Source organism: Lactuca sativa, chromosome 9 (genome assembly GCF_002870075.4).
Source record: "Lactuca sativa cultivar Salinas chromosome 9, Lsat_Salinas_v11, whole genome shotgun sequence".
NCBI classification, from domain to species: domain Eukaryota; kingdom Viridiplantae; phylum Streptophyta; class Magnoliopsida; order Asterales; family Asteraceae; genus Lactuca; species Lactuca sativa.
In genome coordinates this window covers 14,714,206-14,786,294 of record NC_056631.2, presented here as the reverse complement: position 1 = coordinate 14,786,294, position 72,089 = coordinate 14,714,206, and the positions used below count along the sequence as shown (strand labels likewise).

The 72,089-nt window shown below is 35.8% G+C and overlaps 3 protein-coding genes across 5 annotated transcripts; 2 read left to right on the top strand and 1 right to left on the bottom strand.

The window, feature by feature from the left end:
* The first annotated feature begins 20,464 nt into the window (after positions 1–20,464).
* On the top strand, positions 20,465–23,512 carry LOC111885601 (xyloglucan endotransglucosylase/hydrolase protein 2). Of its 2 annotated transcripts, XM_052767419.1 has the most exons (5): positions 20,467–20,941; positions 21,236–21,336; positions 21,794–21,987; positions 22,702–23,008; positions 23,321–23,509. In XM_052767419.1, the coding sequence occupies exons 1-5, from the start codon at positions 20,728–20,730 to the stop codon at positions 23,324–23,326; spliced, it is 822 nt and encodes a 273-aa protein (XP_052623379.1). In that variant the 5' UTR covers positions 20,467–20,727; the 3' UTR covers positions 23,327–23,509. The 2 variants fall into 2 exon arrangements, with proteins under 2 accessions (XP_023737616.3, XP_052623379.1); XM_023881848.3 differs by having other exon boundaries at positions 20,465–20,941; positions 22,702–23,512.
* An 18,236-nt stretch (positions 23,513–41,748) lies between these two features.
* On the top strand, positions 41,749–44,568 carry LOC111885593 (protein XRI1). Of its 2 annotated transcripts, none has more exons than XM_023881839.3 (9): positions 41,749–42,018; positions 42,638–42,684; positions 42,779–42,901; positions 42,997–43,145; positions 43,378–43,441; positions 43,525–43,636; positions 43,714–43,742; positions 43,818–43,889; positions 43,976–44,568. In XM_023881839.3, the coding sequence occupies exons 1-9, from the start codon at positions 41,996–41,998 to the stop codon at positions 44,266–44,268; spliced, it is 912 nt and encodes a 303-aa protein (XP_023737607.1). In that variant the 5' UTR covers positions 41,749–41,995; the 3' UTR covers positions 44,269–44,568. The 2 variants fall into 2 exon arrangements, with proteins under 2 accessions (XP_023737607.1, XP_023737608.1); XM_023881840.3 differs by having other exon boundaries at positions 41,751–42,018; positions 42,782–42,901.
* A 4,553-nt stretch (positions 44,569–49,121) lies between these two features.
* Positions 49,122–50,511, bottom strand: LOC111885542 (uncharacterized). The gene is made up of 2 exons (XM_023881793.3): positions 50,264–50,511; positions 49,122–50,110 (listed from the first exon to the last, which is right to left on the bottom strand). Exon 2 carries the CDS (start codon positions 50,061–50,063, stop codon positions 49,266–49,268), a length of 798 nt encoding a protein of 265 aa, XP_023737561.1. The 5' UTR covers positions 50,064–50,110; positions 50,264–50,511; the 3' UTR covers positions 49,122–49,265.
* Between the last annotated feature and the right edge of the window lie 21,578 nt (positions 50,512–72,089).

The window sequence follows — 72,089 nt, the reverse complement described above, 5'->3', positions numbered from 1 at the left end:
GTCCCATTTCTACATCAGCCTCCCTTTGTGAAAAACGACCCCAAGCAAACCCTAAGTGAGAAGAGTGATTTTTGAGTCAATTGGAGTGTTTTGGAAGTGTTCTTGAAGAAGAAGAAGAAGGTGGGGAGAATAGCTTGGAGCTTGGGAGCATCTTGGATATGGGATTTCCTTCTTGTTAGCAACCTTGAGGAGGTATAAAGTTTGCAACTTGATCACTCCATCTTATAGATCTAGACATTTCTTCCTTTAAGACACTTTTTTTCCCAAATATGGTGATTCTTGAGCATGACATGTTCTTGACCCAATAAGTCCTCCTTTCAGACCTTAAGAGGGGTCTTAAGTCATAAAAATGTGGTCTTGATGGTTAGTTTTGCTCCATGCATGTTATAGAGGGTCTTAATGCATTAAGATGTTGAGTTTTTGTGTTTTAAGCACTTAATGGACATGTAAAGTCATAAAGCTGGAAATTTTATGACTCTTGAGGATATTTTAGCCTTGGATTTGTAACTGGAAGCATTAAGTCGAAGAAATAAGGGTTGAATTGGTTAAGTAGAGGAAAGTTGCGTACGTTGGGCATACCGCAGGGTACGCTGCAAGTACGCAGATATGACCCTGATCACTTGGACGCTTGTATGCCCCGCATACCTCCGGAGTACACCCCGCATACGAAGCCTGAGTCAACTCGGCTGAGTTGACTCGACTGTATTAACCCGTTGACTTTGACTTTGACCAAGTTTAACCTAGGGGTATTTTGGATTGTGTTTGAGAATTGGTCATTTGGATGGATAGGTGACTGTTAGAGATGAGATTCAGAGTCGGGACCTCATTAGCTATTGTTCAGACTGTAAGGTGAGTTTTCCTCACTGTACTTTCGGGTCAAAGGTGCCAAGGCCGTCCCATTGGATTGATATCCTGGTTTACCGTATGTTGCTATGTTGGAGTTATCTGTAGATATGCTTGTTAGCTTGTTGATTGTTTATATGTTAATCTATTATGTATATGTTGACATATTGTGTTAGGGTGAGGCTGTACTACTTTGTGTTGTAGCCAACAAACCTAGGAGCATTCCATATATGAGTTGAGGGCCGATTGGCATGCCAGACTCATACTGAGGGCTCAGGAGCATTCCAGATATGAGTTGAGGCCCCGAATGACATGCCAAACTTGTACTGAGGGTCTGAGGGTATTCCCCCGTTGACTTAGTGGACCTGTTGTATATTGGCATTCTAGTTTGAGGACAAATTAGGCCAGGGGTAATCCAAACCGATGGTTGGGGACCTAGGGGTATTCCAGTCCGATGACTGATTGGACCCAACATGCTTGTTCGTTTATGTTATGTATTTTGTGTGGTGGTACTTTGTGGGAAACTCACTAAACATTGGCTTACAATTTTTGGTTATGGTTTCAGGTACTTCTGAGGATCGTGGGAAGGCGAAGGCGTGACCGTACACATCTTGATTTTATGTTGTTGATCTTGGGAAACTCTATTTTGAACTATGTGTTTGGAAACAATGGTTTTGTAAAAAAATTTATTAGTAAATGGGTTGATTTGAAAGTTTAAATTGGTTGTGATTTTTGAGATGTTATAAGTTGGTATCAGGGCCTTGGTTTGAGCGAATTGGAGGAACACGCATGTGAATCCAGTCTCAAACTAAGGAATTGCGAAGGTTTTAAAACTGATTTTCAAAAATAATCCAGAAAGGATGTGATGTGTACGGCCAGCCAGAGCTAGTAAGTAGTCCCCAAATTACCACACTGTTATTTGATATTGTGATATGTTAGAATAGCATGCTAGTGGTAGGGTAGGGATCTTCAGGAATTGCATGATAGAAGCGTTTGGTTATATGTTGCCTGATAGCCTAGGGTTTTTTCCTTATATGAAATTGACATCATTATTGTAGTAGCTTAGTGTATGCATCAAAATTGTACATAACTAGGCTTTTATAGCATGATAATGTTTGATTTAGCCTTGTTTCTTGTTCCTTGTTTGGTTGTGGGCTTAGGGTAGAGACAAGCATTCGATTTTCTATAGGATCCAGTGTTATGTATGATTAGTATACACGAATGCTCCAAGGTTGGTGGAAGTTTCATGGATGAGTTATGTGGAGTCAACCGACCCGTTAAGGGGTGTCCCACCTTTCTCTAAGAAGTGAGAATTGGTTGTATGCGTACTCCAGTGAGTTTTTTAGGGTTGTTGTGATGATCCTCTTAGAAAAATACGAGTAGGTGCAGAAGGTAGTGTAGGCCTGTACTACTGGAAGCACAGGACCCTACCTGTAGCAGGGAAGTCACAACCCCTATGGTTTTGTGGGGAATGGTTCTTATGGTATAATATGCGTCTTATCTGATATCTCCCTATTTTATTTTCAATATGGTGGTTACGAGGCGATTTGAGTCAGGATCCGGATCAGAAACCGAAGGAGGTGGCCAGGATGGGCCAGGATTGACTAAGGACCGGGTTAGGGATATCATTCATGAGGAGGTTGTTTCTATTTTCTGGGAGAAGATACCGGAGCTGTTTGGGTCTATCAAGACCGCTAAGATGGAGTTATTTGATGACTGATACGTTGCACTTTTAGAAGTTGTTGCTGCTATGGGGATTGGCACTGGGAAAGCTTTCCAGTACCGGGAATTCGACAATACGAAGCCCCCGGTGTTTGACGAGGTTCGGGATCTGATCATTTCCATGAGGTGGTTGTCAGATGTTGAGGGATGTTTCTTTACTTGCTCTTGCCCAACTGACCAGAGGGTCAAGTGCGGTCTGAACCTTCGTACGTCCAGAGCGAAGGATTAGTGGAGACCGATTACTAGTTTGTACACTCCAGAGAAGAGGGCTGCAGTATCATGGGAGCAGTTCAATGAGATGTTCCACTTTATATATGTTCCATTGGTGGAGCGGGAGAGGCTGGCTCAGGAGTACTTGGATCCGAGGCAAGGGACTGATTCGGTGACGGAGATCACCAATATGGTTACAGAGAGCTATGTTTTTCCCTGAGTTTGCTGCTTCCGAGCAAGTTCAAATGACCTGGTGCTTGAGCATGCTCAAGATGGAGTTACAGGAGGCCGCTAGGCGAGGTTAGATTAAGATGGAGCTCCAGACGAGGGAGCAGAGGCAGGCCCCAATGGAGTCACAGCGGTTCAAGGTCGCTGATGTTAGATATAGGAGTCAGAGGGGCCGCACTTATGGGAAATGCGGCAAGGTTCATGATGGTGATTGATGATCTTCTTCTTGATGCCACAAATATGGTTGATAGGGCCACATTGCAAGGGACTGCCATCAACAGGCTCCAGTACCCAACACCGGGATTTGCTATCACTGTGACTAGGTTGGCCATGTGAAGGCCATATGTCCCTTGTTGGCTGCTACGTCGGCATAGGCTCCAGCGTCGGCTACTCTGAGGATCACATATGGGAGCCAGGGCAGGGTGGAGCCCCCGAAGGATCGAGGCCGAATTTTTAGCTTACGATAGAGGAGGCCAGGGCGGCACTGGACGTCATGAAGGGTATGTTTCTATTTATTGTTTTGGCAATTATTTTATGGTATGCTTATATTTATGATTCTGTTAGGTACCTTCCTAGTGAACTCTTTGCCTGATCTTGTGCTTTTTGACTCGAGTGAGAGTCGGTCTTTTGTATCCCAAACATTCAGTAGGGAGTTTAATATGCCCATTGGGGAGTTAGAGTGTCTGTTGCGGGTTTGTATCGCCCACGAACACAAGATTTCTGCATCCATAGTGTATTAGGGTTGTGTATTTGAGATCTTTTTGGCGCCTTTTCCGATTGATTTGATCTCTATTCCCATGGGGGATGTATGCGTGATTGTGGGGAGGGATTGGCTGATCCAGTTTGGTGCCATGATCGATTGCGAGGGCCAGCGAGTAGTGGTTCAACCCCTAGTGGGAGAGAACTGGTTATCTATGGAGAAGGTACCATGGTTGGTTTAGAGTTTTGTTCGGAATCCAGGGCTCGACAATATATTCAACATGGGTATGCGGGTTATCTTACTTATGTGGTTGATATGCGGGTAGGGGAGCAGGTTTCGGTTTCAGATATGCCAGTTGTTAGGATTGATCTAGTGCCAGGTGCGGCTCCGATTTCCAAGCTATCGTACCGCTTGGCACCGACCAAGATATAGGAGTTGTCCTCTCAGCTTCAGGAGCAGTTAGGCAAGCAGTTCATCAGACTGAGCAGTTCTTCATAGGGAGCGCCAATACTATTCGTTAAGTAGAATGATGGTTCTCACTGGATGTGCATTGATTGCTGAGAGTTGAACAAGTTGACGGTGAAGAACCATTATCCCTTTTCGCGGATTGATGACCTCTTTGATTAGCCGCAGGGTGCATCTTGGTTTTCCAAGATCGACTTGAGATTGGGGTATCATCAGGCGAGGGTGAGAGAGGAGGACGTGGAAAAGACCGCGTTCCAGACTCGTTATGCGCATTATGAGTTCGCGGTGATGTCATTTGGGCTCACTAATGCACCTGCAATGTTTATGGATTTGATACATCGGGTATGCAGGCCGATGCTTGACCGATCTGTTATTGTGTTCATTGAAGATATCTTGGTGTATTCCAAGACCAGAGAGTAGCACAAGGAGCACCTTCGAGAGCTTTTGGGAGTTTTGAGGCGGGAACGACTGTATGTCAAGTTACCAAAGTGTAAGTTTTGGTTACGAGAGGTCCAGTTCCTGGGACATCTTGTTAACCAGGATACGATTTTGGTCGATCCAGCCAAGATCGAGACCGTGATGCAATGGGAGGTTCTGAAATCTCCCTCATAGATAAGGAGTTTCTTGGGTTTGGTAGGATACTATCGGAGATTTATTCAGGATTTCTCCAAGATCACAATACCCCTCAATCGTTTGACGAGGAAGGAAGTGGATTTCCGTTGGGGCCCCGAGCAGCAGATTGCTTTTGAGACATTGTGACAGAGGTTATGTGAGGCCCTAGTGTTGAACCTTCCAAAGGGTGTTGAGAAGTTTTTGGTATTTTGTGATGCGTCCATCACTGCTTTGGGGGTGGTCCTTATGTAGAAGGGATGAGTGATTGCTTATGATTCAATGCAGCTGAAGCCGCATGAGGTGTAGAATCCTACTCATTACCTAGAGTTAGGGGTAGTGGTGTTTGACCTCAAGATTTGGAGACATTATGTTTATGGGGTCCGTTGTATTGTTTACACGGATCACAAGAGTTTGATATATATTATAGACCAACCAAACTTGAACATGAGGCAACACAGGTGGTTGGACATGGTCAAGGATTATGAGTGCGAGATCCTTTACCATCCTGGTACATCGAATGTGGTAGCAGATGCATTGAGCTACAAGATGGTTGGATCTTCAACTAGGGAGATGTGTATGAGGATATCCATTGATTATCCACTTTTGGGCCTTGTCCTTGGGCCAAGTTCGGTAAAGGGTGAAATGGTCTTTTACCCTAGTTCAAACTCTTAGTTATGATTTGGGGTCTAATGATTAATTACATGTTGTTTTATGATGATAGCGCGGGGATTTTCGGACCAACAACCAAAAATTTATTTGGTAGATTCAGCAGTCTGAGGTGAGTCATCCTCTTTATGTTTAGCGGGTCGAAGGCACCAAGGCCGACCCATGATTTATTATGTTAGGGTGCTAGATCTCTGCATGACTCTTGTATGTGTATGTGTTTGTATGCTTAGTGGGAAGGGCCCAAAGGTTATTCTGTATGCTATTACTTGTTATTGTTGCATCTTTGTATGTTAGGCGGGGCCCGTTGTGAGAGTTAGGGCGAGGCCCATTAAACTCAGCGGATGGGGCCCGTTATGCGAGTTAGGGAGAGGCCAGTTATACTCATTGGGTGGGGCCCATTGATTGAAACATCTGTATATCGGGCAGGGCTCGATAACGAGCGGGGCCCATTATGTGTTGATATGTATGGTATTTGGTATTTTGGGGAACTCACTAAGATTTATGCATACGGTTTATATTTTATGTTTCAGTTACTTTTGTTTCAACAGGGAAGAGTCTGGGATGATTAAAGAGCACGCACCACTTTATTCTGCATTTTGTGAATTACTCTGATATTTTGTGATATAGTGATATACTTTGGTCTACCTTGGTTGTATGAAAATGTTTTGGATTACCATTTTATTAAATTATAAATGAAGTTTTTGGGTCTTATTTTTGGGACGTTACACCATAAGGTCAAGTGCGCTCTGAACCTTCTTCGGTCTGGAGCGAAGGATTGGTGGAGACTGGTTACTGGTTCATACACTCCAGAGCAGAGAGCTTCTGTATCATGGGAGCAGTTTTCAGATATGTTCCGCTCAAGATACGTCCCTTTGGTTGAGAGAGAGAGATTAGCTCAGGAGTATTTGGACCTGAGGCAAGGGACGGTGTCGGTGACTGAGATCACCAAGATCTTCACTGAGAGAGATTTGTTTTGGCTTGAGTTTGCTGCTTCTGAGCAAGCACAGATGACCTGGTACTTGAGCATGCTCAAGATGGACATCCGCCAGTTTGTGTATACTAAGTGCAATCCCTGCTAATATGACCCGTCTGACCGCACTTGAAGCAGGAAAAACCACCCACCCTGGACACCCCATCGTGCCTCTTGTCGTACTTGCCACGACAGCTCCAACCCTACTGGTCTCTCGATCTCGAATCAGATAACTTGGGCCTCTTGCTTGAACCCCTGAACCTTCAGCCTGATTTGGCTTTGTCTTCCTATCCATCTCTACATCAACCCCTCTCTCTCTAGATATTGTAATCATATCATACAATGTCTTGCAACTGGATCGGCTCACCAGTTTATGACTTCTGAGCAGCAGGTTGCATTTGAGACGCTGAGACAGAAGTTATGCGGGACACTAGTGTTGAACCTGACTTTGTGGTATTTTGTTATGCATCCGTCTCCGGTCTAGGAGCGATACTTATGCATCGTGGGAGGGTTATCGCTTATGCGTCTGGACATTTGAATCTGCATGAGGTTCGCTATTTGACTCATGATCTGGAGTTAAGAGGAGTGGTGTTTGCTCTCAATATTTGGCCGCATTATTTGTATGGGGTCCGGTGTACCATCTACATAGATCACAAGAGTTTGAGATATTCCATGGATCAGCCAAATCTAAATATGAGGTAGTGTAGGTGGCTTGACAAGGTCAATGATTATGACTTTGAGATCCTGTATCGCCCAGGGAAAGCGAATGTGGTCGCTAACGATTTGAGCCGCAAGGCGGCTAGTTCCTCTATCGAGAGTCTATGTATGAGAATATTGGTTGATTCTCTGCTTCTTGATATGCTTAGGGAGGCTCAGGTCGATGGAGTCAAGAAGGAGAATTGGAAACAGGAGAGACTCGGGGGCAAGGTTGTCAGGTTCGCCACTGACAGTCGGGAATTATTGACCTGGTATGGACAGGTCTGGGTGCCAGAATTTGGTGGGGTCAGGCACACTGTAATGGAGGAGGCGCACAAGTCTAGGTTTTTGATACACCCCGGATTCACCAAGATGTATCAAGATTTGAGGCTTAGTTATTGGTGGCCTTGTATCAAGATGGTGATAGCCTAGTATGTCGAGAGGTGCTCGACCTATTAGATGGTCAAGGCTGAGCATCAGATTCCGCATGCAAGCTGCAACCATTGGAGGTTCCCATGTTGCCTTAGACGGCTAAGGGCTTCGACGTAATTTGGGTTATTGTAGACTGTCTGACCAAGAGCGCCCACTTTCTGGCCATTCGAGAGAGTTATTCGACCAATCTATATGTGTGCGAGATTGTTGCTTCTGGTCTCTATTGTATCAAATCAATATGTTCGGTTCACATCACATTCTTGGAAGAAGTTCCATGAGGAACTGGGTACTAATGGGTTTTGTGCATTCTAATACTCCTATGGTGTACATGCAACCCTATAAACCTTGGATCTATGTTTTCTCTATTATACATGAAAATATTTGATATTCAAGGGTTTCATCCTAACTAGCATAATATGGAGCAACTATACTACAAAAGCCTAGTAAGATGACATACCTTTTGATGTAGCTTGAAGTCTTGAACTTTAAGAGCTTAGCCCCAATAGTGTGGAAGCCTCAAGTGGAATCACAAATCACCAAAACCACCTTGGAAAACTTGAGAGAATAGATTACACACTAGAAATTAGCCCACTCTTGTATCCTCACACACTAGTGCCATTTCATGTGCCAAAGACCTCTTTATATAGTATATAGGATTAGGGTTACATTAATGTAAACCCTGATACCCATGACCTTTCATTTCCATAGGATCCATGGGTTAAAAACTCCATGGACTATCTATGAAAGCTTAGCCCAACCTAAATGAACTTGGCCCATGCTATATATATATATATATATATATATATATATATATATATATATATATATATATATATATATATATATATATATATATATATATAAGAGTCTATATTTAATTAGTTCCTTCTTATCACTAAACTAATTCTAACTTAATTCTTGATCAATACTAATAAATTAATATGATTCCATATTAATATATTAGAACTTATAATATATTAATATAAATCATAAACATACTATTCTTAAAAGACTATCCATATAAATTGTTTCGGTAAAGTGCAACCCAAATGGACCATGCTACTCTCGGGTCGAATACATACCAATAATAGTTATGGGCTTAGCCATCTAATCCAACAATCTCCCACTAGGATAAGTCTAAAACTATTATTGCATATGACTCAAAGATCCCGACTAGCAATCGTAGCTCTTAAAGCCGTTGCCGAACTCTGACCTAGTCAAATGACTTGTCCATTAGATAAGGGATCATATATTCCTCCATTCTAGATATCGTATGGACTGAGACATGGATTATAGTCATTCTCTCTGTCCATTTTTTGTTTCTCGATTTCCGATTTATGACGACTGACTAATTGAACAAATCAAATCAGTCCAGGCTTGGCCAAGCACTTAGGGGTGTCATCACTAAATCATCGAGGGCCCCACAAATATTGCTTTTATCCCTTCAAGGGTAAAAGGATTGGATAAACTTATGCTTGTACTAACCACTTGTTGAATCATACACAAAGGCACATTTTATAACATCAGGTTATTGATGCGTTTTCGTGCAATCAATGTATAACCAACACATAGTCAACAACTCATATCTCTAGGTTTGAAGAATATAAGATATTATCGTCTCATGATCACTCGTGATAAAATCCATGAAGTGATTCAAATGAGTGTGGGTTTAATCTAATACTCAAATCTCATTCCAGGAGCACTCATGAATGTTGTAGCAACTCTTGCTATGTCCAACACCTTAGACATCTACAAGCCATCTTCATGACTCTCTTGATTCATATCTACTTCCAACATATGATTGACTGTGGAGAATTTGAATAACTTAGTTATTCGGGAATTCAAAACATGCAAAGTGAAACACAAGAATAATACTAATCCTATATGGCCCCAAGCACCTTTGAGAGTAAATAAAACACCTTTTATTTAAACACCATATTGATTGCTCATTATTTATTGTATAATGTTTCGAATAATCAACTTAATACTTGAATCAAAACAATAGTCATGCCATGCTCCAAGCATGCACACTATGTTTGTCCAAACAATAGTTACGCTATACACCAAGTATGCACACCATGTTTGTCTATGATCTTTACTTTGTGGAATAGATCAATTGAACATAATTCCAATGATTTTCATTTCATAATCCCAAATCCTTACCATAAATGTACGAATTCCAAATTCCTGCCATTTACCGAAATTTGTTAGATTCTAAACTTATATGCATTGATCCTCTTGTAATGACTATGCACAAAAATCACAAAGACTTGTCCTCAGACATTACAGAGTATTCCAATGGAGATCAATTCCATGGAAACGAAGTCTCAAATTCAAAGTACATTGCTTTGAACATCCTTCTTGCATTAAGTTTTCTAATCTTACACATATTTAATGGATAACTTCCACCTATGAAACATTTCCATATTCCCATTCTGACTATCACTTCTGAACAAGAGTTGCCTTTTTTCAGAATATGTCAATATGGTCCTTTCCACAAAAAAAATTACACCATACTTCCAACTGTCCATGAGCAACCAATCTTTGGTAACCCTTAGATTGTCCTCGACAATTTCTTAATCCCTTTAGTCATATCCAGTTCTAGTACTTTCCCTCTTAATGCCATAGACATTTGGAAGAATTTAGAACATATGAATATTATAGCAAATGCAATTGATCCTATATCCGAAGCATATGGGACACGATTCATGATGTCTCACATAAAGACATGATTCTAAATCAGTCTTTTGCTATAATATTTTTTATTTGCCATGTTTTCATAATTCGACTATGAAGAAGGATGCCGTAATCATAATCGAATTTGAGAATGCAATATATCCAGAATTTCCTTATGTTGAACCATTCCAACATAAAATTCACACACACACACACACACACACACACACACATATATATATATATATATATATATCATTGACTAAAGATGATTAAAATCTCAATCTAAGCTTTTAGAATTGAAATGAGGTATAATTTCCCCTCCCTTAATTATAACAAAACAACTTTTCCCAATTGAAAATTTTGTTTTCTATAATTAACATTGCTAACTTGCAATACTTACCATAATTATCATGCTCCCACTAGCATGATGATTATTAGCATAACAATTATGCTCCCACTAGCTTTGACATGTATCCAGAAATTAGTTGGACTTCTAGAAATCAATACTTTATTGATTTTTTCTTACCAAAGTTCAGATTTCTGATACGAGATGCTTTGATAAGACTTTATCAAAATCATAGACCTTTCCTAAGATAGCACCCATGTGTGTCTAAACAATTTCAGAACTATGAAAAAGGATGCCGTAATCATAGTCTCAATTGTTTAGACCTTTTCCATTCCTCACAAGTCCATGTTAGTGTGCCGGTTAACCACGCACGCTCCACTAATGACTTTGAGAATGCAAATATCACAATTGCTATCTACTTAAAACCACTTAGTGAAAACGTTTCCTCACCATCATTTTCATGAATCGGAGAGAAACCTTATGACACTTAGATTTTATGGTGTATATGTTTCTATCCATGTGAATTTGTCAAAAGCATAATCACAAGATACAGTTAGTGGCAAATCCAAACTCATATGGACTAAACTTGTGCAGTCTTAGCTTCTTGCCACCTGGCAACACAAGGGCCTGCCATTGCTTCCAAGTTGTTATACAACCAATTGAGAACTCTCAGAACTCATATGCAAAGCCAACTTTAACTGGAATGGACACATAAATAGGAATATGTTAACACGATAGGTTGTAAACCTCAAGTTGTGTGCTAGTGATAAACTACAATTTTTTTCTTGATTAGTTCTTGAAACTCTTTCAGGATCTTTTAGACTCCCACTGTCCTCTTGACATCTAAGACTCTCTTGCCAAGAACCATTCCTTTACAAAAAAAATATTCAAGAGATAGTGTGGATTCTTATCAAGACAAACACTTCACACAATTGGCCTTAGTTGGTCTTTTTTTATCCAAAACATTACAACTTACCAATTTCAAATATACAAGAGTAGAACACACTGTACTCTCACATTTGACAAGTGTTAATAAACCTTCTTTAATATGTGTCACTCAAATTACAATCTTGGAGTACGAATCTAAGACTTGTAGTGGAACTTAGTATGACTCAACTTTTTTTTATAACCATTTCAACAATTCATGACTCCTCTTCTTAGCCATAAGAATGCACTAAGATGTCCTTAGAGGATGAATTGTTATATGGTCTCACAATCATTAAGATGATCATAAAACATGAGACTAAAGTACTCTCCCATATTTTCAAATTTGAGAAACTTTTATCTTTCTGCCAAATTTGATTCTACTCATTCGTTCTACCAAACATCGAAACTTTTCCAATGCTTCAGAATTATACTTAAACTTGTAAGTATAACCATATTTACTAAACTTTTAGTAAATCATGACGGATAGTCTTATCGATCATTGTGGTGGGCTTGACCAGTGCACAAGAATGTGTACTCGATCCCTTAGTCCTTCACTTGACTCACATATACATGTGAAAAAGGAATTAGTCTTACTTTTCCAAAGATGAAAATTCTCATTCATCATACAATACAACTTGCATGATTCCATGTTTCGGTCCAATTGAAAACTTGGGTGATGAGAATCTTTCGTTATTGGGTAAATTTAGACACTACCACGAGTGAAAGAATCAAATTCATATTTCAATTATTGCTAGAAATATAAAAACATCAATTTTCCATAAATGCCATTGCATGGAGATATAAAGCAAAACAAAATTTTATTTATTTATAAATGCGGAAAAAACTTTTTCCTTACAATGCAACTTTAAATGAAAACTATGCTATTACATATTTTCTAGCAATCTATCATAACTTCTCTAAGTAGTAGCTCAAGAATCTGATCTTCGAACCATGCGATTGAAATCCATCTTCACGATCAGATTCAACATACTCTTCCTTTAAGTTTCCTTCCCTTTGCTTGATCCTGCCAAACATAAAAAATGTAGCCAAGTCACATTTTTGTATTAAGAATCATCAATTAGGAACTTAACAGAGTTAGATAGTGGACTTACCTGAAGCAGAGTCAAACTTTTTGATTCTTCCTTCTCTCAGATCCTTCAGGTAGTTAGGACATGCTTCCAATGTCCCATTCTCTCGACAATAAAGACATACAGACTTATCCTTTCTCTTTACCTTTTGGTCAACCGGGTTGACCAAGGCCGATCCCTGTCCATTGGGAAGAGAAAGCTTTTCTGGACTTCCAATGTTAACATTGTCAATGTCCTTGGAAGTTTGAGAAATAGACCTTCGACCAATATTTGCTTGACCATTACGCCAAATCATTGCTGATTCAGTAGCAACAAGCAAATAAGAAATATCTATTAGGGTCATGTCGTGATCTGTCACATAGTAGTCTTTGATAAACTCACTGTATGACTTAGGAAGTGACTGAAGAACCCAGTTAATAGCCAACTTTCTTGGAACAACAACACCCAACATTCTCAACCTGTCAATGTGTGACTTCATTCCTAAGACATGAGTGCACACAGGTCTTCCATCTTTATGTTTCATTACTAGTAGGGCTTGAGTGACCTTGAACTTTTCAAGTCTTTGAGCTTGTGGGTCAGGGAAAATAAATAGAGGAGGTGGAGGTAGAGAAGTATGATTTCCATGAACCAATCGCGGGAAATCATCTTCATTAGGAAAGCTTGTTCCAAGAGATATGGGAAGATCATAGTTGTCTGAACCAGAAATCTACAATGGGAGAAATTCAAGTTAGTTGATTTAAAGTACTTAATAGAACACCCAATATGAAATATTAAGGCTAGGACCCAACACAATATTTTACAACTTGGAAGAGGGATGCCGTAATCCAAGCTATAAAATATTTGAAGGTAGGCGAATGACGATTCACCAATTTCCACCATGAAAAACGAAATAAATATTAGGTTTTAATTGGATTGAAACTCCTAGAGCTTTAGAGATTCATTGAACTTTTCAATGGCATGTTTAAATCTCGATTGTGCCCTCTCAAGTTTGTGACCGGGATGCCGAGGATCACAAACAAGGTGTGAATAACCACGCAAATTAACTTGGTACCCTTAATTTTATCACCTAATCGATGTGACTGTTAACCACATGCGCTCCATCGATTTATAATAGAACGTAAGCCACCCTTTACCAACCTTGTTAAATCCAAGTTAGTGTGCCGGTTAACCACGCGCGTTCCACTAACGACTTAAGCAAGGTGCGAAGTGTAATTTCATGGGTTAGCACCAAATTCACATTTTCCTAAAGTAACTAAGATTGAGAATATATAAAATGTTTATTTACTTTATATTTATCATTATACTTATAATGATAATTATAGTACTTGTCCTACCCGTTCGGCTAACGACCCTCCACCTGTCAAGGAAGCGGTGGGTGAGAGCGGACACCCATTAAACTGCCATTTTATAGGCAACAACCTTATACCCTCCTTATAGACTGACTTCGTGAATGAGGCCTACTAACGGTAACACTGAATTGATCTTATATATATATATATATATATATATATATATATATATATATATATATATATATATATATATATATATATATGTATATATATATATATATATATATATATATATATATATATATATATATATGTTATTAACTTATAATACTATAAAGTATAAGAGTTGAATTTTAACTTTTAAAACTCTAGGGTTTGGAATTAAAGTGTGTGTGAGACTTTACAAATTCCAAAACTTAAGGACAAGTTTTGAACTATTCAAACACTTTTCATTTCTATAACATATGAGTTTTAATTAAGGTTTTAAAACTTTTAATGAAGAGACTCTTGAACATCCATAACTTGAGGACAAGTTATGGAATCCATAAGACACATTATGATGAAAAAGACTCTTCAATTGTGTAACTTATGGAAATCTTATGAGTTTTAATAATCATAAATGGACTTTTCATATAACTTGAGGACAAGTTACAAAAACACAAATTATGAACAACTTTTAGATCAATTTGGATTGAAAACATATTATTACATAACTTTTCTATTAATCTAAATCAACTCATAAGAACAAGATAATTCAAATCAAACAATTTTCATGAAATTAGCATAACCATTAAACTAATACAAAACATGAATCTATTGACAAATATCTTTGAAATTGGATTAACATGAACATTACCACATCAAAAACAGGTTTACAAGTTCAAAAACAGCTTATGGTAATGTTCCTAGTCCAATTTCAGCCAAAAAACTCGAAAATATGTTGTCTGGGGGTCTAACTCGTCGAGTGCAAGAACCAACTCGACGAGTTGGATGAATTCGTGCATGGACTCGGTGAGTCCACTATCCAAAACAACATAAAATCGATTTTTTCAACATTTTTCAGCAATTTGCATCAAGTATAATTGAAAACAAGCCTAGGCTCTGATACCACTAATGAGTTTTGAGCATTCTAACACTCATATGGTGTACATGCAACCCTATAAACCTTGGATCTATGTTTTCTCTATTATACATGCAAATATTTGATATTCCAAGGTTTCATCCTAACTAGCATAATATGGAGCAACTATACTAGAAAGCCTTGTTAGATGACATACCTTTTGATGTAGCTTGAAGTCTTGAACTTTAAGAGCTTAGCCCCAATAGTGTGGAAGCCTCAAGTGGAATCACAAATCACCAAAACCACCTTGGAAAACTTGAGAGAATAGATTTCACACTAGAAATTGGCCTACTCTTGTATCCTCACACACTAGTGCCATTTCATGTGCTAAAGTCCTCTTTATATAGTATAGAGGATTAGGGTTACATTAATGTAAACCCAAATACCCATGACCTTCCATTTCCATAGGATCCATGGGTTAAAAACTCCATGGACTATCCATGAAAGCTTAGCCCAACCTAAATGAACTTGGCCCATGCTATATTTATAAGAGTCGATATTTAATTAGTTCCTTTTTTATCATTAAATTAATTCTAAATTAATTTTTGATCAATACTAATTAAATAATATGATTCCATATTAATATATTAGAACTTATAATATATTAATATAAATCTTAAACATACTATTCTCAAAAGACTATCCATATAAATTGTTCCGGTGAAGTGCAACCCAAATGGACCATGCTACTGTCGGCTCGAATACATACCAATATAGTTATGAGCTTAGACATCTAATCCAACAGGTACGAGGTTGCATCTTAGCACTGCCTATCATCCACAGACTGATGGTCAGAGTGAGCGGACCATTCAGACACCTGAGGATATGTTGCGAGCCTGTGTCATAGACTTCGGTGGGAGCTGGGACTCATACCTTTCCTTAGCTGAGTTTTCTTACAACAACAACTATCACTCCAATACCGGTGCGCCACCTTTCGAGTTATGCCGAAAAACGAATTAGGCAGAGATTGCAGACAGCTCAGAGTTGGCAGAAGAGTTATGCCGAAAAACATCGATCTGAGTTGGAGGTTCAGGTAGGTGACATGGTTTTGCTGAAGGTATCACCCTAGAAGGGTGTAATATGCTTCAGGAAGAGGGGAAAATTGGGGCCCTGGTATATCAAGCCATTTCGGGTGATTGTCATGGTTGGCAAGGCAACTTATAGGTTGGATCTACGTGATGAGCTCAGTTAGAGCTCATCCAACGAATTAGGTAGAGATTGCGGACAGCTCAGAGTCGGCAGAAGAGTTATGCCGAAAAACATCGATCCAAGTTGGAGGTTCAGGTAGGTGACATGGTTTTGCTGAAGGTATCACCCTAGAAGGGTGTAATATGCTTCAGGAAGAGGGGAAAATTGGGGCCCTGGTATATCAGGCCATTTCGGGTGATTGCCATGGTTGGCAAGGCAACTTATAGGTTGGATCTACGTGATGAGCTCAATCAGATCCACAACACCTTCCATGTTTCACAACTGCAGAAGTGTGTGGCTGCTGATTCTATGGTTATTCATTTAAATGATTTTCAGGTTGATGATCGTTTGAATTACGTTGAAAGACCAGTAGAAAAGATTGGAAGACGAAGGCCTTGCGCAACAAGGTGGTATCTTTGTTCAAGGTTCAGTGTTTGTGCCGGAAGGGTTCCGAATGGACATGGAAACCCGAGTTTGAGATGCGAGAGTATTATCCTGAGTTATTTGCTGCAACAGACTTCGAGGAAGAAGTCTAGTTCAAGTGGAGGAGAATAGTAACATCCCAGTGTCGAGGTACTTTCAATTTTAACCTTATGTATGAATAAATATTGCATTTTTGTCCTTGAGTACAAGAAAGAGTGCAAAATGGCCCATAGTGGCATTTTGGTGATTTTGGACAAATGGGAAGTAAGATGAGCGTACGTTGTGTACGCTGAGCGTACTCAGGCGGACCCTATTATGCTGGGCGTACATCGAGTACGCAGGGCGTACGTGGAGAAACTTCAAACCCTAATTTTAGGGTTTTGTCCATATATAAGCATCATTAACTCTTCATTCTACATTCCCTCTTCAACCTCCAACCTTCATTTCATCCTTAGCAACCCTAATCCCTTGTGTGTGATCATTTGAGCTCAAAAGTGTGTATTTGTGGTACTTTTGAAGCAAGTTGAAGAAAGAAGCATCATCTTGTAAGATCAAGACCTTCTAGATCCAGGAACCCCTTACCTTCAAGATCCATTTTGAGGTATAAAGTTATGAACTTGATGATTCTTTGCATAGATCTAAGTTATCCATGGAGTTTGTGTCCTTTTGGTCCTATTATTTGGGTATTTTGAATATGAGCTACTCTAATCCGTTTAAGTTTTCCTTTCAGTCACTTTGAGGTGTTTAGAAGCATAAAAATGCAGTCTTGATCATGTCTTTCCTTCCATGCATGTTTTTGAGGTCTTAATGGGTTAAGTGGTTGATGTTTTTGATGTTAAGACCTTATTGGCCATGCAAGACCATAAATTTGGAAACTTTATGGTCAAAAACGTTATTTGGGACTTGGATCTGCATTTGGACATGATAAGTCAAAGTAATAAGCTCTTATTCGGTTAAGAAAGGGGTTGTTGTGTACGCTGGGCGTACCAAATGATATGTTGCGCGTACAAAAATTTGGCCCCGATACCTCGGTCCTCGAGTACGACCTGCGTACGAAGCCTGAGTCGACTCGGCTGAGTTGACTTGGTTGACTTGTGGGCGGAGCTTCAACATTTGATTCGGGGGGGGGGGGGGGGGGGGGCAAATATATAATATGTATAAAAATTGGTAAGCAGGGGGAGCTAATGTCAAAGTTTTATATTTTTGGGTATAAAATGTATAAAATGAATCTATAAGGGCTATTTAGAACCAAAAAATCGGTGGGGCCACAGCCCCCCTTGGCCCCAATAATGCTCCGCCAATGCTTGTGGATTTTGACCAGGTTTGACCTAGGGTATTTTGGGAAAAAGTTATTAATTTAGAATGGGAAATGTTTAGACATTTAGGATTTGGGTTGAACCGGTTTTCGGAGCAGGGAGTTATTCAGATTACATTCAGACTGTGAGGTGAGTTTTCCTCACAGTACTTATGGGTCGAAGGCACCAAAGTCGACCCATTGGATTGATATCCTGGTTTACTATATGTTGTTATGTTGTAATGATCTGTTATATCTGTATACTGGTATATTGGATGTTGCTATGATGTAGGGATCTGTTTGATATGTATGATTATTTGTATCTGCTAGCTATTAACTGTTATGGTGTATGTTGATATGTGATGGTATATTGGGTTGAGGCGGACTAGCTAGGGCTAAAGGCCAAGACACCCACGACTGTCCGGATAGACCGAAGGCCTGTGAGGCGGACCAGTTAGGCCGAAGGCCCAAAGCGTGGTCCAAATAGGCTGAAGGCCCGATGAGGCGGTCCAGTCATGCTGAAGGTTGTGTATGCATGTTGTTTTTTGTTATGTTTATGTGGTGGTACTTTAGGGGAACTCAGTAAGCGTTGACTTACAATTTTAGTTTTATTTCAGGTACTTTTGAGGAGTGTGACAAGACGAAGGCATGACCGTACACATCCTTGGTTTTATGTTGTTGATCTTGGGAGACTTTGATTTTGAATAATGTTTTTGGAAACAATGGTTATGTAAACACTTCTTTTTAGTAAATGAGTTGTTTTGAAAAGTTTAAATTTGTTGTGATTTTTGAGATGTTACAATTGAAATTAAATAACTATTAGATTTATTTATCAAATTGAAGTTACATACAATACAAGTTGTCCATCATATTTCCTAAACTTCTTAGTTTGTACAAAGATCTAGGAGTATATTTCTTCCTCGTTGGTCGATCGATAGCAACTCACGTGAAATATTAGTCACCAACATATTTCCACCCAAGTTGCTACCAAATTTGAGACATACATTATTTCTAGACATTTAGAATGAATATGCTTCTATCAATGAATAACAAGATGACCCTTCGACTAGATAGTCAACGATGGATCTTTAATAGAGTTATATAGAATAAAACCGAATCTACAAAAAGTAAATGGAAGATATGACGGAAATCAACTACTTGAGTAAATTTTCAAGAGGTAGATATCCAATCCCTTAATTATTCATCCTTTCATTCGATTAGCACCATTCTTTGCTAAACATGAGCACCCTAGATCATCTCATTGTGTAGGTGTTCTTATTTTTGGTAACCGAATCTACAAAAAGTAAATGGAAGATATGACGGAAATCAACTACTTGAGTAAATTTTCAAGAGGTAGATATCCAATCCCTTAATTATTCATCCTTTCATTCGATTAGCACCATTCTTTGCTAAACATGAGCACCCTAGATCATCTCATTGTGTAGGTGTTCTTATTTTTGGTTTGATGGAAATTCAGGTACAAGAAACATGCAAATTTGTTTATGAATACAACATGAATAAATATATGTTTGTTCCTTCTATAAGACTTGAATTTGTTCTTCATAACCATAAATTTGAACTTGTTTATTAGAGTAAACTAAAAGTAAGATACATACCATGTTAAATCAACGTATAAAAGTCATTCACAAAACTTATAACATTAACTAAAAGTAAACAAGTTCAAAATATATTTAATTTGTTGAAAAGTTCCGAACATGTTCTTCATTACAAAAATTTTGAAACTCCTTTTTTAGAGTAACTGGTAAACAGTATGCCAATACACACCATGTTATGGCACTTACAAAGCAATATATAACAATTAATCATAAATTACAACAAAAAATTGTTAGAAACAAAATTTAGAACATGATATAATGCAATGTTACAAACTTATTATTCATCACCCAATGTTCAAAACTACGTGTTAGACACGAATTTGACAAACATTAACACGAAACAAATTAGAAAAACTTGTCTTGGGTATCAAACACGAACATGACACATAATTAATTTGTGTGATACGTGACACAACACGAATATACACGTTTTTAACCATGTTACTCGAAAACACGGATAAACACAAACTTACATTAATTTCAATTGTGTTTATACATGTTTACAAGTGTCATGTGTCGCGTGTTTATACGTGTCATGTGTCAACCACTAATTTAATTTATATCCATATGTGTTACAGATAAATTCATTTTTGACACGCATAAGACACAAAATACGAATTTAAAATTTGTGTCGACACGAAACATGAGTTTTTAAAACCCATACAAAGAAAACTCGTGTCGTATAACAAATTGTCGGGTCTACGAATATAAAAAGCCCTTTGGTGGGCACCATAGTAATTGAGTCTTAACATAGACGACTTGTCGAATAGAATGGCCATTCCCAAAATTTGCAAAAAAATAGGTCATTTTCGAAATTTGTATTTATAGAACGTGGTCAATTTGGTGTTTATCCATTATATCATTAAAAACTACGTGAGCCGAATTTATACCGTTCAAATTTGTATATTCCAAAATAAACAAGATAGTTTTGAGCACAAGTTTTTCTGGTCCAAATGTGTCTTTATCTTTACCGCTAAAAAATTTATTGGTTAATAGTAGTTGTGAATTTACCAATATTTACGCGTTTTCACATTTAATTTCTAAATATGTCTATGCATGTTAGAACTCTCTATTAACAATCTCTGCATTGTCTTATCATTTTCAATTCTGACGACCCATTAATCTAATAGTTGATACATACATATATATATATATACAATCAAATTAATTTGTTGTGGGTTTGTTTTCGCAATATTCAGGGTTTAGTCAAATGAGTTTTCCTCCATGGATGATAACGACGTCGGTAATGGTCGCTTTGTTGGACTTTTTTTTCTTCCTTAGTGCAGATGCAGCAAGAATCGTTGGAGGTTTTGATCATAAGAATGTTGCATTTGATCAAAATTATAATGTAACCTGGGGAAACCATCACGCTCAGTTACTTAATCAAGGAAAGGAGGTTCAATTGTCGTTGGATCAATCTTCAGGTGTTTTATATATACTTCTATCTCTTTCTCCTTTTTATATATTTAGGTTCCATGTTTTTACTATTTGATTACCAACCCATATGATATATAGTATTTTATTTTAATTGTAATGATACCAATTCGTTTTTGTAATCAAAATTTTGTAAAACATAATAAATGAATGACCATCTTTGATAATTGTATTGATTACGTTAATCTTAACATTTTATTGCAAGTATATATGTTCATGTCCATGTATGCATCCAATTGATTACTTTATAATGTGTGTGTTCGTGATGAATATATAATGTGTAGGTGCTGGATTTGCGTCGAAATCATATTATGGATCTGGTTACTTTCACATGAAGATTAAGCTACCCGTCAAGGATTCTGGTGGTGTGATTACTGCTTTTTATGTATGCATACAAAAATTAAGGCGCGAAACTTGTTGATCAATAATATTAATCTTTTAGATATTTTTAAACAAAGCAGTATAATTAAACATTAGTGTGAATATATATGATGAACATGAGCTATTTAAAAATCAACCATTTGGATCAAATCAAAACTGATTTAATTTCCTTGTGAAGCAAAATGAGAGTGGGAATAAAATTTCAAGCTTGACTTGGTTTGACGATAATAACACTTAAATGGGGTTGGTCTTTGTACTGATTTTCCAACCCTGGATTTCCAAAAAGAAGTTTATATTTATATGTGTGTGTATTTTAATATGTATTATGTATGATATAAAGGTTGGAAATATATAGTTCTAAATGTTTAGCACCATTCTCAACTCCTAAAAGTCGATCATTAGTTAATTACATACATATTTCAATATGTCTCTCTTTAATTATGTTGCTTTGATCGATGCAGATGTTTTTAAATACAAGTATACATGATGAGTTAGACTTCGAGTTCTTGGGAAATCGACCGGGCAAACCTATTACTTTACAAACAAATGTATTTGCGAATAGTATTGGTGGTAGAGAGCAAAAATTCACTCTTTGGTTTGATCCTGCAACAGATTTCCATTACTACAAATTGTTATGGAACCACCATCAGATTGCGTATACACTTAATTATCTTATCTTATAAAAAATATATGCATCATCATCATTATGGTATAAGTCACCCTAATGTTGAAGCATGTGAGATTCAAATCTTTCCAATTTGGAGTCTTTGATGATCACTAGGCCATCTTGATGCATCAAGGTGGCCTAATAGTGATCATCTAGTATAAAACACTCCGGATTAAAAGTGACCTATAAATCTCACATGCTTTAATAGCTTTGTCATTGAAAAAAAAAAGATAAATATACCACATCAATATCAAAGTTATAATGGTTTTGTTAGTTTGATTTTGTGCATTGCACTACAAGAAATCCCGTTTATATTAGTAACACAGAATTATGTGTTTCTTGTGTCGCTGCTTATAGCATCGCCCATAATATTTGTATTTTTTTTACTTTGTAGGGTTGATCAAGGGGACCGATTCGATTAGTTTTTTCTCTAAGTTTAATCACAAATTTACATTGAACAAAATATTATTGGTTTGCCAAATATCATATTTTGTCCCATTTTCAAAAATAGGAAAAAAAAAAAACATAAAGCAATTGTGTGTTTTTAACGGCACCCAATAAGGAAGTAAACAAAAAATTCAAGGAACGACTAATAAAACAACTTTGTTACCAGACAAAAGGATTTTACTCTCAATTTAATTTCCCATTAAGCATATAAAGATTTCTGAATAAGACCTAACGATTATGTTTTTTTTTTCTCAGATTCTTTGTAGATGACACACCAATAAGGATATATAAGAACAACATAAACAAAGGTGTAGGATACCCTAACAATACAATGCAAGTGAAAGTGAGCTTATGGGATGGGTCTTCTTGGGCTACTGATGGGGGCCAAACGAAGGCCAATTGGACAAATGGACCAATTGAAGCCCATTTTCAAGATTTTAAGATTGATGGATGCCTCTCGCCAATCAATAATCCTAATAAGGATTGTTTTGGCCAAGACTATTGGTGGAACACCAAAACCTACTGGCAATTGGACACAAAACAACAGAAAGCTTATGATGAAGTGAGAAAAAAGTATATGAATTATGACTATTGTAATGATAAGGGTAGGTATCCTACCCCTCCTCATGAGTGCACTAGGTGAAAAGATGAAAAAGGACAACTTCTTCGTTAGTAATATGCATGGGACTTTGGGTTGATTACTTATGGGTTGTAATACACTCAATGCCCAGTCTTCAACTCTAGCAATAAGATTGAAGATTTTTTATTCTTCATTTCTTATCAAAATTTTGTACCAAAATTAGTAAAGCTTTGTGTTTGCTGTAAGACCGTAGATCTCGGAAGAAAACTCTTACAGGAAGTTTGCATGATTTAGGGATAGAGGTGATCACGCTTCTCTTGAACCCCACAAATTTGCGAGACCCGGATATTGATACCATGCTGTTGGACAAAGATACTTGCATTAGACCTCATGAAGCGCACAGTTTATTTGGAATGAGCCACATTTTTCAGCAAGATGAAGATCGTTGGCATGTCAACGATCTATTTCAATAATTATGTAAATTTTAAAAATGATAACATTTATCTCTGAAGTATTACATAACAATAATATCATATTTTTTAACTACATGCCATTCATCATTATATAATGTTTATTGAGAATTGCAATATGCCAGATGAATCAAAGAATTACCGCACACTTATGGGAATATGTTGGAATGTGCTTAGATCACATATACACATTTAAAGGATAAAGTTTTTCATAAAGAAGCGAAATTCTTGTATTGGACAAAATTATAGTCTATATGTAATTAAAAAGAGTACCCGATCGAAGTGGTACACACAAAACTTTTAAATATGTTGGAAACATGTTAACGGTAAGGAGATGAAAAGTTGGTTTTCTGAATGGGTACAAGTATCAACTAAGTGAATAAGGAAAAAAGGGCTTAAAAATGGTAAAACATGTATTTTAGAAGATGCTAACAATATGTAAATTACTAAATTATAAAATGAGGAATGCCATCTAAAATGATAATTACATATGTGTGACCATATTGAAGTAAGATTATACAAATTGAGAATAAAGTGGGGCAAGATAGGATTTTTTGCAATCTAGGTATTGATAAAAGATTAAGAGTATAATATATTGTAAGACATCCAAAAGATATGTAAATATATCATTGAAAGTAGGATGCATAAATAAGAAAAAAAATGTCAAAAGTGTTAAAACGAAACTTGGTTAAGAATATGTGCTTAAACCTTTATGCATGCTTGATTAATTTATGGAACACATTTGAAGTAAATAATACAAGATGAATCAAGGGATTTGAAGTAAAACGACACTATATACATTATATGGTTATTTAACTAAGTGCAGATTTTAAGTTAAACCCTACATAACTATTTTTATTTGACAATCACGTGCATGCAATAAACATTTATTAAGAAAGATTATGTAATTTATGTGTATGCAAATGCTTTTTAACAAGTCCCATGATAAATAATCTCACATCCCGACCGACGACGGAAACGCTAGGGTTGCGAGTAATGATGAAGACTAGAAAAACATTTAACGTGGCCTGTCTTTCTCATCCCATTCAATGGAGGACTTTTCAATTCTTGTGATTCCCAGCCCACTTAGCTTTTATATATATATATATATATATATATATATATATATATATATATATATATATATATATATATATATATATATATATATATTAGACAAAATTACAAAAATTGTTCCTGTGGTTTGCCAAAAGTAACAAAGTTAGTCTCTGCTAATTTTTTTTATACAAATGGCCCTTGTGGTTTTCAAAACTTACATAGATGACCCTTTTTACTAACCCTGTTAGTATTCAGAGGGCATTTTCGTCTTTTCAAATATAAAATGACTGGATTCGCAACTTTGGTTAAACCACAAAGACCATTTTTGTAATCCGTCTTAAAATGATAAAAGTGATAGAAAACAAGGGAATAAGGATTAGAACTTGAGACCTTCTATTTCTCTCATCCGGTTAAGACCAAAACTCTAGTCCACTAGGTTAGAGTCAAACTTGTTTTTTTTTTCCGAAAATTAATATATATATATATATATATATATATATATATATATATTACCAAAAAACCGCAAATATATTAATAAAAAATACATATTTTACAAAAAAAAAAAACTTTTTTTTAATTTAAACAAAATATATTTTTAGCATTGTAAACAAAATATATTTTACAAACAATTCACTTGTTTTTTTACGTATTTGTCTTTCATAATTTTTTTATGTATTTAAAAAAATACGTTTTCGTATAATATATTATTACATTGTTATGATCTTAAAACATATTTTTACGTTTTTATAAAAATATCATAGAAAACAAAGATTTTTTTACATATTTATTTATGTAAAATATGTTTTTTTTTATATATTTAAAAAATACATTTTTCGTATTAAATGTTTTTACGTAAAAACATTAAGAACGTGATAAAATAACATAAAAAAATGTTTTAGGATCAAATCAAAACGACTTATATTTTCTATGTAAAGCAAACTAAAAACGTTAACATAACGTAAAAATGTGTTTTCGTATGATATGTTATCACGTTAATGTTTTTATCGTAAAACGCATTTTAAGACAACATATTTAAGATAACACATTTTTACGAAAACACATAAAAACATATTATACGACAACACATTTCGTATAAATAATTATTTAAAATAACATATTTAGCTAATTTAAGACAAAATATTATAAACATTACATATATATTTAAGATAAAATATTATACAAAAACACATATTTACGAAATGCTATCTTGTTCTTAATGTTTTTACGTAAAAAAAAATTGCAAACCAACTAGAGACGTTAACATAAGGTAAAAATATATATTTTTGGATTATAACAATCTAATAACATTTTATACAAAAATATATTTTTTAAATATATAGAAAACATAATTTACATAAAATAAATACGTAAAAAAAACTTTTTTTATACGTGAAAGAAAAAAAAAACATATTTTTATATGAAAACGTAAAAATATACTTTAGGATCATAGGAATGTAATAACATATTATACGAAAAAGTATTTTTTTTTTAAATACATAAAAAAAATATTTTATGAAAACAAATACGTAAAAAAAAGTAAATTGTTTGTAAAAAAATATTTTTTTTACAATACGCTAAAAATATATTTTGTTCAATATAAAAAAAGTTTTTTTTTGTAAAAATATGTTTTTTTTATTAATGTATTTGCGGTTTTAAATAATATTATTATTTTTCGGAAATATAAAACAAGTTTCACTATAGCCTAGTTGGCTAGAGTTTTGGCTGAAAAGGGAGAAGGGAGGTGTCACAAGTTCGAATCCTCCTTCACTCATTTTCTTTCATACTTTTCATTTTAAGACAAATTACAAAAATGGTCCCTTTTCATTTTAAGACAAATTACAAAATGGTCCCTGTGGTTTAACCAAAGTTGCGAATCCAGTCCCTTTATACTTGAAAAGACGAAAATACCTTTACTAATTCAACCTCTAACGGCTGAAAACTAACGGCGTTAGTAAAAAGGACCATATGTGCAAGTTTTGAAAACCACAAGGGCCATTTACATCAAAAAAATTAGCAAAGACTAATTTTGATACTTTTGGCAAACCATAGGGGCCATTTTTGTAATTTTGTCTATATATTATTTGAAAAGGGTTCAGTTGGGCTAAATAGGCTCAATGATCTCTTTCTTCGCTTCGTTCGATAGGCCGGTTTGTGACGTTATAGTTAGATTACAATCAACCACATATATTGAACAACTAACATATTTAAATCAATATATTACAAACTTTTATATTTGGAAACGAAATTAAATCATCATAATTCAAACACAAAACGGTAATATAAAACATGTCAAATTTATCTCATAACAGAGAAAATATAATTTCCTTAGAATCGATGTCCTACCTCCGACTTTTTAGTTACCTGAGAATACATATTTTTAAAATACACCAACAAAAATTGTTGGTGAGTTCCACAAGTTTTGATTCTATGTGTTTTATAAAATGAAATGTTTATAAAACATAGAATGTTTAAACGATTTTTTTTTTGCAAAAACATAGTCAACAATGTTACCGATATGATTTGTGTGAGACCCAATACTTGTAATCCGATACAAGTATCCATGTTAATTTACTTATAATAAATAAGTAAAAATTAACATATTTTCGTGAAGTGCAATATTAAGTGTTTATTTTATAAATATAAAAACTAACAATTTGTTTAACATTCTACATGTGAATCTTTATACTACATACAACCTTATCTTAGTCTGTATTAGTATTTTTGTATTCGAGATTTTGTTGAACAATAATTGAGCTAAATGACTTGAACCCACCTCCGTGAAGCACAATGAAAAAAAGTTTGGTGCTTGTTGTCGTAATGACGCTTCATCGACGTCGTGATAAAAAGAGTAAAATAAAAAAAAAAAGTTGTCATCAAATTTTGTTTCGACAAACGTTGGAATATGATTTATTAATATATTATGCGAATGATATATTAAAGGAGAAATCATATTGTTTAATTAATATTAGTCAATAATTAATTGATAATTGGTTTTGTGACTAAAAGAGATTAATTAAACTTAAGGGACTGGAATTGTAATTATAAGATAATTGCAATTTGGGCCATGGATTGTCTTAAATCAAGAGGTGGACGAATTCTTATGGGAAGCCCATAAGGAAATCGTCCAAGGGCTTGATTAAAGGAGTCTATGGGTTGCTTAGGGCTTAAGCAACCAAATTAGGGTTTCCTTGTTAGATAACCCTAATAGCCTCACTATAAATAGAACCCTTAAGGCTAAAAAACGTGGGGAACTTCTTTTCTAGGGTTAGAACACGTTTTTGGGCAGCCTCTAACCTCTCTCCTCTTCATCCTCTTACTTATGGTGTTTGTGAACCATTAGAGGAGTGATACTTGTGACTCTATGCCTTCCAAAGTCAATTCAAGGAGGAATTGGGATTGTTATTGCTACATAACAATCAAGGTACTATCTTAAACCTAATTATATGTTAATATTGATTTCCATATGCTAGAATTAGGGTTTATAGTCTTGGATTCAAAGCATGTACAATAGAGAAACCTAGATCCAAGCATTAGGGTTTGTATGAGCACATAGGATGTCTTATGACCAAAACCCATCAGTAACATCCCAAAACATTCAGCAAATTAAAGCTTTTCAAAACAACCAATTTATTAACAAAAAGTGTTTACATGAACATTGTCTCCAAAACATGATTTAAAATCAGAGTCTCCCAAGATCCAATCCGCTATAAAACCAAGGGTGTGTACGGTTACGCCTTCGCCTTGCCATGAATCATCTCAAGAACCTGAAACCATAAACAAATTGTAAGCACGAAGCTTAGTGAGTTCCCCCAAAGTACCAACACACAAACAAATAACATATACAAATAGGAGCATGTACTGCGTCCACAACTAATAGACTGGATTTCCCCTGAGCTCACAGTATGAGTATGGCTTGCCTAACGGGCCCACAGCTCAAATCTGGCCTGCTCTTGAGCCCACAACATAAGTCTAGCTAGCTCCCGGGGCCCACAACTTATGTCTGGCTTGCTTCAACCTAATCAGTTCTCAGACTGGAATTCCAATGTCCAGCCCTCAGTACGAGTCTAGCATACCAACCGAGTCCTCCGCTCATATCTGGAATGCTATTGAGCCCTCGGTAGGATTTTGGCATGCCCTACCCGACCCTCAGCTCATATCTGGATTGCTCTGATACTCTCAAGCCCTCAATACAAGTTTGACATACTAACCGGGTCCTCAACTCGTATCTAGAATGCTCTTGAGCCCTCAATATGAGTCTGGCATGCCCTACCCGACCCTCAACTCATATTTGGAATGCTCCAGGGTTTGTTGGCTACAACATGAAGCAGTACAACCTCAACCCAACACAATATGATGACAGATAACCAACATACATAGATAATCATGCAGACAAAATCATAGGTAGTCCTATAGATCTACCAGACTAGCAAATTAATAACTAGCATACTCATGCATATCCATTCCATACTCGACGTATCAGCAATATCAGGTTATCAAACCAAAGGGCCAACCTTAGTGCCTTCGACCCGAAAGTACAGTGATGAAGACTCACCTCAAACGGTAGACAAATCCTACAACTGCTACTACTGCGAAACGACTCCAAACACTGAGCCAAAACCAAAACAACAAACTCCACTAATACTCATGGCTAATCCAACATACAACCCAACAATGGCCCAGCTAACCAGGCCCACTATTAACCAAGCCAATCCAAACTGGGCCCACAAAGGCCTAACCCAAACTCCTTAGCCCCAAGTGGGAAATGCAATCAGATCAGTCCACACATGGCCCAAAACAGAAATCCCAAAACCCAAAACCATGTCCAAGACCAAAATCCCAAAAGTCCACTGGTGACACAAACGATGGGTGTTCTCTTGTGGAGGGTTGGGCGTTTGTCACTGGACCATCCATCGGGACACCAAGCCAGAACGCGTGGCGTTCCCCAGCCTTACGCTCGACGTTCCCGAACAGAAACCAAAAGTACACAAATGACTTAATAGCTTAAGCCCAACATCCAGAACTTCCAAATAGGTCCATATCAATGTCTTAATCCATAAAGTAGACCACTTGGCACCTTTGCATGGTCCAAAAGGACCCAAACATGATTTCTAACACCCAAACTTCACAAAGTGACCAATAACTCAAGCATGGGAGGACTTAATGCATCAAGACTCCAACTTTATATCAAACCCCACTCAGAAAAGGCAAGATCTACAATCCTAGGCTCTTGGAGTGACCCAAACTCACAAAGAGCCTCAAAAGACCATAACATGCATAATTCAATCCCTAACTTAGATCTTATGATAAAGAAGCATCAAGATGAGAACTTTTTACCTTTTGTGGCTTGTAATTGTGATGAAGAATTTGGATCTATAAGCTCAACTCCAACCAAGGATTGATTAGCAAGTTTCTTCTTCTTCAAGGTACAAAAAAATAACAACTCAAGACCCATGTAAACCCATATGAGAAAAACCATCAAGGTTACAACTTTACACCTCCAAAGGCTAGATCTATCTAAATAAAGCTTCGTTCCAAAAGCTCCAAGCCAATAAATGACTCTTCAAGAATCTCCTTCTTCTTTCTCAAGCACCAAACACACTTAAACCACAATAAAAGCGCAAGAAATACTCAAATGGAGGCTAGGGTTTCATTCTTATGGTTAGAGAGGATGGAGGCTGAAGGAAATAAGGGTTGGAGGAGAGTTAAGGTCTTTAAATAGGGTCCAAGACCCAAAAATTAGGGTTTAATCTGCCCAGAGGAACGCCCCATGTTCCCATGGGGAAAGCCCTATGTTCGTAGGTGATCCCGCATTCATATTCCACAAGTACGCCATGCGTACACATCTTGTACGCCCCACTTACCCGATTCAGCCCAAACCCTTCTAACTTCAAATGTTCATAACTTCTTCGTTATAAATCCGATTTTGACATTCTTTATATCCACGGAAAGGTAACGAGAATACCTACACTCCTATCAACTTAATTTTTCCTGAAAACCAAACGAACTTAAATCCAAAATTCATAAAAGGTCTGAACCAACGCCTTTACTAATACCCTTGGGCTCTAAAACACAAAACGAACCCTTTCGTCACATAACCAACATTACCCACATCCAAATGGGTCTAATTTTTTTTTCCCAAAGGCCCTATGACTTATGATAACTGATGATCGGGCCACGACCCCGAATAATGAAGCAAATTCAAAACAAGTGTTACAGGTGGTGTTTTTGCTGATTTGAAGGAAGAAGAATACTTGGAGGTTGTCTTGGTGTGAATTGAGCTTGGAGATCCAGAACCATCATCAACTTTGCAAGCTATTTGAGGTATAAAGCTCTCAACTTGATGATTTTTTATGCTAGATCTAGTTTAGGTCCTTGTTTATGTATTTTTGGGTCCTTTAAGCTTTGTTAAGGAGTATGGGCTACTACAGCAACTTAGGATGATATATATAGTCTTGTATGAGGTTCCTTTTTCATAAAAATGATAACTTGATGGGTTTTGTTCAACCATGAAAGGTTGATGCATCTCTTAATGGAGTTAAGATGCTAGAATTGGATCATGGGATGTTTTTAGCCATGCAACGGCTTAAAGTCTTCGACTTTATGGGTTAAGACCTTAATATGATGTTATTTTGTGGATTGGATGATAAGTTATGAAGTGGTTAAGACGTTTAGCCAAAGGGTTGAGATGAGGCTAATACGTAGGGCGTATTCCTGGGTACGTTGAGCGTACCGAGTGTGTGGCTGTTTTTAGATCGATCACGTACACCGGGCGTACGAGCCTGGTACACAAAGAGTACGCTAGTCTGTAGGCCGAATGAATTGTGGGTTTTGGTTATTTGGGTTATGTTTCGATTGGGCTTGGCCCCTTAACTCCTATGGATAATTTCTGGACTTTGGGATATTTTTGGTCATTAGGCCTTCTTAGATTAGGCATTGTTGGGCTTTTGGGTTCCATTTAGGAATTTGGGCTTTTGGAACAAATTGGTTGTGCCTTGTTTTGGGCCAAGTAGGAAAAAGGGTAAAATAGTCTTTTACCCTCGATGTTGGACACGTGATCTAGATTCATGATTTTGGATTAAGATCTAACTATTAATTGGGTGTTATTGATGATGTTAGCGTGGGGATTTCTGGATCAACAGTCTGAACTTTTATCTAAGATATTCGGCAGCTTAAGGTGAGTTTCCTCACTATATTCAGCAGGTCAAAGGAACCAATGCCGGCCCATGGTTTATTATGATTAGGATGCTAGTTGTCTGCGTGACTCTGCATGTATGATTTCTGATATGTACATGTTGGATTAGTGTCTAAGTCCATAACTATTTTGGTATGTACTTGACCCGATGGTGCATGGTCCTTTTGGGTTGCCTTCACCAAAGCAACTTGATTGGAGAAATAAATAGAAAGAGAGGATAATATGATTTATTAATATGTTATAAGGATAATATATTAAAGGAGAAATCATATTTGTTTAATTAATATTGGTCAATAATTAATTGAGAATTAATTTTGTGATCAAGTGTAGTTAATTAAACTAGAGGGGCTGATTTGTAATTATGTGATAGTTACAAAATAAGGTAAGAATTATCTTATGAGTGTGGTGGACGAATTTAAGGTTGGAAAGCCTTAGAATTCGAGTATGATAAGGATACAAGGATTATCTTATTGGTTGCTTAATGGATAATCAACTAGATAAGGATAATGACTGAAACCCTATCTCTACACCTATATAAACACCCCTAGGGTCATGAATTCGTGTATCCCTTCCCAAGAGGTGCCAAATACGAATTCTAACCTCCCTCCTCTCTCCTTATACCTTCTCCACTTGCTTATGGTGTTTGTAAGCCATTAGAGGAGTGACACTTGTGACTCTTTGCTTTCCAAGGTCAATTCAAGGAGGAATTGGATTGTTATTACTATATAACAATCAAGGTATGTTCTTAAACCTATTTATATGTGAATTCTAATTTCCATATGCTAGAATTAGGGTTCAAAGTCTTGGATTCAAAGTATGTACAATAGAGAAACCTAGATCCGAGCTTTAGGGTTTGTATGAGCACATAGGATGTCTTATGACCAAAACCCATCAGTGGCATCAGAGCCATGATTGGTTTCTATTGTATTGATGCTTGTTGTAACTAAAAAATTCGATTTTTTGCATTCTGGAGGCTGGACTCGCCGAGTCCAAGGTGACTCGACGAGTCCAAGGCTGACTCGACGAGTCAACTCGTCAGAAGGAGGGTACTTCGGGATTTCTTGCTGTTTTTGCTTATGGATAATTACCTTATCATGTTAGATTAATATTAATCCGATTATATGATATATTTGACTATATTTTTAATCTAATTGAAGATATTTATCAATTAATTGGACAATTGTTTCCTTATAAGATAATTGATTAATTATTTTAAGTAAATTGATAAATTATTTTGCAAGAAATCATCAAATATGGATAATTATGTGATTAAATGTTAATTTGAATTATTTGTTATTTGATCCTTGTTGTTGTGAAAAGTTTCATATTTGGCCCTTTAGGTTTTATAGTTTAAATTTGAACCCCAAAAGTTTTGTTGTTTTGAAATTTAAATAGTTGAAACCCTAATGTTTTGAAAAAGATTTCAAAACTTGCCCTCAAGTTTTGGAATTTAAATTTTGATTAAATAGTTTAATTTTGATGCATATTTAAATTCTAATCCCTAATGTGTTGAAATGTTTCAAAACTTGCCCTCAAGTTTTGGAATTTAAAAGTTGATTAAAAGTTAATTAGGAATGTTAAATTCTAAAACACTAGTTTTGAAAAAGTTCAAATACACCCTTATGGTTTTATTAATTAATTAAGGTGTATAATTAAAAGAGATTTAATAAATCCATTAAAGTTTAGGTTAACCATTTAATAGAATTAAAAGTGTAATTGCTAAAGTTAACCACATAGTATTTTAAAAGTTATAAAATACACCCTATACTATATATAACATTAAAAGTCTAACATTATATATATGTATAACTAAAAGTCAGTCTTACCGTTAGTAGGCCTCATTCACGAAGCTGGTCTATAAGGGGTGTTTAAGGAAATTGCCTATAAAATGGCGATTGAATGGGTATCCACTCTTACCCACCGCACTCTTGACTAGTGGAGGGTCGTTAGCCGAACGGGTAGGATAGGACGAAACCTTCCATTATAAGTATAATGAATTACTAAAGTAACTAAATGTTTTCATAAAATTCCCAATCTTAGTTACTTAGGCAAAAGTGAATTGATGCAATTCCATGAAATTACACTTTGTGCCCTTGCGAAGACGTTAGTGGAGCGTGTGTGGTTAACCGGCACACTAAATGGGTCTAAGCAAAGGTAGCAAAGGGTGACTCAATGTTTGTCATAGTTCGGTGGAGCGTGTGTGGTTTACCGGCACATCGAATAGGCGACTGTAACATGTGAGGGCACCATGTAGTTTGCATGGTTATTCACACCCGCTTTGTGATCCTCGGCATCCCAGTCACAAACAAGAGGGGCATATCGAGATATAAACATGCCATTGAAAGTTCAATGAATCTCAAAGGATCTAGGAGTTTTCATAGATTTAAAACATAAATTTCTTTTTTCGTTTTTCGCGGTGGAAATTAGTGAATCGTCATTCACTTACCTTCAAATGTTCTACAATTAGGGTTACGGCATCCCTCTCCCGAGTTGTCGAATATTGTGTTGGGTCCTAGCCTTAGTATTTCATTTGGGTGATTTACTAAGGACTCAATCTATCAACTAACTTGAATTTGTTTTTTCTCCCGTTTTGTAGATGTCAAAGTTCGACAACTATGGTCTTCCCAAATCCCGTGGAACAAGCATTCCACATGAAGATGGTATTCCACGATTCAATCGAGGAACGAGAAATCATACTTCACTTCCTCCTCCTCCTCCTATTGTTCTCCCCAACCCACAAGATCGAAGAATTGAAAGGTTCAATATCACTAAAGCCCTATTGGAAATGAAACATGAAGATGGTAAACCCGTGTGTGCCCACGTTCTAGGAATGAAATCACACATTGATAGGTTGATAATGTTGGGTGTGTCATTCCCAGATGAGTTGGCTGTGAATTGGGTTTTGCAGTCACTTCCTGAATCATATAATGAGTTCAAAAGAAAGTATTATATGATGAATCATGACGACAACCTCATTGACCTAACTTACATGCTCATTGCTGCTGAATCAGAAATGATTTGGCAAAGCAATGGAGTGTATTTGTTGGAAAAGTCAACCAACCATGCTTCCGAGGACGTTCTAGGAGAACCGACCTGCGTTTACTGCCAAAAGAGAGGGCGTTGGATACAAGTCTGCCCAAAGAGCCTGAAGAGTCCAGAAGATGGGAGAGTCAAAGAGTATGGTTGTGCTTTAGGTAAAATCCACTATCTAACTCCATTAAGTTCCTATTCATTAATTCTTAATACATAATGTAATAAGATTGCATTTGAATGTTTTACAGGATCGGTGAAAAGAAAGGAAGCTTGGTGAAAGAGCAAGATGAATCTAATCACAAGGAATGGATCTTGATCGCATGGACTTGAAGATTAGATTTTGATCTTAGATAGTTATGATAGAGTTGTTAGAAAATTTTCTTTTGAAATACATAGTTTTCAATGGATTTTGCATTGTAAGGACATATGTTTTCCGCTGCTTTTATAAATAAAATAAATTTTTGTTTGACTTATTTATTTATTTATTTCCTTGCAATGAAATCGTTATGAAAATTGGTGTTTGCATATTTCTACAACAAATGGATATGATTCTTATTTATGGTGTTTATGGAAAAGTCAAGAATTTACCAAATAGGGAGAGTTTTCTCATCGCCCAAGTTTCAATTGGACAGAAATTTGGAATCATGCAACTTGGTTGCATGATGAATGAGAAATTTCATATTTGGAAATTAGACCAATTCGTTGACAAAGTGTCAAGTGAAGGACTAGAAGATCGAGTACACAAAGTTGCGTGTTGATCAAGACCACCATAAGAGTAACAAAGACATTCGTCATGATTTACTAAAGGTTTAGTAAATATGATTATACTTACAAGATTAAGTGTAATTCTGAATTGATTAAAGGGTTTAGATCAATAGCAGAACGAATAAGAAGAATCAAGTAGGCAGAAAGATAAAAGTTTCTCCATTCTAAGAAGAAGGGAGAGTAGCTTTTATGCTTTATGATATGTCTTAGTGATTAAGAACCATATCTCAATTGATCCTCTAAGTGAGTCTTAGTACAATTGTATGTCTAAGAAAAGGAATCAAGAATTGAAGAAATGGTTAAATCAAGAAGTCAATCATACTTCGTTCCAATGATAAATCTTAAAGTTAAGATTGTGACAATGAGTGATAAGTATTAAGAAGGTTTGTAACTTTCATTAAATGTGGTAAGATTGTGATGTCTTGAATAAGACAAAGACCAACTTGGACCAATTTATGAAGTGTTTTGATAAAAGCTACACTAACTCTTGAATATTTGTTTGTCAAGAAATGTTTTGACAAGAGAATCGTATATGTCAAGGAGTCAGTGGGAGTCTTAATGGTCTTGAAAGGTTTCAAGAACAAATCAAATAAACCTTACCAATCATCACTAGCACACGAGTTGAGGTTGACAACCTATCGTATTGACATTATTTTGATTATGTGCTGTTCCAATTGAGTTAATTATGCATATGAGTTCTATGAGTTCTCATCTTGAATGCATAAAAGGCAAGGCACCTTAATCAATGAAAGGTACATTGATAAGAAAGGGTGAGATGCTTAACTACTTGGAAGACGTGGTGGGCAGCTGTGCTACCATGAGGCAAGAAATCAAGATTAAGAAAGTTCGATCCATATGAGTTTGAATTTGTCGTAAACGTTGGTTTTGACAAATTCACATGGATAGGAACGTTTATACACTATTTAAATCTAAGTGTCATAAGATTTCCTCCTTCATGAAAATGATTGTGAGAAAATGCTTTCACTAAGAAAGATTTTAAGAAGATAGTGATTGTAAAATTGCATTCTCGAATTCAATTATGGTTACGGCATCCCTTTCCATAATTTGAATTGTGAGGTTTGGCAATTAGTCTTAATTGTTTAGACACACATATGAACTATCGAAGGCAAAGGTGTATAAGTTCAAGAAGCATTGATAAAGGATTATCAAAGCACTAAGTATTAGAAACATGAACTTAAGAAATTCAATAAGTATTGTCTTTCTGAAAGTTAAGATGTTTATGAATACATGTCGAAGCTAGTGGGAGCATAAGTGTTATGTTTTATAATAATCATCAAGATAGTGGGAGCATAAAAGTTATGATTGTATGATTATTAAGGAAAGTATTGCAAGGTTAGCAATATTAATTATAGAAAACATGAGTCATACTTTGCAAAGTCGCAATAGTTGAAAAGTTGTTTTGCTATAATTAAGGGAGAGAATATTATGCTTCATTTCAAATCTAAAGGTTTAGGTTGAGAAATGTTAATAAATTTAGTCAAAGGTACATAGTGTGTTCTTAAAATTTCGATTATGATTACGGCATCCCTTTTCACAATTCGAATTTTGAGAACATAGCAAATAAAACATTATGCGTCGTGTCCCATGCGCTTCGGGTATAGGATCGATTGCAAATGCCTTAATGTTTGACCATTCTAAAATTTTCCAAATGTCGAGCACATTTAGAAGGAAAAAGGACTAGAATCGGTTTAGACTAAAATAATTAAACAACTATCAAAGGACAATCCAAGTTCGACGAGGATTGGTCGCTTGTGAGTAGTTGGAAGTATAGTATTGGAAAATATGGAAATGTTTCCATATTGGATGGACCATATCGACATCATTACGAATAGATAAGATTCTATTAAGAATGAGTTGTCATATGGAACATATGGAAGTGTGTCCATATTGGGAATTGAATATTGAGAAATCTATGATTAGATTAGAAACTTCTATGCAAAAGGATGTTCAAAGAATGTACTTTGAGTGAGAGACATCACGTCTATGGAATTGTCTTGTAACAATCTCCGATAGAGGACTTTGTAATATCATTGGCAATAGTCTTTGTGACTTTGGTGCAGTGACATTACGAAAGGATAAGTTGCATAGAATGTTAGAATCTAGTATATTCTATAAGTAGCAAGAATTTGATATTCTTTAACTTATGGAAAAAGGATTTGGAGTTGTGAAATGAGAATGATTGGAAATGTGTTCAATGTGATCTATTTCACAAAGAAAAAACCATAGGTAAACATTGTGTGCATGCTAGGAGCATGGGACAAGTGTTGGAATTCAAGTAAGAAGTTGATTACCCGAAACGACAGATAATGAGTAATCGATATGGTGATAAATAAAAGGAGTTTTATTTATACTCAAAGGTTTGAGGCCATATGGAATTAGTATTATTCTTGTGTTTCACTTTGCATGTTTTGACTTCCAGAATAATTGAGTTTGTTAAGAATAATCGAATTATTCAAACGGGCCACAGTCGTTCATATGTTGGAAGTAGATATGAATGAAGACTGTCGTGAATTGGTGTGTGGATTGTCTAGGAAAGTATTAGACATAAGCAAATGTTTGCTGCAACGTTCATGAGTGCTTACGAATATGATTTGAGCATTGGATTAAACCCACGCTCACTTGGATCACTCCATGAATTGTATCACGAGTGATTGGTGAGACGATAACATCTTATATTCTTGAAACCGAGATGTGTGAGTTGTATCTTGCGAATCGGTTGCACATTGATAATATGTAAACGCACCAGTAACTTGGTGTTATAAAACATATTGTTGTGTGTGATTCGGTGCGTGAGTGCAAGTGAGCATTGTATCAAAGTTTATCCGTTCCTTTTATTCAAAGTAGGATAAAAGCGATATCTTTGGGCCCCTCGATGGTTTAGTGATGACAAACGTAAATGCTCGGCCGGGCTAGGGCTAATTTGATTTGTTCAATTAGTCAGTCGTCATAAATCGGAAATTGAGATATAGTACAAAGAGAATGATTTGAAATCATATCTCATATGATATCTAGAATGGAGGAATATATGATCCCTTATCTAAGGACACGCGTATTTGATATGATCAGAGTTGACAGCGGCTTTGGAAAGCTACGATTGCAGATCGGGATCCGAAGTCATACGCATAATAGTTATTAGACTTATCCAAGTGGGAGACTGTTGGATTAGTGTCTAAGTCCATAACTATTTTGGTATGTACTTGACCCGATGGTGCATGGTCCTTTTGGGTTGCCTTCACCAAAGCAACTTGATTGGAGAAATAAATAGAAAGAGAGGATAATATGATTTATTAATATGTTATAAGGATAATATATTAAAGGAGAAATCATATTTGTTTAATTAATATTGGTCAATAATTAATTGAGAATTAATTTTGTGATCAAGTGTAGTTAATTAAACTAGAGGGGCTGATTTGTAATTATGTGATAGTTACAAAATAAGGTAAGAATTATCTTATGAGTGTGGTGGACGAATTTAAGGTTGGAAAGCCTTAGAATTCGAGTATGATAAGGATACAAGGATTATCTTATTGGTTGCTTAATGGATAATCAACTAGATAAGGATAATGACTGAAACCCTATCTCTACACCTATATAAACACCCCTAGGGTCATGAATTCGTGTATCCCTTCCCAAGAGGTGCCAAATACGAATTCTAACCTCCCTCCTCTCTCCTTATACCTTCTCCACTTGCTTATGGTGTTTGTAAGCCATTAGAGGAGTGACACTTGTGACTCTTTGCTTTCCAAGGTCAATTCAAGGAGGAATTGGATTGTTATTACTATATAACAATCAAGGTATGTTCTTAAACCTATTTATATGTGAATTCTAATTTCCATATGCTAGAATTAGGGTTCAAAGTCTTGGATTCAAAGTATGTACAATAGAGAAACCTAGATCCGAGCTTTAGGGTTTGTATGAGCACATAGGATGTCTTATGACCAAAACCCATCAGTACACTGAGCGGGGCCTGATGACTATCTTGTATGCTATTTTATCTTTGTGATTTTTGCATGTGCTTTGTGTGTTTGTATGTATGTTGAGCGGGGCCCATTATTTACTGACATATCTATTTCGAGCGGGGCTTGATGTCGGGTCGGGGCCCGATGACGGGTGGGGCCCATTATGTGTTTTATATCTATGGTATGTGGTATTTTGGAAAACTCATTAAGCTTTGTACTTACAGTTTTAATTTATGTTTCGGGTACTTCCAGATCCAAGGGGAAGAGCTCGGGGTGATCACATCGCACACACCATATTATTCCGCATTTTATTTGACTTTGATGTATTTGGATGTTTTGATTACATTCTAATTCTATTATGGTTATGTGGACATGTTTTAAAAGATGGTTTTATTAATCTAAAAATTAAAATTTTTGGTCTTGATTTTTGGGACGTTACAGTATGTGCTTATTTTTTGTTGGTGTTTATTTTTTTACATTTCAACGTGTTGACGATTATATTGATAAAAGTTACGTCGAATCGTAAAAAAATAAGCACGAACAAAAAATAACAAGACTACGAGTTATAACATTGGATAAGCGTGTTATAGAAGCAAATATGATTTCCATAAGTAATATAGGAAACCACATGCTTATTCTAATAATGTCCTTGACGCCTTCGGATGAAATGATTTCTTTCACATTTCAAAGAAGACAATATTCACTGGTTGTATGCTTTGTGATAACGATAATCAGGAGTCAAAGACAATCGCTATCAAATGTGATGGTTGTTTTTGAGACGACTAATGTTCACTCATGGGCAATTGTATGTTGCATTTTTCAGAGTTAAAAGTAAAGATGAATTAAAAATATTAATTTTATATATTGACAATAAACTTAGCAATATAACATTTAATGTTTTATTCAAATAAGTTTACGGAAATTTGTGATTAATAACAATTATTTACAATATGTCAATAATATTTTTATTAGTTTAGATTCAACTATCCATTTATTCATGTTTTTAATGTATTATTTTGAAAGCTTACTTTAAAAAATATATAATTTTTACACATTGATAGTCAACAAAATTATTTAAAATATGTCAATAATTTTTTTATTAGTATATATTGACATAGTTACTTATTTATTCATCATTTTGTTTGTATTTATTTCAAAATTTTACTTTAAAAAATATTTGGTATTTCCATCTTATATTTAACCTCTTTTTCAATCAACCTGTGCAATACACAGATCTCACAGGTAGTAGAATAAATAAAATGCATACAACCATTACAAATTTACGGTTCATAAATATTAAAGTCTATTATTTTTATAAAATTAACAGATCAAAATACATTATTATTTAACATAAAAAAACATATATAAACAATATAATTAATAAGCCCCGACAGAAAAAAAAGTGAGGAAAAATTATAAAAAATATATCAAAATTTATGCTTTTTAATTCCTTAAAAAATGAGAATCTTCCACACATCCTCATGACTAACCTAGATATCATTTTATGGGAAAATACCGACAATAGTAAAAAAAAGTAGGGGTATTTTCAAAATACAGACACAAAAAATTGAATTTCTGGATATAGACATGGATTCCGCGGAGGTAGCTTCGCGTAATCTACTGTAGCTCCGCAGAATGGTAAAATCGTAAATAAACCAGTGTATTAAAAAAAACTCAAAATCCATTCCACGTAGCTACCTCCGAGGAATGAACTCAATCCGCGGAGGTAGCTCCGATGAATGAATCTTCATTTTTTTTCACATCGATTCTTCAGGATTTATATTCATTATCCGACAAATTATTTTCAAGAAAAAATATTATCATACTATCATAATTTTTTCTTGAAAATAATTAGTTGAGAAATTAATAAAAACCCCGAAGAATCGATGTGAAAAAAAAAATCTGAAGATCTATTCTTCGGAGCTACTTCTGCGGAAAGAGTTCATTCCTCGGAGGTAGCTCCGCGTAATGGATCTTGAGTTTTTTTTTAATACACTAATTTATTTACGATTTTGTCATTCCGCAGCTACAGTAGATTCCGCGGGGCTATCTCCGCGAAATGCATGTCTATGCCCGGAAATGTCCATTTTCATGTCTAAAATTTGAAAATTTCCCCATTTTTTTTTACTATTGCCGGTATTTTCACTCATTTTATCTCCGCATTTATTATTATTATTATTATTATTATTATTATTAATATTTTGCTTTTATGTTAACAATCAAAATTATTTGCCATTAAACAAGGAAAAAAGGGGGGGGCGAAGTGTGGTGCGAGTGACAGAGAAAGCCGGCGGTTTCCCTCGCCATTTGCGCATATTCCGACGACAACTTCTTCTATTGTTTTTCACACTTTTAACTTTTAAGGATCATATCATTTCAAGGCACGCTTATGCTTATGATTACAGCAGGAAAAAGAGTGTAGTACTGAATTATATCATTGAGTTGCTTGCGGTTTTAATTATTCACCGAAATGGACTACAACAACAATGACAAGTACGTGCTAGCGCTACGTTCTGCTTCTTGCAGTATTTTATTTGCGGGATTACATTTATAATACATTTGTTGTGAATTTATACTATATTTCTTATGTCTTTGGGGTAAACTGCAGACAAATTATGCAAATTTTGTGGTGTTTTAGGGCATTTAAATGAAGGATTTGGGACTTGAGTTTTGCTTGATTTCGTTAATTTTGCTTGCTAGCTTAGGGATTTTACTCTACTATTTTTATTGCTTGATGGTGTTTTCAAATGCAGTTGTTTGTGAGTTTATATGGTGTCTTATGTATACAGATGGATTTTATGTCAGTTTTGTGGTGTTTAGGGCATTTGAATGAAGGATTTAGAACTTATATATTGCTTGATTTTATTATTTTTGTTTGCTAACTTAGGGATTTTGCTTCTATTGCTTGCAAGTTCAGATGCATTTGTTTGTGAGTTTGTATGGTTTGTTAGGTGCTTTGGGGAAAATGCAGATGAATTTCTTCTACCAATGTTGTGTTGTTTAGGCTTTTAGAGGAAGAATCTGGGACTTGGATCTTGTTTGATTCCATGAATCTTAGTCTAATACTTTTGTGGATTGGTGATGTTTTTCTTTATTTTTTGTTGAATTGTAGCACTGAAATGTGGGATTGGGAAGATGAAGATTACGGTTTGCAAACAAGTGAGATTCAACACACAATTCTTTATCTTTCTTAAACATATAATATATATACTATATAGGCTATTGACATTTCTTATTTATGATTTTTTGTCAGCAGATGCTTCTAATAGCCTATGGAGCAATGCAAATGAGAATGAAGATGATCTTACTTATGTGTTTAATGAAACTACCCCAGCAAAGTCCTTTGAGGATTTGGCTTATCAAGTTACCGACAATGGTAATCTTATATCTTTCAAAGAAAAACAAAAAAAAAACATTCATTTTATATTTTTGTTGAATTTGTGATATTTATTACGAGGAATGGAAATGCAGAAAACATAAACAAGGGAAAAGAGCCATATAGAGAAGCTTATTCACAAGCTAAGAGACGTCGAATGCTGCAATTTGACAATGAAATTTTGGATGTGGACATGATACCTGTTTGTGGCAAGGACTTCTCATCCACATATCTAAAGTCAAAGGTTAGTCAAACATTTACATTCCCATTTCAAATAATTATTGTAAGTCAAATGAAATAAATTTATAATCTTTTTAGTCCCCGTTTGTTACACATGACAAGAGAAAGACAGAACAAGTTGTAATGTATTTGACATGCATTTGACTGATGTCAATGGGAGAAAATATAAAGTTTTATCTTTTAATTTCTTTTGACCACTGGTTGTAAAATGTTTTTTTTTTTTTTTTTATGATCAGGAGAGGGAAGCTTCTTTGAATGGAGCTTTATCTGATATTAATCAATGGGTTGATGGATTCACAGGTTTGACTCTTATAAGAACCATAATCCAAATATATGATAAAGATTATTGTATTAATTTGTGAAACTTTTGAATTGTTTCTCAGATGATACACCTGCATCTGGATCTGGTTACGAGGGTCTAGATCAATCTTCAGAGGGTTGGTTAGATGATTGTCTAATAAATGATACAGAGATGCATTTATGCACTAATGATTTGTATGGTTTTTTTTTTATATAAACTTCATTAATTAATTACCAAAAAGATTTGGCTAATTTTAAAATGTTCATAACAGGAATCCATCTGTTCAGATTGAGCTCACAGGTATGGAAACCTTTTACTATTTCATAATTTTAATATTTTCACTAATCACATATATATTTTTTTTGTTGTTTATAGAGTCGAAGAATTCCCAATCTAAGAATGATGAAGAGATCCCCACTCCTACTCGTAAAAATATCATCTTAAAAGGTGCGTCACATTCCTAAAAAAAGTTGTTGTGATCCTTTTTACAAATGAATAATGCCATTATTTCTAATAATTCTTGTAATGTTTAGGGAAAAAGTCTTTTATTAAGACACGGACAACAAAGATAGCTTCATCGGTTGTTCTTCCATTTGCATTTGTAAAACCATGTGGAATGCAAGGAGCAGTTACTCTAAAAGATATAAACCAGAAAATACTGACTCCACCACCATCAAAATCAAAGAAATCCCATGAAAATGAAAATGAAAATCCTGAAAAATCATATCCAACTTCAGCTTTCTCAGGGAAGCCTGTTGTTGGTAAAACCAAGATTCGTACAGAAGGAGGAAAAGGTAGCATTACAATCATGAGAACCAAAGGATGATTCATGTAAACTGATTAACCCTTTTTGTTAGTAATTTGCTCTTTCTTTTCATGGTGTCATCTAGAATTATTAGTTAAAAAGAAAAAAAGACAAAGAGCAAAAGTTAAGGGAGTCGATGGATGGGTAGTGTTTGTATCTTGATGGAGTGGTTTTGTTTGGTAGATTCCTGTTGTTTTTTAATATCTGAGATGACTGGAATCTATTAGGATCTTTTTTGTCTTTGAGATCCTTCTACCACTTTTTTTTGTCTCTAGAACAACTTGTAATGTTAAAGTTATGTGTTCTTATTGTAATTTTGTATATTGTTTTTGTTGGTTTATGTTCATTTTACCATGTTTGAATCAACTTGGAATTTTGAACACTTAATCTACACAACTCTACATGTTTTTTTTCCTTTTTGATTTAATCCAAGACATAATGGCTTAAAGACTTAAGCCAAAAAAACCTAGCTTATGTATATATTAAGACATTAACACGTTCCATATTTACCTTTTTCGCCTCCTAACTTCTCTCACATTATAATCAATGAATATTGTAAAATTTGTGTTTTGGAAGATAGTTTATTAAAAAAAAAACAAAACATATGTATACAATGTTGTGGTGTTATTCTGTTTGGTTTATCGGTTTTTGGTTTATTTGGTTTAGTTTGATTGGTTTTTTAGCATTTCTAAATTAACCATAACCAAACAAAATAAGGTTCGGTTTAATCGGTTTTGGGTTATTTGTTTTCGGTTTTTTCAGTTTGGTTTACCAGTTAAACCAAATAATACAACGTGAAAACAAATTAACAAGAACATCAGGAAAACTAAATCAAATGAATTAATAAGAAAGTCATGATTTCTCTCTCTCTCTCTCTCTCTTTTTCTCTCTCTCTCTCTCTCTCTCTCTCTCTCTCTCTCTCTCTCTCTATATATATATATATATATATATATATATATATATATATATATATATATATATATATATATATATATATATATATATATATATATATATATATATATATATATATAGCACAACAGAGGAATTCGAAGCTAACTAGATAAGTGGGTTGTCCTATTTGGGCTCTATGTGCTCAAAATGATTTTTAGAAACTAATTTTAAAATTTAAATATAAAATATTAATTTATAGAAAAAAATATAAAAATAAATTTTAATTAAACAGCTTATTCAATTTAACAAAAATAATGAAAATTTAACAAAACCCAAACCGGATAAGGTATGTATCCTTATTTGGCCAATCAAACCAAATTAAAATTAAAATGATCCAAATCAATTGAACCAAACATCATTCGGTTTGATTTGACTATTCGATTTTGGCTTTTTCTCACACCCCTACATGTTAGTATAAGTAGCTGGAAGAAAATTGATTATCAAGATAAATATAAATTAGTTGACGATTCGTAACTTCAATAAACTGTATATCCCTGATTATATGTTTATTATTATTCAAGTCATCGTAGTCAGTTTATTGAAATAATCAGTTAACATCTGGCTCCAAATTGGAGTCGCTCTTTGTTTACTTCTTGCTTGCCTGGGTAAAAAGGGAAAGTGGAAAAAGTCGAATTAAATTCTTGATGGATGATGGATCATGGGTGTCTTTAAATGTTCATAATGGCAGTTCATGGATATTGGTATTTCTTTATTTAATAAGGTAAGTCCTTAAATTTAGTGCAATGTACAATTTGTAACGCAATAAAGTCCAAACTATTATTATAGGACTTGATTTAATTCGAACTAGTAAACAACCTTTTTTCATATTATTAACTGTTTTCCCTTAATGACTGTTATTAGAGAGGATTAGTACTTAAGCAAAGCCGAGCTCCCAAGCCACAGCCGATGGAGAATTCTGGCTAGCAAACCAGTTTAGTAAAAGACAGGTCCAGAAGAGACAATCTCCAGAAAGTATAGTGTGTAAAGTATGTATAATATACTACTGTTCATAAGGCGTTTTGTAATTTAATTGTATGTATAATTCACGTATTTTTGGATGATGACAATTTGATCTCTTTTAGGGCCAAAATAATTTGGTTGGGAAAAGTATACACAAATAATATAATTGTTGTGTACAAATCAGCTCCCATAGTAATTATGTGATATATTCATATTATGATTTAATGGGTAAAAGTTAAAATGCTTGAAGAATGTTTGGTAACTATAGTTTAAAAGCTTGAGGAGAGAATATTGGTAATTTAAAAGTGGACACCTACACCATTTCTCATTAGCTTGTTCTATGGGGAAGGAGATGTTAGGCATACAATCATACTTCCACTTACTTCCCTTGAAGAGTAGAGATTGTAACACCATCATAGTCTACAATGGCCCCTACATATAGAAGTGGACATCGTACTCCTGTCCCTAGATACACTTGTAACCCCACCCCCACCCACTCTCAGCAAAAACCGGTATCAACTGTGTAGAAGAAAATTAAAAAACACATGACACATCCTACAACAAATACCTAACACCATATCACATAACCTAGATACATATATATATATATATATATATATATATATATATATATATATATATATATATATATATATATATATATATATATATATATATATATGATTCCACTTCCTAAAATTTATTTTTGTGTTCTTTTATAGTTGATGTGTTCTCCAAAAGTATCACCTCGTTCATCTCAAACCTCAAACTCTCTTCTCACTTCATTCTCTCTCCTCACTCCATCAACACTAGTCACTAACAGTCTCGACCATCCTTATCATAAGTGTCATTTACCTCATTTTGCTATGTCCAATCACCAAAATCTTCATCCCCTTAATTTCAAGGTGATCGAAAAACTCTCAACATAAGTGACACACTCATCGCAGATGTCGGTTACCTCCTTTTAATGTGTTATTTCAGTAGAAATAAGTGACACATTCACCATGTCTACAATATAAGGTTTCATATGAGATTATACTAAAAATAAATAAATAACCAAACATTTTTAGTTGTTAAAACATATAATCAAGTCATTCGTGAGTAATTTGTGCAGGAAAAAACCTACACGCCTCAATGAATGTTCAAAAATCGCGGAAAGTATATCTTGAATGTAGGCCTCAATCTCTATAAAGAAGAGTTTTGTGTTTCCGTCTTAGGACACTGCATATGCAGACCTCAATCTTTATAAAAGCTCATGGTTGTAATCTTTTGTAAACAACATTCAAGTATGTTTTTCTTGTTAATCAACTATTGTATTATATATTCATTCAATTTAGTTTGTTTTGTTTATGTTATATTGTTGATTATACTTCTGTCATAACATAAATAAACAGATATTATTATAGAATTGTTGAGGGGAAGAATGGAGTTGTAAGAATGGTTTTAGTTTTACAATGTCTGAATGAGTGAATTCCGTAAAAATATCAAAAGGAGCACTACTAAATAAAATCAACATATCCAAAGTGTTACCGGTCAAAAATTTTATTCTACTTTGAATGTTTATGTTTATTTATGCTTTTATGTTTGTTTGGTTACAAACTTGAATAAAATAATTTGTTAAATGAATATGAGAAAAAAAAACTTGTGTGTAACCATTCGTGTTCATTTGTTCTCATTTATAACTCTAGATATGGTGCTCATCTCATGTATTTTGGAGGCAGTAAGAATTATTTAGTTAATAGCCACAGGCCAAGCAAGATACTAAACTAGAAAATTTATAAATTACAGATATAAAAAATGAGCTGATCTGTACACAACAATTTTTTTTATACATAACAATTGGTGTTTTAAAATATTGTATTGTACACTTATGTAATATATAATTTTTATGTATGGTAAAAATGTATTGTGTACAAATCACTTCCCATATAAAAAGGAAATATACACCTGTGTGAGCAATTGATATCATCTATATAAGTGTGAGTCGGAAGAAGTTAATCTAAGATAACAAAGCATCAACAACAAGAAAATTCTTTTTGGTAACTTTTTTCCCCTTACTTAACATATCCCTTATTTATTATTCTTCTATAAAAATACCATAAAAATCTACAAATCCACCAACGCGACATTTAATCCATAATGATGCTTCCTAATGATCATAAAAGACAATAATAATCATGATGACGAGGATACCTTTATAAAAGACAAGATTAAATAATAAATTATAGATGGATTAAGTAAAAGGAATATTTGGACCATGGTTTGTTTTTCAAATTGTCAGTCAGGCCGGTTGAATTTATTCTTTATTTTTGTACAAATGAAAATGTCAAACCTTAAAAAGAAATTAAAATTGTTTCCATTTGTTTTTTTAAGAGTTATTTAAACAAGTTTGGTAATATTTATTTTTTAACTAAACTGAAATTGAACATTCCGTTTCTTGGATTCTTTTCAGACGGATTTTTGTTTCTTGAAAAGCAGTAATGAACAAAACTGGTGTCCAGTTGGACCCACCCTTTTACTTTTGTTTCAGTAAATCAGCATGCAAATCACTCATTGTAAAACATAATAGTCGCACACTATTATCTCACTAACATAGAACTCATTAGGGTCAGATATCGAACACTATTATCTCATAACATAAAACCCGTAGGGTAGGTATGTAGATTAACAACGTATTAGTAATGGAATCATGATAATTAAAATTCCAGTCCCCTATGACAATTAACACAGCCCTATACGATCGCACACCTGAAAACCCATTAAATACTGTACTTATTTATATAATAATTTCTTACTTTAATCAATTTCTATGACAATCTTTAATTTTTACCTATTTAAACTATCATGAATTATAAAATCGTATCTCACCTGGCTTCATAAACTACAATTAACATATTATATCTTTTGGTTTAATTTGCGAAGTATCACATGTTTTGTTTAAAAAATCAATTTGTTGTATATGTTTAAAAATGTCCTTAAATAAATAAACATTGAACAGTGTGAGATAAATGCTTTACATAATTGGACTAAATGTACTAGAGATATTGTAAAAAAAAAAAATCACATGGAACAAGAATTTAATTTTCTTGTTTTTGTTTTTTAAACTAAAAGATATCAAGAATTTCCAAGATCAGATTGTTGCATAATGGACAACTAGCCCTTTGAACAAAAAGCTCCCTTGAACAGAGTCTGCAGAAAGTGTGCCCACAGGGAATAAATGCTGCGCCCTTATGTCTTACCATGCACACGCAGCAGTTGTTGTACTTGTATCCTCCTCCACCACCACCGCCTTCTTCCACCTCCTCCTCCTCCTCCATCTCCTCCGCCTCTTTTTCTTCTTCATAATCCAAATACGCAGATCCATCCACTTCCAACAGCGACATCAACGACATCCTCGCCGCCGCCGGTTCTCCTTCTCCACCGGCGCCCCGATTTTCCTCCGTCGAGGTTTGCTCACTTTCCTCCACCGGCGGGTCAGTTTGTACCCTGGCTGTTTGCGTTTCCGGTATGTTACTAGAGTTAGTTACCTGCGGTGAATTCAACTGCCACGTTGATTCGTCGGTGGAGTTCCGCTGAGTCGAACCATGTCGCGTCGACAGACGATTGCTCTCTGTGGTAATGGGGACAAGAGAGGCGAGAGTAGGGGCGGTGGTTGTACAGACTGAACCAGCGAGTTTGAGCCGGAGTTTCTCTCTAATCATCTTCCACGTCGTCTTCGGTTCTTTTCCACAAGTCTGATCATCGCGTATAAGATCCAGTAGAGTACGATCTTGGATCCGATAAGGCGGCGTCTGCTTGATCGACAGGATTCCACCGAGCGTTAAACTAGCTGGTGCAGGTGGAGCGTTAGTTTCTTCATCCAACTCGTTACGCCGGCTCCGACCACCACCGCTGTCTTCCATTCCAGAAACGCCTCAAACAAAGAGAAAAATGCCGCAACCAATTGACACTGTTTGTGCAATAATTTCAAGAAGAAATCATGATTAAGTGAAAACAGATCTGAAATATGTAGTGTAGAAGAAGAGGAAGTAGAGAGACAAAGAGACAAGAATTCCGATAAAAATTTAATTAGATGGAGAAGAATGGAAGATGAAGCATATACCAGAATCAATTGTGTTTGTGTGGTGAAGGAAACTGTAGGAATGGATATGGATTTTGGAGGATTTGCTTCTTTTTGTTACTTTCTGTTGGTTTTTTGTCTCAGTTTCCTCTCGTTTTTTTCACACAGTTCGTTGGAGAGAGAGAGAGAGAGGAGAGACAACGCAGCGAGGGTTATGGAACGGCTTTATTAAGAAGAAAATCGGTCACTTGAATTACAATTTACACATTTCTTTCGATTTTTGTAATGAACATTTAAAAGGTGATAATCACTAAAATAATCAATGTACGATCATCTTTTGGAAATTATTGAAAAGTGATTATTTATTGTAAAATAAATTGTACAAATACTTTTGCCTTTACCAGATTAATTTATGAATGGTCTTCAATACGAAATAATGATGAAATTCATGAATTTATCTAACGAAATTTTGTAAAGATATGATAGTATTTGGCAAAAATATTGGGGTTTTAGTTAGAACATCGGAATGGTTATACATCCAAATAAATGATCATTAGTTATCGGTAATTAACTTTGTAAAAGTTTAGGCCAAGGAGATGCCAAATGTATTAAAATAATTCTTTTATTAAATGTATTAAAATGATTCTTTTATATGTAATACTAATATTCTCTTATTTTTCTGAAATATTAAAAAAAATACTTTATTTAACTAGTCAATTTTTAAACATAAATCGTATTTTAATACATATAAATACAACTATATCGGTTCATTATTTATATACGTAAAATGCAAAAAAAAATGTTATTTTACAGTTACAAAATAAAATAAAAAACACTGAAAATATTATGTTACCTTTATAAAGATTATATTTTATAAATAAGAAGTCCATAAATATTTAACAAAAAGAATTTATTTCGTAAAGATATAAAAAATATTAAAAAGTAAATTATACTTAAAGAGATAAAATAAACTATCATTAAAATAAAATGTGGGTTAGATGTATCACTTATGAAAATATATTGACCATTCATTATATATGAAATGGTTAAAAAAATCTATGTAATCCAATGATATTAAATTGTTAATTAAACAAAATATATAGTAATAAGTTATAAAAAAAAATTGTCATTAAAATTGTGCTTAGTTATATGCAAAAATCATAAAGTTAAAAGAACTTATGCAAAAAATATTTTATAACATATATGACTATTTTGTAATAGTTTCAAAAAACATGGTCACTATTTAATTATATCACACCTCCTATCAGTTTAGTGATTTTCCCTTTAAAATGTGGGAGTTTTGAAAGTTAGATAATAGACTAATATGAATTTATATCGAAACATGTACCTATAAATTGTGTGACATATTTGTCTAAAACATATTTTAGTAAAACTTAAAAATGCAACCTCGTAAATATAATGTTTCACCATTTACAGTTTTAAGTATGTGTTTAATCTAGTTGATACTTGCAACTGAAAACTGATTGATTATTTGTAGTTAGTAGCTGTAATATTAAAGTTGTAATTTTTATTTATGAATAAATGTTTAAAAAAATAATTGTTAATTTTTAGATGTCAAAAATCAAATAAAACTAAAACTTAAAAACTTCGAAAAACTAGAAGGTCTCACTAATGATTTAAAGTAACTTTTGGATAGTGAGATGTTTATTTAAAATAAAACTAAAAACTCATAAAATCTAAAAACTAAGAGGGTGTTTGGATAGGGAAAAAAATGACAGCTTATTGCTTATTGCTTATTTTCACCACAATAAGCTAATTTAAGTGTTTGGATAGAATGCTTAAAAAATTAGCTTATTGCGGTGGGAATAAGCTAAATAAGCTGATTTTAATAAGCAAGGGGGGTAATGCTTATTGCTTATTGCTTATTGCTTATTAGTCATTTTACTCATATAAGCTGTTTTGTTTGCCAAACACTTCAAATGCTTATTGCTTATTGTTTATTCCCACCGCAATAAACTAATCCAAACACATTTTAAAAAAATGCTTATTCCCACCACAATAAGCAATAAGCAATAAGCTAATTAAGCTAAAAATGCATTTATCCAAACACCCTCTAAAATTTATGAAAATCAATGTGTGAAGGCGTCTAAGGGTCGACGGTGTGGGCATGGTAACGATCGTGGTTTGCCACGGTGGACAATAGGAACACCATCCCCACCATGTTGTCTTCATTGTGGTTTGGCCGCATGCGGTTAGAAACTGTCGCATTTCCGCTCTATTATTTACCATTCTTTCTCATTTCCTAATGTTTTACACAGTCAAATATTTAAAAATCATTTATTTCTGTTTATTTTATCACATTTTTCTACATCCATTTCTCTCAAAATCACTAGAATATGTCGTCATTTTCGTCTTGTAAAGAATTTCAAGTTATGCTTGAAGTTGTTGATGGGGCTGCTAAAATTGTAACGTCCCAAAAATAAGAACAAAAAATTTCATTTTTAAATTAATAAAACTGTAATCCAAAACATCATCATGAAACCAAGGTGAAACAAAGTGTATCGATACATCATAAAACATCAGAGTAAATCACAAAATGCGGAATAAGATGGTGTTTGCTCTACAATCATCCCGAACTCTTCCCTTTCGAACCAGAAGTACCTGAAATATAAACTGAAAACCGTAAGCACAAAGCTTAGTGAGTTCCCCAAAATACCACATACCATATATAATAAACACATAATGGGTCTCACCCGGTATACATATAAACATATAATCGTAAAACACATGTGATAATCACAAAGATAATAGCATACAGAATAATCATCGGGTCTCGCCCGACATCGGGCCCGGTACACATACAAGCACAAAAGACATGCAAGAGTCACGCAGACATCTAGCACCCTAACATAACAACCATGGACCGTCATTGGTGCCTTCGACCCACTAAAACACAGTGATAAAACTCACATCAAGCTGCTGAATCACTCGAAACAATCTCTGATTGATGTCTCGGAAAATCCTTACGTTATCAAAAATCAATAGCAGCCAATTATTAATTGGATTTCGATCCATAACCAAAAGTCTAAGCTATTTGGTCCATAATCAGGGTAACAGACCAATTTACCCTTTATCTAACTTGGCCTAATACCAAGGCCTAACTCAACCATTCAAAGGCCAAAATCCTAAAGCCTAATATATGGACCAATCTTTTCAAATTTGGCCTAAAACCCATCATGAGCCAAAAATCCAAGGAAGCCCAACATGCTAGCCCAAAGCCCAAAACAGAGGTCTAGTGGCCCAACTAGGCCCAAACTTCCAAATCCAGACTATAGCCCAATACTGAGGACGTTAAACCCAAAGGCCCATCTACTGCGTACGTGGGGCGTACTCAGCTCGTACACTTAGTGTACTCTATCTGGAGCTAGTACGCGCAACGTACCAGCTGGGTACGCCTTGCGTACTCCCCAGTGTGCCACTTACTCCATTAAGCACTTAACCCGCTAAGTCCTTTATCCAAACTCCTAGATCTAGTCCCTAAAGGTGACTTATCACGTAAAGTTGGTAACTTTACATGCATGCATGGCTTAATGGGGCTCAAGAGCTCAAAAAGAGCTTAACAAAGGTCTTAATACATGCATGGGTCAAAATACACCATAAAGATTACATTTTTATGATCATGGGGACTGCATCGAGCTAAGATCTAGCATCCATTACTTCTAGAGTAGATCAAAAGCCCACCTTTAAAATAAAAGGCTCCAAAATACCCAAGAAACACCACATAGAAGATTTATCATAAATGAACATAAAGGTGTGAGATTTTTACCTCAAAGAGCTTGCAAATGAGAAGGTGATTCTGGATCTACAAGCTAAATTAAACTCTCCAAGGGTTTCTCTTCTTCTTCTTCACCTTAAGACACCAAAAATCCCATTACCAAGCTCAAAAACTCACTAACACACTTAGGGTTTCGTTCTATGGGACAAAGAGGATGGAGGTTGGTCTAAAATGTCCAGGAGATGAGTTTAAGACGTGTAAATAGGGCACAAACCCTAAAAACTAGGGTTTGTCCCAGATCTTCATACGCCATGTGCAAGTGGAATCTGCAATCAATCATCGGGCTAGTACGCCAAGCGTACCATATAGTACGCCTCACGTATTAGATAAAGAACAAAAATAAAAGGTTTTTCAATAATGGTTTAAAAGTGAAACTTACTAAACTTGAGTGTTACGATTCTTCCCCACTTAAATCAGACTTCGTCTTTGAAGTCTGTTGCTCCAAATAACTCCGGGTAGTGCTCCCTCATCTCATCCTTCGGCTCCCACATCTATTCTGAACCCTTGCGATGTTATCACTGAACTTTCACCAACTCAACAACCTTCTTCCTCAAGGTTTTCATTTTCTGGTCAAGAATCACCACCGATTTTTCAATATACTTCTGGCGGTCATCTACTTGAATATCCTCCAATGGAATCATTACGGAATCATCCACTAAATAATTCTGCAACTACGAGACATGGAACTTGTTATGGATCTGACTGAGCTCCTCGGGAAGATCCAAGTGATACGCACCCCGGCCCACCCGAGCCAAAACCCTAAAAGGACTTATATATATGGGGCCTAATTTTCTCATCTTCTTAAATCGGATGACACCTTTCCAATGTGACACCTTCAAGAGAACCATGCCCCAACCTGAAACTCTAGATCTGGTCGACGTCTGTTGGCATAACTCTTTTGCCGACTCTGAACTGTCTGGAGTCTACTCTGAACCTGTTGTATCAACTCTGTGGTTTTGAGTACCACCTCGGTACTCCCCATGACTCGCTGACCGACCGCACTCCAACAAATCGAGTTCCTACATTTCTTCCTTTAGAGCATCTCAAAAGGAGGTCGATCGATGCTGGCGTGATAGTTGTTGTTATACGAAAATTCCGCTAATGAAAGATACGTATCTTAACTCCCACCGAAGTCCAAAACACACGTCCGCAACATATCCTCCAAAGTTTGAATGGTCTACTCGCTATGCCCGTCAGTCTGCGGATGTAATGTCGTGCTAAAATGGAGACAAGTACCCAACTCATCATGGAACCTCTTCCAAAATCGGGAAGTAAATCGGGCATCCCTGTCTGAAACCACCAAAACCGACACCCCATGCCATGCTACAACCTCTCTGATGTATACCTCAGCCAACTTCTCCGCAGAGATACTCTCCTGAATCAGGATAAAATGCACGCTCTTAGTCAATCGATCTACGATGACCCAAATCGAATCCACTCCGTGCATAGTCTGAGGCAACTTTGTAATGAAATCCATCGTAATCTCCTCCCATTTCCAAACAGGAATATCCAACGGATGCATCTTGTCGTGAGGTCGCTAATGCTCGGCCTTGACTTTTTTGCAAGTTATGCACCTCTCCACATACCAAGCCACATCCCACTTTATGCAAGGCCACCAATAATTAGGACGAAGATCTCTATACATCTTCATCAACCCGGGATGAATGGAGAACCTAGACTAGTACGCCTCCTCCATCAGAACCTGACGCACACCGACCCAATACGGAACCTTATCCTCCAATGATGAGTCAACAACCCACGACTATCATAATCAAAGGAAGCCACCTGACCCACAATGCGCTCACTCTTCCAGTGCTCTTCATGCATAGCCTCGATCTGAGCCTCATGAAGCCGCTCGAATAGCGGAGTAATCACGATTATCCTAAAAAAATATCCCTGATTTGAGCCGCGACCGCCTTGCGGCTGAAAGAATCGGACACCACATTGGCCTTCCCTAGATGGTAAAATATCTCACAATCATAATCCTTCACCACATCCAACCACTGGCGCTACCTCATATTCAGATTTGGTTGATCCATCAAATACCTCAGGCTCTTATTATCCGTGTAAATAGTACAACAGACCCCATAGAGTTAATGTCGCCAAATCTTGAGGGTGAAAACCATAGCCCCCAGCTCCAAATCATGTGTTGGATAGTTCACCTCATGAGGCTTCAACTGCCTCGAAGCGTATGCGATCACGCGACCCCTCTACATCAAAACTGCTCCCAAACCCGTGATAGAAGTATCATAATAAACCACGAAGTCATCAACACCCTCCGACAGGGTCAAAATCGGCGCCTAGCATAGTCTCTGCCTCAGGGTCTTAAAAGTTGCCTACTGCTCAGGTTCCCAGCGAAATGTCACCGTCTTCTTCATTAACCGATTCAAAAGAACAACTATCTTGGAGAAATCATGGATGAATCCATGATAGTAACCTGCTAAACCAAGGAAACTCTGAATCTCAGATGGAGGCCTCAGAACCTCACACCTCATCAAGGCCTTGACCTTGGGCGGATAAACTAGAATAACATTCTTGTTGACAAGGTGCCCCAGAAATTGCACCTCGCGCAACCAAAAGTCACACTTAGAGAACTTCGCACAAAATCTTTCCCTCCTCAAAGTCTCCAGCACCTCCCTCGAGTGCTCCTCGTGCTGCTCCTGGGTCTTGGAATAGACCAGGATATCATCAATGAATACAATCACAAACCAATCCAGCATCGACCTGCATACACGGTACATGAGGTTCATGAACACGTCTGGAGCATTGGTGAGCCCAAAGGGCATCACCATGAACTCATAATGACCATACTGAGTACAAAAGGGTGTCTTCTGCACATCCTCCTCTCTGACCCTCATCTAATAGTAACCCGAACGCAGATCAATCTTGGAAACCAAGATGCACCCTGAAGCTAGTCAAATAAATCATTAATCCTGGGGAGTGGATAACGGTTCTTCACTGTTAACTTATTCTGCTTTTGATAATCAATACACATCCGATGAGACCCATCATTCTTTTTCATGAACAAGATCGGTGCTCCGTATGGCGAACTGCTCGGTCGAATAAATCCCTTGTTTAACAACTCCTGTAGCTGTGTAGACAACTCCTGCATCTCAGGAGGAGCCAATCGATATAGTACCTTGGCTATCGAAGTCACACCCGGAACTAGGTCAATCCTAAACTCCACCTGCCTCTCTGTAGGCACCCCAGGTAAATCCTCCGGAAACACATCTGGATACTCCCGCACAATCTGTGCATCATCCACGGTCGCCATACCCTTGTCTTGGGTATCCATAACATAGGTGACGAATCTGGAACAACCCTGATGAATATAGCATATGGTCCTCATTGTTGAACACAAAATCGCCCCCCACTAAGCTCTCTCCCCCTGAACCACCAACTCCCCAGTTGGGGTTCGAATACGAACTAACTGGTGCTCACAATCAATCATCGCCCCCATTGAGGCTCAACCAATCCATACCCACGACAACATTGTTTTTGCGCAAAGGAACGGGAACCAAATCAATCGGACACTGCTAGCTGAACATCTGAAGAATACAATCCCAATAAGCCCTCGCTACCTGGACATATCAATCATCTAAAATCTCGACGTCTAAAGAACAATTCAGCTCCCCCAGAGCTCCGGAAAACCTCTTGCTAAGCGCAAGCGATACAAAGGATCGGGTAGCCCCGGAATTAAAAAATACCAAAGCAGAAATACCGTTCACGAGGAACGATCCTAAAATAAAACACATAAATATAAGAAGGTAATTCAATAAAAATAAAGAGATAAGGAGAAGATATATACATGTCACCACATCAGGTGTCGCACGATCATCATATGGGATTATGCTTTAATCATCATATGGGTCGTGTGGAATATGACACTGGTAGTGTCATCCAAAAAAATATGAAATGGGGTCATCTCAAGGCAAAAATTGGCAATTTTTAGCAATGAACTTTAGAAAACCGATCGAAAGAAGGGAATGCACTTTGGAGCCACACAACGTCATGTCAAACTAGTTATATTTGACACGAGGTCATGTCAGAAGCATAAATGCCTTTTAGAAGTTTTTTTTACGATATAATTCGGGATTTTCAGCCATTCCAAACTTTATCTCTCATTCTAGGCGACCAATGGGTGATTTTTGAAGGGTTTTTTAGCTATTAAATTGAGAAGATCATTGTGGAAACATTTAAATTTCATTTGTAAGACAGATTAATCTTGTCATTTCTACTTTCTAGACTTTGGATTCAAGCTTTAGCCATGTCCGACAAAAGCCTTTCCTTTTCTGATTTTGTAGTACGACTCTGTTTATGCTTTTAATCATGTGATTTGAGGTTATATTCATGATTATATCTAGCAATTGTAGTTTCGTTTTAATCTGATGTTTGATTTAATCATGGTTCATGTTGACCACTAGAAATAGGCTTACTTCATTCTCGTTATTCAATTTATAGAATCTGTAATTATTTTATGAATTGAAACTTGAAAGTAAAGTATAAGAATCAAATTGGGTCTATGGTGGCATTAAATTTGGTGTAAACTACAATTGCGTGTTTTTACATTTTTGAGCTTATGATAAATAACATTAAAATTAATTCTAATGCGTTTTTTCAATCTAATTCTAAGAGCTTTTTTAGGTTATATTAGTAAAGCTAGGTTTGGTTCAAAGAGATTATTTTGATCATATACTTTGGTGAATATAGAACACTAGAACTTGTAAGTGTTTGCAAGTACCAACTTAGACAGATTATGGCATAACCTTTTCACGTGATTGAATTGCATGACACATGAGTTTACTATGAGATCATAACCATTTTATTATGAAGTTACAATTTCTTAATTGTATGTGTTTAGTTCTAATTTTCGCAATTACAAATCAACCCCCCCCCACCCACACACATACAATTTTGTGGCTCAAATACCTTACGCAAGGAAGTATAATCATGTAACGTCCCATTTTCACAACACAAAAATTTTCATTTTATTTAAGTTAATCTCCCAATTATAACTCCATTATGGAGAAAATCGTTTATCCAAAATACATTTACAAATATCGAGCTAATATTAAAGCGCAGAATCTTCATTGTTGTTGATGAATGTGTACAGTCATGTCTTCACCTTCCCATGAAGAACGATGATACCTGAAACAACAAAAAAATTGGGTAAACACAAAGCTTAGTGAGTTTCCAACTTTATCCATTAGAATGGTCCCAATAAACAAGATCTAGTCTTTAAGTCATCAAGGGATCAAAAGTGCACCTTTTTCAACTTAATCCATTAAGTCAAAGTCTCCAACCTTCAGATTTGAATTAATATGATGTTTAGAAGGATAAAGTTTCCAACTTTATCCATAACAAGGTCACAAACTTTCAAGATCTAAACTTTATGCACTTAATGATGGGTTTTGGTCATAAGACATCCTATGTGCTCATACAAACCCTAAAGCTTGGATCTAGGTTTCTCTATTGTACATACTTTGAATCCAAGACTATGAACCCTAATTCTAGCATATGGAAATCAGAATTCACATGTAAATAGGTTTAAGAACATACCTTGATTGTTATATAGCAATAACAATCCAACTCCTCCTTGAATTGACCTTGGAAAGCAGAGAGTCACAAGTGTCACTCCTCTAATGGCTTACAAACACCATAAGCAAGTGGAGAAGGTATAAAGAGAGAGGAGGGAGGTTAGAATTCGTCCTTAGGACCTCTTGGGAAGGGTTAGACGAATTCATGTGCCTTAGGGGGTTTATATAGGTGTAAAGATTAGGGTTTTAGTCCTTATCCTTATCTAGTTGCTTGTCCACCAAGCAACCATAAGATAAGTCCTAGAAATCCTTATCCTAGTCGAATTCTAAGAGATTTACACCTCAAATTCGTTCACCATATATATAAGATAATCCTTACCTTATTTTGTAACTATCACATAATTACAATTCAACCCCTCTAGTTTAATTAATTACACTTGATCACAAAATTAATTCTTAATTAATTATTGACCGATATTAATTAAAAAAATATGATTTCTCCTTTAATATATTATTCTTATAACATATTAATAAATCATAATAACCTCTCTCTCTATTTATTTCTCTAATCAAGTTGCTTTGGTGAAGGCAACCCAAAAGGACCATGCACCATCGGGTCAAGTACATACCAAAATAGTTATGGACTTAGACACCAATCCAACAGTCTCCCACTTGGATAAGTCTAATAACTATTTAGCGTATGACTTCGGATCCTGATCTGCAATCGTAGCTTTCCAAAGCCGCTGTCAACTCTGATCATATCAAATACGTGTGTCCTTAGATAAGGGATCATATATTCCTCCATTCTAGATATCATATGAGATATGATTTCAAATCATTCTCTTTGTACTATATCTCGATTTCTAATTTATGACGACAGACTAATTGAACAAATCAAATTAGCCCTAGCCCGGCCGAGCATTTACGTTTGTCATCACTAAACCATCGAGGGGCCCAAAGATATCGCTTTTATCCTACCTTGGATAAAAGGAACGGATAAACTTTGATACAATGCTTGCTTGCACTCACTCACCGAATCACACACAATAATATGTTTTATAACACCAAGTTACTAGTGCGTTTACATATTATCAATGTGCAACCGATTTGCAAGATACAACTCACACATCTCGGTCTCAAGAATATAAGATGTTATCGTCTCACTAATCACTCGTGATACAATCCATGGAGTGATCCAAGTGAGCGTGGGTTTAATCCAATGCTCAAATCATATTCGTAAGCACTCATGAACGTTGCAGCAAACATTTGCTTATGTATAATACTCTTTTAGACAATCCACACACCAATTCACGACAGTCTTCATTCATATCTACTTCCAACATATGAACGACTGTGGCCCGTTTGAATAATTCGATTATTCTTAATAAACTCAATTATTCTGGAAGTCAAAACATGCAAATGTGAAACACAAGAATAATACTAATCCCATATGGCCTCAAACCTTTGAGTATAAATAAAACGCCTTTTATTTATCACCATATTGATTACTCATTATTTGTCGTTTCGGGTAATCAACTTCTTACTTGAATTACAACACTTGTCCCATGCTCCTAGCATGCACACAATGTTTACCTATGGTTCTTACTTTGTGAAATAGATCACATTGAACACATTTTCAATCATTCTCATTTCACAACTCCAAATCCTTTTCACAAGTGAAAGAATATCAAATTCTTGCTACTTATAGAATATGCTAGATTCTAACATTTTATGCAATGATCTCCTTTTGTAATGTCACTGCACCAAAGTCACTAAGACTATTGCCAATGATATTACAAAGTCTTCTATCGGAGATTGTTACAAGACAATTCCATATATGTGATGTCTCTCACTCAAAGTACTTTCTTTGAACATCCTTTTGCATAGAAGTTTCTAATCTAGTCATAGATTTCTCAATATTCAATTCCCAATATGGACACACTTCCATATGTTCCATATGACAACTCATTCTTAATAGAATCTTATCTATTCGTAACGATGTCGATATAGTCCATCCAATGTGGAAACATTTCCATATTTTCCAATACTATACTTCCAACTACTCACAAGCGACCAATCCTCGTCGAACTTGGATTGTCCTTTGATAGTTGTTTAATTATTTTAGTCCAAACCGATTCTAGTCCTTTCTCCCTCTAAATGTGCTCGACATTTGGAAAATTTTAGAATGGTCAAACATTAAAGCATTTGCAATCGATCCTATACCCGAAGCGTATGGGACACGACGCATAATGTTTTATTTGCTATGTTCTCAAAATTCGAATTGTGAAGAGGGATGCCGTAATCATAATCGAAATTTTAAGAACACACTTTGAACCTTTGACTAAATTTTATTAACATTTCTCAACCTAAACCTTTAGATTTGAAATGAAGCATAATATTCTCTCCCTTAATTATAGCAAAACAACTCTTCAACTATTGCGACTTTGCAAAGTATGACTCTTGTTTTCTATAATTAATATTGCTAATCTTGCAATACTTTCCTTAATAATCATACAATCATAACTTTTATGCTCCCACTATCTTGATGATTATTATAAAACATAACACTTATGCTCCCACTAGCTTCGACATGTATTCATAAACATCTTAACTTTCAGAAAAACAATGCTTATTGAATTTCTTAAGTTCATGTTTCTAATACTTAGTGCTTTGATAATCTTTTATCAACGTTTCTCGAACTTATACACATTTGCCTTCGATAGTTCATATGTGTGTCTAAACAATTAAGACTAATTGCCAAACCTCACAATTCAAATTATGGAAAGGGATGCCGTAACCATAATTGAATTCTAGAATGCAATTTTACAATCACTATCTTCTTAAAATCTCTCTTAGTGAAAGCATTTCCTCACAATCATTTTCATGAAGGAGGAAATATTATGACACTTAGATTTAAACGATGTATATGTTCCTATCCATGTGAATTTGTCAAAACCAAAGTTTACGACGAATTCAAACTCATATGGATAGAACTTTCTTAATCTTGATTTCTTGCCTTATGGTAGCACAACTGCCCACCACGTCTTCCAAGTAGTTAAGCAGCTCACCTTTTCCTATCAATGTACCTTTCATCGATTAAGGTGCTTTGCCTTTTATGCGTTCAAAATGAGAACTCATAGAACTCACATACATAATTAACTCGATTGGATTGGCACATAATCAAAATAATGTCAACACGATAGGTTGTAAACCTCAACTCGTGTGCTAGTGATGATCGATAAGGTTTATTTGATTTGTTCTTGAAACCTTTCAAGACCATTAATACTCCCACTGACTCCTTGACATATAAGATTCTCTTGTCAAAAACCATTTCTTGACAAATATTCAAGAGTTAGTGTAGCTTTTATCAAAACACTTCATAAATTGGTCCTAGTTGGTCTTTGTCTTATCCAAGACATCACAACTTTCCACATTTAATGAAAGTTACAAACTTTCTTAATACCTTTCACTCATTGTCACAATCTTAACTTTAAGACTTGTTATTGGAACGAAGTATGATTGACTTGTTGATTTAACCATTTCTTCAATTCTTGATTCCTCTTCTTAGACATACAATTGTACTAAGACTCACTTAGAGGATCAATTGAAATATGGTTCTTAATCATTAAGACCTATCATAAAGCATAAAAGGTACTCTCCCAACTTCTCAGAATGGAGAAACTTTTATCTTTCTGCCTACTTGATTCTTCTTATTCGTTCTGCTATTGATCTAAACCCTTTAATCAATTCAGAATTACACTTAATCTTGTAAGTATAATCATATTTACTAAACCTTTAGTAAATCATGACGAATATCATTTTTACTCTTATGGTGGTCTTGATCAACACGCAACATTGTGTGCTCGATCTCTTAGTCCTTTCACTTGACACTTTGTCAATGAATTTGTCTAATTTCCAAATACGAAATTTCTCATTCATCGTGCAATCAAGTTGCATGATTCCAAATTTCTGTCCAATTGAAACTTTGGCGATGAGAAACTCTCCCTATTTGGTAAATTCTCGACTTTCCATAAATAAGAACCAAATCCATTATTGCTAATAATAGAAACATTTTAACATCAATTTTTCATACACGCCATTGCAAGGATAAATAAATAAAATTTAAAATCAAAATTTATTTTATTACGGAAAAATTTGTCCTTACAATGCAATTCATTGAAAAACTATGCTAATACATCTTTCTTAGCAATCTTATTCTAACTCTAAGTAGTAGCTCAAGAATCTAATCTTTGAGAAATGCGATCGAAATCCATTCCTTCACGGTTAGATTCTGCTCACTTCTTCCTTTAAGCTTCCTTTCTTTTCTTCGATCCTATAAAACATCAATTGTAATCTTATCACATTATGTATTAAGAATCTAGAATAGAAGCTTAAAAGAGTTAGTTAATGGATTTTACCTAGATTAGAGCCATGTGTTTCGACTCTCCCATCTCTTAGATCTCTTAGGTAAATGGGGCAGCTTCGTCTCCAATGCCCTTTCTCTTGGCAATAAAAGCAAATTGACTCTTTTGGAACATGACATGGAACTACTTCAGACATTGTCTTTCTCTTGCCATTGTCTATATCCATAAAGGTCTCGAAGGCAGATTCACCAATCAACTTTGCTTTTCTATTGCGCCAAATCATTGCTGATTCAGCAGCAATAAGCATATAGGTGAGATCTATAAGGGTCACGTCGTAGTTCATCATATAGTACTCTCTTACGAACTCACTATATGAGTTAGGAAGTAACTGAAGAACCCAATCAACAGCCATCTCTTCACTAACAACGGATCCCATCATTCTTAGTCTATCAATGCGCGACTTCATCCCTAGGACGTGTGCACACACCGACTTTCCTTCTTTATGTTTACTTGCCAAAAGGGCTTGAGTGATATTGAACCTTTCAATTTTACAATCTTGTGGGTTAGGGAGAATAATTGGAGGAGGAGGAGGAAGTGAAGCATGATTTCTTGATCCTCGATCGAATCGTGGAATATCATCTTCATGTGGAATGCTTGTTCCACGGGATTTGGGAATACCACAGTTGTCGAACTTTGACATCTACAAAACGGGAGAAAACGAATTCAAGTTAGTTGATTGATTGAGTCCTTGGTAAATCACCCAAATGAAATTCCAAGGCTAGGACCCAACACAATATTCTACAACTTGGGAGAGGGATGCCGTAACCCTAATTGCAAAATATTTGAAGGTAAGTGAATGACGATTCACTAATTTCCACCATGAAAAACGAAAAAGAATTTTAAGTTTTAAATCTATGAAAACTCCTAGATCCTTTGAGATACATTGAACTTTCAATGACATGTTTATATCTCGATATGCCCCTCTTGTTTGTGACTGGGATGCCGAGGATCACAAAGCGGGTGTGAATAACCATGCAAACTACATGGTGCCCTCACATGTTACAGTCACCTATTCGATGTGCCGGTAAACCACACACGCTCCACCGAACTATGACAAACATTGAGTCACCCTTTGCTACCTTTGCTTAGACCCATTTAGTGTGCCGGTTAACCACACACGCTCCACTAACGTCTTCGCAAGGGCACAAAGTGTAATTTCATGGAATCGCATCAATTCACTTTTGCCTAAGTAACTAAGATTGGGAATTTTTTGAAAACATTTAGTTACTTTTATATTTCATTATACTTATAATGGAAGGTTTCGTCCTATCCTACCCGTTCGGCTAACGACCCTCCACTAGTCAAGAGTGCGGTGGGTAAGAGTGGATACCCATTCAATCGCCATTTTATAGGCAATTTCCTTAAACACCCCTTATAGACCAGCTTCGTGAATGAGGCCTACTAACGGTAAGACTGACTTTTACTCATACATATATATAATGTTAGACTTTTAATGTTATATATATAGTATAGGGTGTATTTTACACTTTTAAAATACTAGGTGGTCTAATTTAACAATTATACTTTTAATTCAATTAAATTGTAAACCTAAACTTTTATGGATTTACTAAACCTCATTTAATTATACACCTTAATTAATTAATAAAACCATAAGGGTGTGATGTGAACTTTTCCAAAACAATACTAGAGTTTTAGAATTTAACATTCCTAATTAAACTTTTAATCAACTTTTAAATTCCAAAACTTGAGGGCAAGTTTTGAAACATTTCAACACATTAGGGTTTAGAATTTAAATATGCATCAAAATTAAACTATTTAATCAAAATTTAAATTCCAAAACTTGAGGGCAAGTTTTGAAACCTTTTTTCAAAACATTAGGGTTTCAACTATTTAAATTTCAAAACAACAAAACTTTTGGGGTTCAAATTTAAACTATAAAACCTAAAGGGCCAAATATGAAACTTTTCACAACAACAAGGATCAAATAACAAATAATTCAAATTAACATTTAATCACATAATTATCCATTTTTGATGATTTCTTGCAAAATAATTTATCAATTTACTTAAAATAATTAATCAATTATCTTATAAGGAAACAATTATCCTATTAATTGATAAATATCTTCAATTAGATTAAAATTATAGTCAAATATATCATATAATCGGATTAATATTAATCTAACATGATAAGGTAATTATCCCAATGCAAAAACAGCAAGAAATCCCGAGATAAGCATTGTCTGACGCACCGACTCGCCGAGTCACCCTCTGGAACTCGCCGAGTAGGGCTGACTCGCCGAGTCCAAGAGTGACTCGCCGAGTCAGGTCGAACAGTGAGGCCAAAACACGATTTTCAGTTACATCAAGCATCAATACAATAGAAACCAATCATGGCTCTGATACCACTGATGGGTTTTGGTCATAAGACATCCTATGTGCTCATACAAACCCTAAAGCTTGGATCTAGGTTTCTCTATTGTACATACTTTGAATCCAAGACTATGAACCCTAATTCTAGCATATGGAAATCAGAATTCACATGTAAATAGGTTTAAGAACATATCTTGATTGTTATATAGCAATAACAATCCAACTCCTCCTTGAATTGACCTTGGAAAGCAGAGAGTCACAAGCGTCACTCCTCTAATGGCTTACAAACACCATAAGCAAGTGGAGAAGGTATAAAGAGAGAGGATGGAGGTTAGAATTCGTCCTTAGGACCTCTTGGGAAGGGTTAGACGAATTCATGTGCCTTAGGGGGTTTATATAGGTGTAAAGATTAGGGTTTTAGTCCTTATCCTTATCTAGTTGCTTGTCCACCAAGCAACCATAAGATAAGTCCTAGAAATCCTTATCCTAGTCGAATTCTAAGAGATTTACACCTCAAATTCGTTCACCATATATATAAGATAATCCTTACCTTATTTTGTAACTATCACATAATTACAATTCAGCCCCTCTAGTTTAATTAATTACACTTGATCACAAAATTAATTCTTAATTAATTATTGACCAATATTAATTAAAAAAATATGATTTCTCCTTTAATATATTATTCTTATAACATATTAATAAATCATAATAACCTCTCTCTCTATTTATTTCTCTAATCAAGTTGCTTTGGTGAAGGCAACCCAAAAGGACCATGCACCATCGGGTCAAGTACATACCAAAATAGTTATGGACTTAGACACTAATCCAACACTTAAAGTGACAAAAAACTCATAACACCCAAAACTAGCTAGATCTAACAATTTCGTCATCAAGACTCAAACTTTATACCTCCAGAAGAAAGATCAAGGTGAAAAAGGTCTGGATCTACAAGCTCCAATGCAACCAATGCTTCTTCAATGAGTTCCTTCTTCTCTAAGGTGCACCAAGAACAGTCCAAAGCACTTAAAAACACCTTCTTTTTGCTCCAAGGCTCAAACTAGGGTTAAGGTTTCAAGAGAGGGTGTTGGAGAGGTGGAGGCTGAGAAGGAAATGTGTTTGGGGAAGTTAAGGAGCTTAAATAGGGCTCAAACCATGAAAATAGGGTTTGGGCAGCGATCGTGTACGCCCAGCGTACTAGGGATGCCCTAGTACGCCCAACGTACGTGGCTAACCCAAAAAACGTCCTAACTTCAAACGGTCGTAACTTCTTCGTTCCAACTCCGTTTTCGATGTTCTTTATATCCACAGAAAGGTGTTGAAAAGCTCTACAATATTATCTAAATATATTGGACTAAAAATTTCTAGAACAAAAATCCATATTTCATGCAAGAACCCGGCCTATGACTTTTCCCTTTCTACCCTTCGTCCCTAAACACAATTCAATGGTTAGATCTCTCAACCATCATTACCTTCTTACACAAGGTCTAATATTTACCTACTTAAGGCCCAACGCTTTTACACAATCGACTTCCGACCTACGACCCTAAAATAAGAAATGACGGGAAACAAGATGTTACAAATCATTTTAACCATGTTTTCCTGTCGATCGAACCCGTTTACCATGTACTACTTTCTAGTGCAAAGTAACAATGTATTTGGTGTTTATTTTGTACCCCTATCATTTTTTGGGTTTGACACCCTAACAACATGCTAAAAAACCAACAGTTTTTATGGATGAGGGAAAACTTCAAGAGGTCATGTACGCATGTGTCATATTGCATAATAAGATTATTGAAGACAAAGGAAGAATGATATGTACTGCAACACCCTGTTTATTTAACAAAATAAATAAACAAATAATATAAATAATAATGGTCGTAAAACCACGAGATGCATTTTATATTATTTTAATTTGGCTTTTAAGTGATAGTAAATTGATATGAGTGGTTGTTATCGGGACTCGAATGTATTAAAATCTGGAAATGGTGGTTAAAATGTAATTTCCGGACCAATTATGAATAGAATTTGGATGCTAGTGGCTTTTTGGTAATTTCTTTGGACTTGTGTTGAAAGGAATCTTAGAGTTAGGGGGCTGGAGTGTAAATTTTGGCCTTGCTTTGAAGGAAAATGGGAAGGCAGGGACCATTCTTGTTATTATGGCCATAAGTTTCAAGGATCGGGGTATAACCCTAACACCCGGCCACTAAACCCTAATCTGGAGGAAACTTCTCCAACCGCCATGAGAGATCCCCAGCCGCTTGCCTTCCTCCTCGTCACCGCTAAAGCCAAGTCGCCGGAGTCCAACCCTCTACGTCGGAGGTTGCTGCTATGGAGCGCCGGGAAACCAACGACGTGTGACGCTGTCGCCGCCATCTCCATAGAAGCTCTCCTCAGCCGCCGATGGCATCACCAAGTTCTACAGCTCCCGTCTCCGCTTGCTTCCTCATTGACAAACGCCGCCATTCTACCACCCGTTGCCGCCGCTACCCACCTAAGTGGAAGATGAAGCTATCGTCGGTTGTCGCGACTATTAGGGTTGCTTTACGATCCATTCGGTCCGCCACCATCTTTCCGTTATGGCGTCGCCACTGCTACCCAAAGGTGGAGCTTGTTCCCGATGACATTGTGGTTGCCGCTAGTGTCGCCGCTGCCCACCATTTCATGCAATCGTCACCGCCAACCACCACCGGAGGGTGGCTGGATCCGTTTGTAGCAGAAGCATATCCGTGGGTGTGTTTTATGTTATTAGTGTGTGTTGTGTGTGGTTTGGCTTGGCCGGAAAAATCGAGGAAAGACCATTGCCACCATCTACCGCCACCGGCCACCATAGGGTGGCTGTGTGTGTTTATTTTGTTTAGTGTGTGTTCATTTTAAGATAAGCATTGTAAAATTTTAATAGTGGCTAGAATTAGGGGTGCAAACGAGCCGAGCCAAGCCTGAGCCTGGCCAGGCTCGGCTTGGGCTCGTTTAACTTATATGAGGCTCGAGCTCGAGCTCGGCTCGATTCGAGCTTTCTTTTATTAAGCTCGGCTCGAGCTCGTAAAGAGTTATACAAGATCGGATCGGGCTCAGGCTCGAATCGTTTTTATCTGGCGTGACTAAATAAGCTTAATCTTGGCTCGAGCTCATTAAAAAGCTCGTGTACTAATACCCTAAATTCATAATTCCCCTAATATGTTTTTATTTTAATGTATATATAAATAATAATAAATAATATTATATAAAGGCTCGTTTAGGCTCGCGAGCCTAATCGAGCTTTGTGACATAGGCTTGAGCTCGAGCTCGTTTAATAAACAAGCTTAATATTATGCTCGAGCTTGGCTCGGGCTCGTTTAAAATCAGTTTCGAGTCAAGCTTTTAAAGATCTGATCTCGAGTAGCTCGCGAGTAGCTTGGCTCGTTTGCACCCCTAGAATAATGAAATAGAACTCAAAACCACCACCTTAGGGTGGTGCCTGCCGCATCATGTCGCCACCGGCCGCCGTGTCGGGTGGAGGTGTGGTTCGTTGATGTTGTGTTCTGGTTTGGATGTTTGGACAATGGACTAAAACCCTAATGGGCCCAAAGAAGCCTTAATGGGCTTAGTGAAACCTTGTTGGGCCTAATGAAGCCCTAATTGACATTAAAGCCCAAACATGTGTCTAATGGACCCTAATTGACCTTAGGAAACCCTAATGGGCTTAAGGACCTAGCTATCGGGCCTATTGGGCTAAGATGGGTTGGAAACCCTAATTAGGGTTTGGAAAACCCTAATACGATGACACCCTAATTTGGGACTTAGCGGGACCGCACCAGAATAATTTAATGAACTTAAATTATTAATTATTAGTCATTGCAAATTAACTTAAGGCCATGTGGGACTTAATGGATTAAGTGCTTGATGGGTTAGGTAGGAAACTTAACCCTAATCATCATTTTATGAGAAACCCTAATTTCATTTGGGTTTATTGTTAGGCCTTTCTATTGGACCTTGATGGTTGGGTTATTAATGGGCCATCCAAAGTCAAGCAATTGGACTATAATAATTTAATGGGCCTAGGGTAAGGCCCATGTAAGGGGTTTGGGCCTAATTCATAGTTTGGGCCTTCATGGTTATGAGGTATTGGGCCATTAGAATACCAAATGTTGGACTGGACTTTTTGGTTGGGCCTTTGAATAAGACCATGTATAGGCCTGGGCCCAATTTGGACAATTCGGCCATGTGTTGGGCTTTGATCCCTAATTGACTTTGGGCCTATAGGTTGGGCCTTGGGCTTGTGTAAAGCCACGCGTGGGGTAATGTAGTAATTATCCAAAGTATGTACTCATGCTTATGTAGTGGAACCCAATTATTAATTGAGTGTTATTTTGGTGTTGACAGTTCGGAATCTGTCAGCCAGCAACTGGGGTTGAGTCTGCAGGACTTCAGCAGTGTGGGATTGTGTCTACAAAACTTCAGCAATGTGAGGTGAGTTACCTTCCAGTAGCGGTGGGTCTACGGCCTCAATGTCGTCCCACCAGTAGGAGTTGTATGTTAGATGATTGTCTTTGTGATATTCATCTAGGTTTGCCACTACCTGATATGTTTATGTGCTAGTATGATATGTCATATGTGATAGTGGTAGTATGGGGAGAATAGTCCCCAAGTTCGGTCGTTAGGATCGAAGGGTAAGTCGGGCACCCCGGAATTGCCTGAAACTATGTTTATGCTATGTTATTATGTGGTAGTAGTAGGAGGTGAAATAGTCCTCGTATGTCGGTCGTAAGGACCGACGGGTAAGTTAAGCACCCCAGAATGGCTTGAACTGGGTAGTCAGGCACCCCAGAATTGTCTGGCAGTATATATGTGTTATATGGTAGTGGTAGAGGGTGAAATAGTCCCCGGTAGTCGGGCGAAATAGACCAACGGGTAAGTCAAGCCCCCCATAATGGCTTGACCTGGGTAAGTCAAGCACCCCAGAATGGCTTGACCTGGGTAGTTAGGCACCCTAGAATTGCCTGACAGTATGTTATTGTATGGTGTGTGGTATGATGGGGGAACTCTCTAAACTTCATGCTTACGATTTACAGTTTTGGTTTCAGGTAGTCGTTTTCAAAGGAAATGAATCGGCTTGATCGCAGCGCATCACACTATGTTTTCCGCACATGAGATCTTTGGGATTACACTCTGATATGGTTTTATGATAATATGTTTTGATTATTGACACTTTGGTTTTGACATGAGATATTAATATGAATGTTTTTATACTGATGGTTTTATATAATAACTTATTTAAAAATGAAATTTTTGGTCTTGAATTTTGGGATGTTACATGTACGTATGACGAGTATGAAACCAACCTAGAGACACAACTAATAGAGATTAGTGGTGATGAGTACATTGATAGGATAGTGGAGATATGTAGCACTGAAACAGATCACAATCTTCGCATAGACTTTGTGGAACACATTTACGGGATTCAACACATTTATCTTAATTTAGATCCTCCGGATGATTCAGAAGACAAGTTCTCGGACGAAGACTTCTTACAGGATATTTTAATTATTATTTTGTATTTTTTTGTCTTATTAATTTTTTAAGTTCTTAATTTTTAATTCTACTATGTACTTTTTTTTCGAATTAATGAACTTTCAAATTTTCACTTAAATTAAATTGTTTAAAAAAATATAGCGCCGCACCTAATGTGTGGAAAAGAGCTATATTTTTACTGTAAAATAATGACATGACACTTACGTAACACTAAAAAAGATTGAGACCAAACCTAAATACATGCACAAATATTGTACCATAATTATA

What these genes read in the sequence shown, in the direction of transcription:
- LOC111885542 (XM_023881793.3), bottom strand. Translation starts at nt 50,063, where the DNA reads ATGGAAGACAGCGGTGGTGGTCGGAGCCGGCGTAACGAGTTGGATGAA.
- LOC111885593 (XM_023881839.3), top strand. Translation starts at nt 41,996, where the DNA reads ATGGACTACAACAACAATGACAA. An exon ending in GACTACAACAACAATGACAA is followed by an intron (nt 42,019 to 42,637) that starts GTACGTGCTAGC and finishes GTTGAATTGTAG; the next exon opens with CACTGAAATGTGGGATTGGG. An exon ending in AGATTACGGTTTGCAAACAA is followed by an intron (nt 42,685 to 42,778) that starts GTGAGATTCAAC and finishes ATTTTTTGTCAG; the next exon opens with CAGATGCTTCTAATAGCCTA.
- LOC111885601 (XM_023881848.3), top strand. Translation starts at nt 20,728, where the DNA reads ATGAGTTTTCCTCCATGGATGATAACGACGTCGGTAATGGTCGCTTTG. An exon ending in GTGTGATTACTGCTTTTTAT is followed by an intron (nt 21,337 to 21,793) that starts GTATGCATACAA and finishes TGATCGATGCAG; the next exon opens with ATGTTTTTAAATACAAGTAT. An exon ending in TGGAACCACCATCAGATTGC is followed by an intron (nt 21,988 to 22,701) that starts GTATACACTTAA and finishes TTTTTTTCTCAG; the next exon opens with ATTCTTTGTAGATGACACAC.